This window comes from Mya arenaria, chromosome 7 (genome assembly GCF_026914265.1).
Source record: "Mya arenaria isolate MELC-2E11 chromosome 7, ASM2691426v1".
In the NCBI taxonomy this organism is placed as follows: Eukaryota; Metazoa; Mollusca; class Bivalvia; order Myida; family Myidae; genus Mya; species Mya arenaria.
In genome coordinates, this window is record NC_069128.1 from 55,942,536 (window position 1) to 56,014,624 (window position 72,089).

A 72,089-nucleotide genomic window follows, 5' to 3' on the forward strand; every position below is an offset into this window, starting at 1 on the left:
TCTTTTGTTTAACCTTTCTTACTCATACATTTATTTCCAATGTTTCAAAAACAGTATTCACTTGAAGCAAATAGGCCTTTGAGTGTTTATTTTCTTTTTACCGAACCCATATAATACGTCAGAGCGGTTGCGACAGATTGCTTGGACGTGTACATAGGAACTACTTTCTGTTCGCTATGTCATCCGAGTATGTTAAAGATCGATGTGCAAAGGCACTAGATGTATACGATTATCAATAAGCTAACACTGTTCGATGTATGCGAGTACCAATGAATCAGCAAGTACAAGTTTCAAGAGTTATTTCGCAAACAAGTAAACGCGCACGTGGTGTTTCGCAGCCTCGGTATTTTGTACGTTCACAAGATAAAACACAGAATCGCCACAATGCGACAAAAACATCCTCGTTTTGTTGAAGAATCTGGCCCAAATTTCTCGAAACTTCATCAGCTTAACAGGCTTAAGTTGCTTATTTCAATTAGCCAGAATACACACATTAAATGGATTTTGATAAATGAAAAATGGTTTATTCTGATAATCATACAGATTATTCCTATATAGTTTCCAAAAATTCTTGTAGAAGTAAATATAACACATTTTATAGTACGACAAAAATAGTGAGATTAGCTTAATCCTGTTATAAAGGACTTTAAAAAGGAAGTTTCGAGTAATTGGGGCCCGGTAAAACAATCATAAATCCCCCAACTTATTAAATATCCTTTATCATCACTATAGCCTATAGGTGAAGTGGCAGTGAAGATCCGACTGGAATATTTTTACAGTAACCAAACTTAGTACAGTAATCTGACTGATAAAATAACACAAATTCATCGATAATTTATTGTGATAGAAATACATATTCCTTTGAATTTTATTGAAAAATGTCAGTTTGAACTTGTAAATAAATCCAACACAACAGTCATAATAGTGCTTCTCATTTTTAAGAACTTCTAATCTATCACTATCTCTGCCTCGCCTGTTGGTTCAGCAATCTCATTACATGCCAGTTGGCAGCATTGTTTCTTGGATGGTTGTGTAGAGACTGAGTGTAACATTGCCAGAACATATCCGGCCTGTTTTCAAGCTCGTAGCAGTGTCCAAGAACATTTGTCACTGTCTCAACATGTCCACTCACACCTCCAGGGTTACAGAGGTAGTTATTTAGGTTTTGTAATGCAGTGTGTTTCCTGTCTGGTTGGTCAAGCTCCCTGTACGTAAGATATTGAAGGTAGTAGAGAAATGGTATGCAGTCAATTACCACGTATTTCATCCACTGCAGTTCGCTATCCATTATAAAAGCATCTTCGCTTGTTGTTTTTCTGCACATTTCATACAGAAGGTGGTCAGGCACAACCCATGTTTCCAGGTGTGTGAATATTATACAACTTGCAACTGATTTTTTATGAAATTCAAGGTCATTTTCAGTTTTGAGACATTTTACAAGAAATGCCCGACTAGGTTTGTGTACTCTCCCGCAGGCACAGTGCTGCCACACATGCGGCCCCAGCAGGCCCTCACAGTAACTAAGCACTGAAGCTGCTGCCTCATACTGCCCGCTGCAGTATAACATAGAGGCAAACTTCAGCCTGCTGGACAGCAAGTCAGATTCAAAGGACAAACAGTACACCTGCATTATATCACCTGTGATTGGTTGGTTTAGGCGTAACTTCTCAGAGGCCAGGGCAGATGCTAACTTGTTTGCAACAAACCGTAATATAATTGTTGATGCTTCTTTCTCAAAGCTCGGTTCACGCAGCATGTCGTTAAGAATGTTGAGTCGACTAAAATTATTGTAAAGATTGCTCAATGTTACGATTCCATTTGGAAATTCGAATAGGAAATATTGATGGGTAGAACAAAACTGCCTACACATACGTCCACATATTTCCATGTTTATCTCATGTCGTGATTTACCAGGAAAAGCTCGTGTAACCGGCTGTAATCTGGCCCCTAATTCATCCATTTGTATCAAGGTTATACAACTGAGGTTGTCGCACATGATGTCAGCAACAACTGACAACAGGGTGTGTAGTTCAGGTTTACCCAGTTTCCCCACAAACAGGTTCACCCCAGAGATTGTGAAATGTGGACAGTAGCCTAGTTTTAGCCACCTGAACAGAGTGGTCATGCAGTAGAGAGCGCACTGTACAATGTTTTCTTCCCTCCATATGTCAGGCGGATAGCTCTCTATGGTGAACATCATGGCTGTCTTAATGTGAAATGTGCTAAGATTGTCTCCTACGAACTGCTTTAGAAATGATTTCCTTATCATTTTTAGCAACACATACACTTTAATTTGTATTATATTGAAACTAAATACAAGTAACCGTTCCATGAGAGATGTAGAAAATCTCCATTCCAGTAACCGCTGATGATAAGGACTGTCCGGGTAGCCTTGCTTCACAAGAAATACTGGAAATTGACTTGCCTGTACCAACATGTCAGATGTGGGCCAGTGTCCAGGGCGGGGTCTATAAAAGAGGAACTGACACTCTGCTGGTAACCTAGCACATTGATATGCACTAACCATGTCAACATCGTCACCAAAACTTCTCGATGGTCCATGTGATATCAGTTTCACCCCAGCTTGGGTTTGTAGTGAATTATCTCCTACATCATTTCGCACGAACACATTGCCCTCACAATCAATCACATTTTCATGATCGAAAACTTCTGTCATTGGCAGAGGGCAGTCCAGCCTCAGTCTCTGGAGGTAACAGTGTTGGGGCGGGGACCCCTCTGTCTTTTTCACAAGAAAATTGAACTTCCCCATCTGCCACTCTCTCCAGTCTAACAGTACTGCATGTTTTGTTTTACTGTATAATATATCAACATCAGATTTCATTCCTAGAGTAGTAGTTCCTTCGCTCTGACTTCCAAAAAAGTACGTTGTCCTATCTGAACCCACTAATGTACATAAAAGTGTATTGACTGCCTCTATTCTCAGCCAAGTCCTCCTCCTCCTGGCTACAATGCGTCTGGTGACCCCGATGTCATTTAAGGCCCGGGATACTCTTAGAGACCATGCCCTAGAATCCTCCAACGCTTCGCTCATTATCTGAAATAGATTGCAATTATGCAAATAATCAAAAGAAAAAAACGTAGTATTATTTTCTATTTATTTCAAGATTTTATATTACCTCGAAAGATACGAATGTCTTTGTCCACTCTTTCAATAAATCCTACATAGTTTATATTCCCTGGCTGCAACAACTCATACTTAGTGATGAGTAGAGGTATGAATGTAATTATAGAAGGGCCTGTGACTGAAGTGATAACACATCCTGACATATTTCAGGTGTGTCATCTTATTAGAATAATCAGTATTTTATATTGGTAATCGTAACATGCTTCATTGTCTGTTTATTTATGTTCGTTTGACAAATATATTACTATTTTGAAAATCTCAGACAGAGCTTGTATAAGAATGGTAAAAGTAGAATTTACCAAAAAAATAAACGAAGTTTGTACTTCTTTTTCTGAATATTTTGAACTAAAATAAGAAGAACACACTCTTTGCATTAAATTTGTGTATTTAGATAAAGTAACTATTTCATCGAGGTGCATTAAAATGCCTTTTCCATGCCTACATCCTTTTTAACAAGACCGACATTCAAAAATTGAATATATACGGCTTAGCTAGCAAATATTTCAAGGAGTGCAATAAAACAGTTATAGCGTAACTTCTTCTAATTAAGACTTTTGTTAATGTCTGTTAAATGAAGTTGACTCTGTGCGTTATCTTTTCAAAAAACGCTGTTAGAATGTATGAATGCCAGATAAAACGTTTATCCACCGTTTTCGTTGACAAAACCAAAAGACACATATGTACATAAGTACATGTAGATTATGCGCGAATGACAATCTGTAACACACATGTAGACTAACTTAACCTCTATTAAAGGGACACTTATATTTTGTGAAAATATATATCATGTATATTTCATATAGATATACTGTTACAGTTCCGGATATCTAGAATATTACTAGCCAAACAATCCCGACTTATACTCACATTTATCCGGAGATTTATCCTTTATTAAATGTGAGATGTGAACGTCTCTCCTTAACGATCCAAATATAAATAACCTGGTGAAATTCAACCCATACATACACAAAGGTGTATTATAGCATTCCACTGTATTGACTAAATATTCATTTGATACTCATCTGAAACAGATAGGGCCACACCAAATAAATATTTCGTTCCTCGGATTTTTGCCCCCCCCCCCTCCAAAAAAATAAGATTGTGTCGAGACATTTCGGCCCCTTACTAATTTTCAACAGAGACATTTCGGACCCTTAATTTTTATTTGTTTTGTTTTGAATATAAAGAAAAATATAAAAATTGTCAAATGTTATTTCAAAAGAAGTTGTACATGGGATCTATAAATTCACTAATAGACATCAAATAGATAAATAGACATCAGATTTCTGTTTTCATTAATTATTATTCAAATTAAAGGGCATCTCCAGAGGTGATTACTTCAAAGCAAGACAACTTTAAATGAAATGAAATGTTATGGGGTTTTCTTACATTTAAAAATATTAAACAAAATAAAAATAAGGACCGAAACATCTCCGTAATCAGGGGGCGAAACGTCAACAGGATTGGGCCGTAAAGGTAACCGTTTCAAACTAGGGGCCGATTGGTAAGGGGCTGATTTGTCTTGTAGCCATAAACATAGGTTAAGCTTACCTTTTTTTGGTCTATCCGGAAAGTGTTAACATGGTACTTGTGAATAGATATTTGTTCGAAACTGTTGTTTTGTCAGAATATGGTCAAAAATGACGTTGATATATCAATTTAGACCAAACAATGAATCATGTTCCTCTCAAGTGAAGGTGTCTTCTTCAGCATCGACGCTATAAGGTAAAATTCTGGTCACTGGTATTATGAAATAAATCATATACTACTTAATTGAGTCATTGTTCATCATTCCGATTTCCATCCAAACGAATTACTTATAACGCGTTATTATAGCTATGAAACGATGAAAATGACTTACAGTATGGTCAAAACACATTCATTGTCAAAAATAAGATTACATTTCCAACAAAATTCGAGCCATAATGTTTATACCGGAAGACACCATTTTGATTGAATTTATTGAAACCAATCGATATGCAGTATATAACACCGCGCATCGGGGTAACTTCCCTTTGCAAAAACACTTAAACTGGCTTAGAAAATTATAATTGATTATTTTTTAGCCTTTAAAACAATTATTACCACAAAAAAATCTGGGAACATAAGATATTGTAGCGGGCGCACAAAAAATAAAAATATTAGGTTTTACATTTTCAAAAAAATGGGAGCGGTTAATCCGCAGAACGAAGCATCAGTTTGGTGTGGCATATGTTCACTTTCATAAAAGTTGAGGAGGAATAATTGATATGTTAATGGTCCATGTTTTGTTTGGGTTAGTAATAAAATGAAAACAGGAAATAGGGATTTAAAACTATTTGTTTGAAATACCCATACAACTAGCTTTAAGAACATTTATACTAATCACTCTCGTTGGCATGATTTAACACGATATTGAGGTTTTGTGATGTATGGAAAACCAACTTGTTAAAAGAAAATGCACTCGCTCGGCCTGGTGATCACTAACCGAAATCACATGAACACAGGCCGGGAATCGAACCCTTGGCGCCTTGAATTGAATCGAGTGCGCCTACTAATACGCTATCCAGCCATCATGTTAATGCAATGTAGTTGTTTTGAAGAGATGAATGCTTACACACGCACGCACGCATGCACACACGTACACACACACGCATACATACACAAAAGAGCAAGCATTGTAATGTACGCCCTTTTAGCGGCAAACGGTACCTGCAGTAGAACTTTAAACATGACTTTAGCAAAGCTATAAGACTGCATTATTCAACCATAACAGGGGACTGTCTGGTATACCTCAACGTAAGATATTTGTTTCATTTTTCAGCTGCAAATATGCGTGATAGTAGACCTGACACAGCATCAATAACAATGATGATGATAGACCGAAAACAACTCTCATCAAATATCTGAACATATTTAAGGGTCGCTGACTAGTGTTTAAAAGCATTTAATAAATTTCATGATTTGAAAATCTCAGTATCAAAACGTTTTCATCCACATGGCTTATAATGATGCGACCAAGCAAACTAGAGATTGCGTTTTTCTAAACGCGCTTGTCTCCCCCATTGTAGTATCGTAAGTAAGTAATAATTAATGATGACATGAAATTTGTACTTTTGGACTGGAGACGAACAAACATAAGGGTCGTTCACTGGTCATGACCAAGTTGCGTACCAAATGTGAAGTTCCTGGGTCCAAGCGTTCTTTAGTAAATGAGCGGAAATAAGTATGACGTACGGACTGATGATCGCCAAATTATTTTTTAAACCTGAAAGTCACGGTACCCTCGACCTACTGACCTCAAAAGCAATAGGGGCCATCTACTAACCAAGACCAACAAGCAAACCAAGTATGAAGTTAATGGGCAAAATATTTTTTGTTTTGTTTTTCCAGCTAAATCCATTATTTTACGTCAAGGTCACCTTGACCTTTAACTTACTGGCCTGATGTTTAATACAGGTAATCCACTTGTCATGACCATCTCAAGGTGATATTTGACTCAATGTACTTTCATCATAATAGAGGAAGATTATAAGTATCTTCCATGGCCGAGAGTGTAAGATAGGTTCATCCCGACCCGAGCGTAGGGTGTATTTTGGAGACGATGTTTACCGAGTTTCCGCAAAACACCCTGCACGAGGGTTGGGTTGAACCTATCTTACACGAGCGGCTATAGTAGATGCTTTCTCCTCAACCTCAGTTAAACAAAATTCAGTAAAAAAGTTTTTTTGCTGGAACTCTTTTGGGCGTAGTGAAAAAAATGCATATGGATATGTGATAATTCGTGGTTGTGATGGATATGCGCGCAGTGTTTCAGATTATGTTAATAGTCTAATCGGTCTTTAAATAGTTCTGAGGAGAGTGAAGCATTATATATTTTGAGATGTGCGTGAAAAAGTTTGTATGGTGACATTTGAAGCGAGAAATTTTTAATTAACATTCTAAATATTGCCACATGACATGGTTTCAATGATGCTACTGACGACAGTTTTCAACAAGGGAGTTAATTACAATGTGATGACCATTAAAAAGGAGGTCCATACAGGTACTTGTTTTATTTTTGCCCGTGGGCAAGATAAGAATTTCTAGCATGGTTAAATTTTCGGATCTACTTTTCTGAACTATTTTATAACATGTTTCATTTGTATCCACTTTTTCTCTATTTTGCATCGCTTAGCACATTTCCCCTCTACGATGGGCTTGATGCGCTGTGTGTACGAACAGATACGGGCATGAAGCTCAAGCTCAGCAAATACTTAGTTTTGAGTTCTATGATCACCTCCATGAATATATCTATAACAGCAACTTATATACAGTTTCCACGTTGCCTTGACGTGGTATTTTGGTCGGCCACATCATGACCAGAATTCACGCCATACCGACGTCAGGTGTTTGGTGGTAAGTATTTATGTGTCTTAACTCTTTTGAAAAGTATTTGATCCGAAACAATATATCCAGTGCTTCTTCGGTGGCAGGGCCTCGGGACAGTTGTATTATTTCGGTACAGAGGGAGGAAGGGTCGGTGATTTCCCGGGGTATTTTCACCACAGTTCGGAAAATAAATAAATAAAAATAATCTAATGTTTTTGTCTGTATTAAGTACGGTATACGTTACATCAGTACATGTGTGATGCCAATTTCAGATACATGTCAAGTAAGCGTAACTGGTATATACTCATGCCTTTTTAACATTATTCTAGGGTTACTTGTGCAGATACCAATTTCATTAAGTGATGTTTACACATGCTTTTCATGACTGTAATATTGGATACCATGCAGAATAAGCACTGGCCATTTTAAAAAGGGAAGCTTTAATTCATTACCATACAATGAAAAATGATGTATTCTATTCACCAAAACCGCAGTATTTTTGAAAATGAAATACAAACAAGGAAATGAAAAAATATATATCATCCTTTTAACCAACTGTTTCTATCTGTGTAATGCACTTTGTAATAAAGTAGGAAAAAACATTTTTAGAGGCTGATCTCATCAAGACCCATTTATTACCTGATGTTTACGCATATTAACGTGGTTGTGTTACGGGATATCATGCAGAAATAGAACAGTAGATCTATGTGTGCACATAGTGTAGAACTGATTATGCACATACTGTTGAACCTATTATACACATACTGTAGAAATGATTATGCACATACTGTAGAACTGATCATGCACATACTGTAGAACTGCTTATGCATATACTGTAGAACTGATTATGCACATACTGTAGAACTGATCATGCTCATACTGTAGAACTGATTATGCATATACTGTAGAACTGAGTATGCACATACTGTAGAACTGATTATACACATACTATAGAACTGATCATGCACATACTGTAGAACTGATTATGCATATACTGTAGAACTGATTATGCACATACTGTAGAACTGATTATACACATACTGTAGAACTGATTATACACATACTGTAGAACTGATCATGCACATACTGTAGAACTGATTATACACATACTGTAGAACTGATCATGCACATACTGTAGAACTGCTTATGCACATACTGTAGAACTGATTATACACATACTGTAGAACTGATTATAAACATACTGTAGAACTGATCATGCACATACTGTAGAACTGATTATACACATACTGTAGAACTGATTATACACATACTATAGAACTGATCATGCACATACCGTAGAACTGCTTATGCACATACTGTAGAACTGATTATGCACATACTGTAGAAATGATAAAACACATTCTGTAGAACTGATTATGCACATACTGTAGAAATGATTATGCACATACTGTAGAACTAATTATCCAAATACTGTAGAACTGATTATACCCTTACTGCAGAACTGATTATGCACACACTGTAGAACTAATTTTAAACATACTGTAGAACTGATAAAACACATTCTGTAAACTTGATTATAGAACAACTTTAGAACCGATTATACACATAATATCGAATTGATTACGCACGTACTGAAGAACTTATGTGTAGCATTTAACAAAATGAATGGAATGAAACATGGCTGAAATATCTTGCTTCAAACGTCAATCATATTTATTGATTTTACACTATATAGTATTATTATATTATTAGTTTTCTTGACAGTCTATTTTGAAATTCTACTTTACTAACGAAGTAAAATGGAAAAGATACAAAATTAGATATAATCATTATTATATGCTGATCTGAGGAAACATCGTGGTTTTATTTTTAGTGTGGATTATTCTAGTAAAATACAAATGTTTACCAAAACACTTAACTATTCTTCTGTGAACATATAGAGGTCGTAATGATAAATTAACAATAGAAGACAGTCTAAATATTGTATAAGAAGGGAAATAAGGTGTACGTCCATTGCGCTATATTCCTATAGAGTTTCATAACCTTTATAAGATGTAATTTTATAAAGGAAACGTGTGAAAATGTTTATTTCAAGTACGTGTATGTAAATATCTTAACATTTTAAACTTAATAAGACACAAATATGTTACTAAAGCTATCTCTGTGTGATTAAACTATAAAACTGCGAGAAAATATAACATTTCATGGCTTCCGTCTACTTTCAATACAGGTTTCCTGCTTAATAAAACCGTGTGCCTTGATATTTCCCTCATTAGTTTTACCATTTACCTCCACAAATTTGACACAAAGGTAATATTCCATTCTCTCGTCGACTGGTTGAGAAGAGTCATTTGGCTTTTGTGGGAAACAATAAGGGGGCGGGGGATTCACTGGAGGATTTTATTTCTAGTGTCGATTACACTATCTGATTTAGAGTGATTAAAATATATACATGGGCTAGATGGCTTTTTGTCATTTACCACACTTTAATCTTATTTTTATAAAACAAAAGTAATTGTTCAAATGATACTAGAATTAAGGAGACAAATCTATTTGTAAAATGTTGACTAAAATATTCTCCCCTTTTCCTATTTCGAGGAATCGATATGGACCTTACCCGCCAGGCGATTTGCATGTTTTTGATAGACAAGAATAAGTGGATAGCGGATTTCCCGGAGAAAAAAATAATTCCTATGAAAATAGCATACATCATCTAATTTCGAGTCTCAAATGTTTCTAGCTATGTTGTGTTTGTTTAATTAAAGAATTGTAAACAAGATCGTTTTTGATAAGTATGGATGTCTGGAATGTCAGTATGTTTTGGCATCAGTTAAACGGATCTCTTGAATGAAGACAGACTTTGAAAAATGCAAATAATGGTTACAGTACAAACAAATTATAATAAACAACACTTGTTAACATGTTGAAGAAAACGTAAGGGTCGTTTATTTAAATGTTAAATACTTTCCAGCAAGCACAATTTGCAAAAACACACACACACACACACTCACACAAACACACACGCGCACATACCTACACACACACGCACATACACACACACACGCACACACACGCACGCACACACGCACGCACGTACGCACGCACGCACGCACACACGCACGCACGCACAAACAAGCACACGTGCACACACACACACACACACACAATGTGGTGACTCAATAATTATCGAAAAATCATTTAAACAGACGGATTTATTGACATAATTATAGAGAAAAAAATTTTATCCAATACATAACTCGGTATTTTCAACTGTATCATTTTCCTTATGACTGATAAAGAAGTCGAGGTTCGGGGATCGACCTAACGACCATTATAAATGCATTGTAACCGTTTTGAATAGATAAATGCTCACAAACACGCAATCAAAACAGCTCATATTGTTATGTTTTAATAACGCGGTTGAAGTTGCAGTTTGGATTACAAATCTAGCATACCCTGAAATACACGACAAGCTTGAGCAAAAATACAAAGTGCTTTAAACAACTGTTGCAGTGAATTCACGGAAAACCAAGCAAGATTTAAACTATAATTTTCCTGAATAAGCTACGATTTTCTTCAAAATAAAATTATTGTGTTATATGCTAATCAGAACCAAACAACTGTCTGTCATATGTTGTCATGCCCGTTTTATTTAAGTACTGTTACGACCAACTAACGCTACAGAAAAGGGCAAACCAGGAATAATCTTAATCAACAACGAATTGTAAAAACTAACAAGTTCACGACAATAACTTTAAATAAGTAATGTGAATGTTCAAATACCTTACATAAAGTAAAATGGCCATGAATCTCAAAAAAATATCTTCACTGATCATGGTATTGTTAAATTCTGTCCACATAATTTGACACACTATATAGACATTGTTTAAATCCAAAACTACTGTCAAAATTAATTTTTCAAAAGTTCTCAAAATAATCTTATTAAATCCAAGATTTCATAAGGTGAATCCTTTATAAATAATTTTTGCCCTTATGTACCAAATAGGTATTTTTCTAAACATACCACAAAACTCATCAAGAACTTTCACTCATATTTTGATAAGAACCTTGTTTATTCACAAACTTCATTAAATGGAATTGATTTACCTTTCTTTAACCTTTTAAACAAATCCTGACCAAAACATGACAAATATATAATCTGGGTAAAACATAGTTTTATGTAATGAATTAAGATCACCTTACACACAAACAAGACTGTTAACAACGAAGTATTGAATAAAAAATACGTAAACAATTAGCTGGATGTCTTCAGTATCTTAAGAAAGTCGTTTAAAAGAACAAATGATTAAACTAGATACATAGAAACCATTGTTTTGGCAGTCATAACTTTCCGATTTATCTAGTCATCGACGACAATACCTTTATCGATTGCAATGTGCATAATTGACAAGTTTCCGATAAACCGTAATTTTAAGTGACAACGACCTGGTGGTGCTATTCCTTTGGATACATTTTCTAAAGAAAAATAGGAGTAAAGTTTTAAAATGAACTCGCCGCCCAAGCCCCGGCCCCTATCATGTTTGTTCTATTTTGACGTTGTGCGCCTCCCGTTTACTCGTTGTTTGCCTTTTAAACACAATATTGGTTAAATGAAATTAATCATTGAATACAGAAGACACTTCATGCAACATAATTGAACTCGCCATGACAAGAATTAATCCGACTTGTTTTTAACTGTTGTCTGCAACCAAACAATGGCATTCTACTTTAAAATGCATATAGATACATGAAAAAATATATTTCATTAAATGTTTGGTTGCACAATATTTAAAAAAAAAAACACTATAGAAGAAATGTTATTATATATTACAGAAACAATTGTAGTTAATTTCCCATTGTAAAGGTAAAATATTTTTATACCGATCAACACTAGATTTTCGTGTCATTTGTCAATATGTATGCGTATATATTTTGCATTAACTAACGATATGTACATCTAATTCTTCCTTATTGATAATTACTGATTTTTCTTCCTTGCCTGCACGCGCCTAATATAAGGATAACATGACAAGCTTTTTCTGGCTCCGACAAGCTAAACCAAAATTGTTTAAGCCCATTATACCCCCACATATATATTTAAAAGAACAGTCGAAGTATTAAAGTTTGAAAATATATCACACATCTTAGCATATACAAATTAAATATACCCCAAAAATCGCAATTAAAGGAATATTAACACGTCAATTCAATATAAATATACATCGTTTATTGAGTTTTACATGGAACACAATCACCCGATAACCTTACTACCAGTAAAACTATTAAATGTTATCAATGTCTGAAATTGGCGAGAATTTTTAAGTCAAATGTATGTATTGGCTTGCTTAGAAATACACTTTAGGGTTATAATATCTTAGATTGATAGGAATGTATGGACATTAAACTTACTCCTGTCATGTTTTGTGGAGTGTTTGGTTTCATGTTAAACGTATTGTTTTCGATAAACGTTCAATGCTACTATTGGTATTGATACACGATCGCATTTAGCAAATATGTAATTGGTCTTAATGGATATGTTTCATAATGTTTTGTTTAAATCTTTTGTTAGATTAGATTGGATTATACAATTCTCTCGCTTCAGGAAATAGTTTGAGATCATGCGCGGTCGTTTTAAACAAATTATTACACTGCATTTAACATTTAAGGTTGTCAGTTACCTATACAGTATGACACATTCACGGTAACCTGTCACCATAGCTCTATATCATATTTAAGATTACATATCACCATAACGGTTTCTCATATATTAGGTAACCCATCATCGGTACTGTATCTCATATGTAAGGTTATCTATCAACTTCACTGTGTCTCACTTTTAGGTTACATATTATTATAACATTATCTCATGTTTAAGGTTACCCATCACCATAAACTTATCTCATATTAAAGGTTCCCTATCAAAATATACTAATCTCATATTAAAAGTTACCTATCACCATTACTGTATCTCATATTTAATGTGACCTATCACCATCACTGTATCTCATATTAAAGGATACGTTTTACCAGCACTGTATCTCATATATAAGGTTACCTATCACCATCACTGTATCTCATTTTTAAGGTTACTTATCATTTTCAATGTATCTCATATTTCAAGTTACCTACCACCATTAACTTATCTCCTTTTTAAGGTTACCTAACACCATCGACCTATCTCATGTTTAAGGTTACCTACCACCATCAATCAATCTCAAATTTAAGGTCACCTTTCACCATCACTGTGTCTCATATTTAACGTTACCTATCATCATCATCATCATTGAATATCACATTTAAGGTTACCGACCATCATCAATATATCTCATATTAATTATCACCATCTGTGTATATTATGTTTAATGCTAACTATTACCATCAGAGTATCTCATAATTAAGGTTACCTATCACCATCACTGTATCTTATATTAAAAGTTATCTATCACCATCACTGTACATAACATTTAATGTTAGCTACCATTATCACTCCATCTCATATATAAGGTTACCGGTCACCATCACAGTAACTCATATATAAGGTTAACGATCACCATTACCATATCTCATATTTAAGGTTACATATTACCATCACTGTACCTCACATTTAAGGTTGCATATAACAATCACTGTATCTCATATTTAAGGTTAACAATCTACAAACCCTGTATCTCATATTTAAGGTTACATATTACCATCACTGTATCTCATGTTTAAGGTTACATATTACCATCACTGTATCTCATATTTACCGTTATCTATCACCATCATTGTATCTCATATTTGAGTTATGATATATGCTATAATTTTTTATTTCCTTATATTAAAGATTACCTATCACCAATTTATTACCCTACGATTTTAGGCCAAAATTATTGGAATTTAAGCGCAGAATTGGAGGTATCTCGTTTTACACTTCCATTTCTTACTTCATGCACAACTAGGTTTTTTTACGACTGTAATTTTTTCAATTAAAAAAATAATATATATATATATACAATAAGGAATCCGCATATTTTGTCAAAATCTTTTATTATAAATTAGATATGAACATTAAAACTTTTGTCGTATTTCCATCAGAATCACTTATCATTATTATACATTTCAAAACGAAGAGGTTGAATTACAAATCAATTAAAACCAAATATTGTTAATACTTACTAATTTATCCTTTAAGGTTTTCCTTATAAAACGAATGTAAATACACTTGTGAAGTTCTATATCAACCCATTCATACAAATGATCTAAAGAAATGTCTCGCAAACGACTCTTTCTTTTCTTACCAATGCGCATGCGCGAGGTTCAAAATAACTTTAAAACAATAAGAGATTAAATCGGAATTTGGCGGTTGTTTCGGTGTTTGGTTTCTTGTTCGACTTATTGTATTCGATAAACGTCCAAAATTATTGCACGAATAGAAACAGGAAATTTGAAATACGATACCTATTATTCTGTGTCTTAAATTTCAATTAAATTTGGCCTGAACAAAATACTCTAAAAGCGTCGAGTAAGTAAATGGTGATATCTTATCTTAATTATAATGTAAATTGACAAATAATACCTTAGATAACATATATGATGTACAGTGAAGTTGATAGGTAACCTTAAATATGAAATACAGTGATTGTGAAATAATATTTTTGTACAGATTTATAGTGTGTTATGTTTTGACTTATTTGGGTAACAGAATCAAAGAGACAGGTGTGTACGCACATTAAGTCTGCGTAACTGGTTTATAAACTCGTGCTTTTATACAACTTCAAAAAACATACTCATGCAGATGCCAATTTATTTAAATGATGTCTACACAAGTGTTCATAATAATAACACAGCTAAGTATAATGTATTATATTCACCCATAAGACAATGAAAACAATAGGGACAAACCCAGACCTCTGTCATTCTTTGATAATGAGACACCTGCTTGGTACTTCGGTATTGCCAAACGAAAATGGAAGTGAAACAAATGTGTTTTTAAATAAACGCACTGCGTAGTTTGGGAAAAGAAGATCCCCTTTTTGCAGCAGTTTAAACACAACACAAATGTTTTGAAGTTTAAATGAGTCGAATTGTCTTCATGCACCCGTATATTGTACCCCATTGAATCTTAAGAAATACGAATTGGCGGTCTTCTTGGTAAGAAAGGCATTAAGATTATACTTATGTTAGCTATTTAAATTGTTAGCAATTTTTGATAATTTAACGTAAGCTGTAGTTAAACATACTCAGTACAGGAAGAAAGTATTCCTGATGTAGTTTTAAACATTTAGTTCTATATAATCGTGTTGATATAAACAGATTGCCTAGAAAGAAACATATTATCTTTCCTTATGACGATATTATACATAATTATGTTTTATTAGCAAATATGACTGATTGTGTGATTCACATTATAATCGTCAGAGTCCCACTGCTTCTCTACAGAATGTCACATTTGTAAATGAATAACATTGGTACTGATGATGCACAAACTGTGCAACCGAATATGCGCATAATGAAGAACTAAGAACTTTTGTAATATGTCATTTGGACAACTACAAAATCAATGCAAACTTTGTTTTCATATTTCAATTCATTATAGGTCTGCAAAAAGCCGCGTTATTCTTTGTATATATAACTTCCTCATGTTTGTAAAACCTGTTTGCATTGAGTGTATAAATTGAGTATATAGGTATACCCTCGAACAATACCAAGGATCAGATGAGTATATAGTTACACCCTCGAACGTTACCAAGGATCAGATGAGTATATAGTTATACCCTCGAACGTTATCAAAGATCAGATGAGTATATAATTATACCCTCGAACGTTACCAAAGATCAGATGAGTATATTTATACCCTCGAACGTTACCAAAGATCAGATGAGTATATTTATACCCTCGAACGTTACCAAGGATCAGATGAGTATATATTTATACCCTCGAACGTTACCAAGGATCAGATGAGTATATATTTATACCTTCGAACGTCACCAAGGATCAGATGAGTATATTTATACCCTCGAACGTTACCAAGGATCAGATGAGTATATATTTATACCTTCGAACGTCACCAAGGATCAGATGAGTATATTTATACCCTCGAACGTTACCAAGGATCAGATGAGTATATTTATACCCTCGAACGTTACCAAGGATCAGATGAGTATATATTTATACCTTCGAACGTTACCAAGGATCAGATGAGTATATATTTATACCCTCGAACGTTACCAAGGATCATATGAGTATATTTATACCCTCGAACGTTACCAAGGATCAGATGAGTATATATTTATACCCTCGAACGTCACCAAGGATCAGATGAGAATATAGTTATACCTGCGAACGTTACCAAGGATCAGATGAGTATAGAGTTACACCCTCGAACGTTACAAAGGATCAGATGAGTATATTGTTATACCATCGAACGTTACCAATCAGATGAGTATATTTATACCCTCGAACGTGTCCAAGGATCAGATGATATTTTTATACCCTGGAACGTTACCAGGGATCAGATGAGTATATTTATACCCTCGAACGTTACCAAGGATCAGATGAGTATATATTTATATCCTCAAACGTTACCAAGATTGGGATGAGTATATAGTTATACCCTTGAACGTTACTTAAAATCAGATGAGTATATAGTTATACCCTCGAACGGTACCAAGGATCAGATGAGTATATAGTTATTAGATGAGTATATTTATACCCTCGAACGTTACCAAGGATCAGATGAGTATATTTATACCCTCGAACGTTACCAAGGATCAGATAAGTATATATTTATACCCACGAACGTTACCAAGGGTCAGATGAGTATATTTATACCCTCGAACGTTATCAAGGATCAGATGAGTATATATGTATACCTTCGAACGTTACCAAGAATCAGATCAGTAAATAGTTATACCCTGGAACGTTACCAAAGATCAGATGAGTATATAATTATACCCTCGAACGTTACCAAGGATCAGATGAGTAAATATTTATACCCTCGAACGTTACCAAAGGATCAGATGAGTATATATTTATACACTCGAACGTTAACAAGGATCAGATGCGTATATATTTATACCCTTAAACGTTACCAAGGATCCGATGAGTATATTCATACCTTCGAACGTTACCAAGGATCAGATGAGTATATACTGGTATTAAGCTTAACATTGTTGCTTTGCCCTACCGGGGGGCGAGTGGGCAGTGGTCACACATAGAAGATTCAGAATAACTGATAAATCTACTTTCACGGTAGGGTAACACCTGGCCTGTCAATATATCGCCTGTCAGGATTGTTCCGTTGTTTTAAATCCCCTGCATGCCCTTCGTGTCAAACAATGACAGGTGAAATTATGTCATACGCAGATCAGAAATTTATGTGTATTCAAATTCAATTATGGAAAGAAAATATTGCGAAGCCATCTTTGTAATGTTGAATGTTTTTCTTAAAGTAGTACATGTAGTTCTTATACCTTGATTAGAAATAATACCTTTATGCAACGATTATTGTCAAGAAAAAATCAATGAATATTTTAAAAAGATAAATTTCTATAACAAATTAAATAGACATTGAAAGTACTCACTTTTGGTTTGATGAGAATTACATTCTACGTTGGTCCTAAACTAATCAAATTTCGAAATATTATTTTAAACTTCATTCATACACAGTCATTTGAATGTGAGATTTCTACGTAGGACTGAAACGCATATATATATAAATATAAACGTATCACATTTCATCTTTTGGGTGATTGCGTGATGTCTGTAAAATTTCTTTAGCTGATTTCTTTAGCTTGTTGATCCAAAAAGCTAGAACAAAAAGAGCGTAATTGGCCTTTTGTCCTCGCTCGTCGCAAATACAAGGAAAACAAATATATCACTTTATAAAGATGAATAATCTTCATAACATTGAAATTAACCTCGGCTGTATGTCGTAGTAGAAGTAGAAGTAGTTCGTAAAATTTTAATTGTTTATTAATTTAAGTGTTTAACGTTTATCAAGTATTACAAAGTCTAAATTCATTGCCATCGAAGTATATTATGACATGAATGATTATGATCCCTGAGAGTAAAGTGATAATTTTAACTGCTAATTTAAATTACTACGCGATCTACTTGCAGCCAAGTTAGATGTTAAGGTTTTTACAGAGTCAACCGTCCATGTACATCCGAGATTGTTTTCGATGTAAAATGGCCAAATGGCTGTCAACATATCAGCAGAACAGTAAGATGGCAAAATATAGCGTGTTTTGTTCAATCCGCAATTGCTCATCCGCTGCTTTGTTGTCGAATATTTCTTCACATTTACTTCAAGTTTTATCATCAAAACAAAGCTTATTGTTCAAGTAATACTAACGGGAGCCACAGTGTTCCCAAAGATACTCGTATATAATACATTTTATTGTTGTTTTTCTACTTTATTACTTTGTTTCCACGAAGAATTTGATAAAAGCCCAATATTCCAGTTTAAACAATGGCAGCTGTGAAGTACAGTCAAGTGGTGGAGGACAATTTAGTTGTGAAGAACAGGTCAGTGAGGGAGGACAGTTCAGTGGTGGAGGACAATCCAGTTGTGGAGGACAGTCCGTTGGTGGAGGACTGCCTAGTGGTGGAGGACATTCCATTAATGGAGGACAATCCAGTGTGGAGGACAATCCAGTGGTCGACACCAGTTGAGAACAGTCTAGTGATTAGGACAATTTAGTGGAGAAGGACAGTCCGGTGGTGGAGGACAGTCGAGTGGTGGAGGACAGTCCAGTGGTTGAGGACAGTTTGGTGGTGGAGGACAATCCAGTGATGGAGGACAGTCCAATGGTGGAGGACAATTCTGTGGTGGAGAAGAGTCCACTGGTGCAGGACAATCCGGTCATGGGGGACAGTCCAGTGGTGGAGCACAGTCCACTGGTTGAGGACAGTTTGGTGGTGGAGGACAGTCCGGTGGGTAAGGAAAATTCAGTGATGGAGTGGCATTAAAGTGTTTGAGGACAATCCAGTGGTAGAGGACAGTTTGATGGTGGAGGACAATCCAGCTGTGGAGGACAATACAGTGGGGTAGGACAGTCCAGTTGTGGAGGACAGTCTAGTGATGGATGACAATCCAGTGGTGGAGCACAGTCCAGTGGTGGGGGACAAATCAGTGGTGGAGGACAGTACAGTGATGGAAGACAGTTCAGTGGTAGAGGACAATCCAGTGGTTGAGGTCAATCTAGTGGTGGAGGACAGTCTAGTGGTGGAGGACAATCCAGTGTTGGAGGACAATTCAGTTGTGGAGGACAGTCCAGTTGTGGAGGATAATCCAGTGTTGGAGGACAATCCAGTGGTGGAGGACAGTCCAGTGGTGGACGACAATCCAGTGGTGGAGGACAGTACAGTGATGGAAGACAGTTCAGTGGTAGAGGCCAACCCAGTGGTGGAGGACAGTCCAGTGGTTGACGACAATCCAGTGTTGGAGGACAATTCAGTTGTGGAGGACAGTCCAGTTGTGGAGGACAATTCATTTGTAAAGAACAATCCAGTGGTGGAGGAGAGTCCAGTTGTGGACGACAATCCAGTGGTGGAGGAGTGTCCAGTGGTGGAGGACAATCCAGTGTTGGAGGACAATCCAATTGTGGAGGACAGTCCAGTGGTGGAGGACAATCCAGTGGTTGAGGACAATCCAGTGGTGGAGGACAGTCCAGTGGTGGGGGACAAAGCAGTGGTGGAGGACAGTACAGTGATGGAAGACAGTTCAGTGGTAGAGGACATTGTAGTGGTGAGAACAGTCCGCTGGTGGAGGAAAGTACAGTGATAGAGGACAGTCCGGTGGATAAGGACACACCAGTGATGGAGGGGGAGTTCATTGGTGGAGGACAGTACAGTGATGGTGGACAGTCCGGTGGGTGAGGAGAATTCAGCGATGGAGGGGCAGTACAATGGTGGAGGACAATCCAGCGGTGGAGAACAGTCCAGCGGTGGAGGGCAGTTTAGTAGATGAGGACAGTTTAGTGGTGAGGAGCAGTTTAGTGGAGGAGGCAAGTTCAGTGGTGAAGAACATTTCAACGGTGAAGGACAGTTTAGTGGAGGAGAAAAGTTTAGTCGTGGAGGGCAGTTTAGTGGAGGAGGTCAATTTAGTGGTGGAGTAATGTCCCGTGGTGGAGGACAGTCAGCCTGTGGGGGACAGTCAAGATGTACAGAGTCAAGAAGTTGAAAACAATTCAGCGGTGGAGGACAGGTCAGAGGTAAAGGAGGCCAATTCAGCGGTGGAAAACAGTTTAGCGGTCGAGGACAGTTTATTGTAGGAGGATACAGTAGTGGTGGAGGACAAGGTTACGAATGACAGAAATGAGGGGATAGTGGATTTCTTTGGAGAATATCCATTCTTATTTTGATAAAATACCTCATCCGATTTAGAGTCTCAAATGTTTCCACCTGTGTTGTGTTTGCTTTGTTGAGGTATTTGATTATTAAGGATGACACCATGCAATTTATTTATTTATACATGGGAAACCTTCTTACTACTGGGCTTGTCCCTTTAACATCCATTGTATAATTATGAAGTTATGATAGGACAGTGGTTATGGACACTAGTGCCATAAGATGTCTTATTTAAACTCGAGTTACCTAAGTTTGGACAGTCATTTTGGACAGTGAATCTATTAAATGTCTTATCTATACACGGTTTACATTAAAGGGACTAGATACCAAATGATGCAATTGCAAGTCATTTTTGAAAAAATAAAAGTACATGAAATTTATATTGTTGAATACGACTCTACAACTACTGAATATGACAGTGCGCTTGCCAAGATGCTAATTTACAAGTTATTGTGCAGTAGCTGAGATACGGGGCGTCGTCTTAACACAAATAATCACGTGACTCGAAAAAACAACATTCAGCGCTGTTAATATGACATCCATCAATCACATCATCAGGCTCAAAAACGTTTGTCATTGGCAGGGGGTAGTTCAGCCTCAGTCTCTTGAGGTAACAGTGTTGGGGCGGGGACCCCTCTGTCTTTTTCACAAGTAAATTGAACTTCCCAATCTGCCACTCACTCCTGTCTAACAGAACTGGAAAATCTTTTCTACTGTTTAATATATCAACATCAGAGATCATTCCTAGAGTAGTAGTTCCTTCACTCTGACTTCCGAAATAGAACTTTGTTACATCTAAACCATCTAATACACTTAAGAGTGTTCCGACTGCCTCACTCCTCAACCACGTCCTCCTCCTCCTGGTGACCATGCTTCTGGTGACCCCGATGTCATCTAAGGCCCGGGATACTCTTAGAGACCATGTCCGAGAATCCTCCAACGCTTCGCACATTATCAGAAATAGTTGGCAATTATGCAAATAACCAAAGGAAAAACGTAGTATTATTTTCTATTTATTTCAAGATTTTATATTACCTCGAAAGATACGAATGTCTTTTTCCACTCTTTCAATAAATCCTACATAGTTTATATAACCTGGCTGCAACAACTCATTATTAGTTATAAGTAGAGGTATGAATATAATTATAGGAGGGTCTGTGAGTGAAGTGATAACACATCCTGATATATTTCAGGTGTGTCATCTTAATAGAATAATCAGTATGGTATATTGGTAACCGTTACATGCTTCATTATAAGTTTATTTATGTTCGTTTTACAAATATTTTGGAAATCTCAGACAGAGCTTGTATAAGAATGGTAAAAGTAGAATTTACCAAAAAAATAAACAAATTTTGTACTTCTTTTCCTGAATATATTGAAATAAAATAAGAAGAACACAATCTTTGCATTAAATTTGTGTATGTAGATAAAATACCTATCTCATCGAGGTGCATTAAAATGCCTTTTCCATGCCTACATTGTTTTAAACAAGACCGACATTCAAAAATTGAATATATACGGCTCAGCTAGCAAATATTTCAGGAGTGCAATAAAACAGTTATAGCATAACTTCTTCTAATTAAGACTTTGTTAATGCCTGTTAAGCAAATTTGACTCTGTGCGTTATCTTTTTAAAAAAAACGCTGTTAGAATGTACGGATGCCAGATAAAACGTTAATCCACCGTTTTCGTTGACGAAACCAAAAGACACATAAGTACATGTAGATTGTGCGCGAATGACAATCTGTAACACAAATGCACTACCTTAACCTCTATTAAAGGGACACTTATAATTTGTGAAAATATATATCATGTATATTTCATATAGATATACTGTTACAGTTCCGGATATCTAGAATATTACTGGCCAAACAATCCGGACTTATACTCACATATTTATCCTTTATTAAATGTGAGATGTGAACTTCTTTCCTTAACGATCCAAATATAAATAACCTGGTGAAATTCAACCTATTCATACACAAAGGTGTTTTATAGCATTCCACTGTATTGACTAAATATTCATATGATACTCATCTGAAACAGATAGGGCCACACCAAATAAATATTTCGTTCCTCGGATTTTTGCCCCCCCCCCCCAAAAAAAAAAAAATGGAGCGAGCGAGCGAAAAATTAAATAATTGTCAGATTTCCATAGGAACTGAAGTGAGCAAAGAGCGAAAATATTTATTTCTTATAATCAATATGAATAAGAGAATATTCGATTAAATTGCCCTTAAACCCATTTGAATGCAATCTTGAACTGAACATCTAAATACTATTGGGAAATATTTCGGATGTTTAAAAACTGATGTTTTTCACTGGTTTCATCAAATATCAGACTCCGTATAAATCTAAATTTCTTGACTTTGTTTTGATTATCACTGTAAATGCAATGGCATGTGTTAATAGAAATGAAAAGTATAAGAGTTGGCTCGAAGGGGAGCGAGATAAATCGGCCTCTTACCACATCGGCCCCAAAAACATTTCGTGCCCTTAATTAGATTGTGTCGAGACATTTCGGCCCCTTACTAATTTTCAACAGAGACATTTCGGTCCCTTAATTTTTATTTCTTTTGTTTTGAATATAAAGAAAAATATAAAAATTGTCAAATTTTATTTCAAAAGAAGTTGTAAATGGGATCTGTAAATTCACTTATAGGCATAAATTAGACAAATAGAGATTTCTGTTTTCATTAATCATTATCCATATTAAAGGGCATTTCCAGAGGTGATTACTTCAAAGCAAGACAACTTTAAATGAAATGAAATGTTATGGTGTTTTCTTACATCTAAAAATAATAAACAAAATAAAAATAAGGATCGAAACATCTCCGTAATCAGGGGGCGAAACGTCAACATGATTGGGCCGTAAAGGTAACCGTTTCAAACTAGGGGCCGATTGTTAAGGGGCTGATTTGTCAGGTAGCCATAAACCGTTTTTGGTCTATCCTGACCAGTGGTAATATGGTACTTATGAATTATAGATATTTGTTCGAAACTGTTGTTTTGTCAGAATATGGTCAAAAATGATGTTGATATATCAATTCAGACCAAACAATGAATCATGTTCCTCTCAAGTGAAGGTGTCTTCTTCAGCATCGACGCTATAAGGTAAAATTCTGGTCACTGGTATTATGACATGAATCAAATACTACTTAATTGAGTCATTGTTCATCATTCCGATTTCCATCCAAAAAGAATCACGTATATCGCGATATTATAGCTATGAAACGATGAAAATGACTTACAGTATGGTCATAACACATTCATTGTCAAAAATAAGATTACATTTGCAACGAAATTCGAGTCTTAATGTTTATACCGGAAGCCACCATTTTGATTGAATTTATTGAAACCAATGCTAAACCAATCGATATGCAGTATATAACACCGCACATCGGGGTAACTTCCCTTTGCAAAAAACACTTAAGCTGGCTTAGAAAATTATAATTGATTATTTTTTAGCCTTTAAAACAATTATTACCACAAAAAATCTGGGAACATAAGATATTGGAGCGGGCGCACAAAAAATAAAAATATTAGGTTTTACATTTTCAAAAAAATGGGAGCGGTTAATCCGCAGAACGAAGCATCAATTTGGTGTGGCCTAGGTTCACCTTCATAAAAGTTGAGGAGGAATAATTGATATGTTAATGGTCCATGTTTTCTTTGGGTTAGTAATAAAATAATAACAGGAAATAGGGATTTAAAACTATTTGTTTGAAATACCCATACACATAGCTTTAAGAACATTAATTTTATACTTATCACTCTGGTTGGCATGATTTAACACGATATTGAGGTTTTGTGATGTATGAAAAACCAACCTGGTGATCACAAACCGAAATCACATGAACACAGGCCGGGAATCGAACCCTTGGCGCCTTGAATTGAATCGAGTGCGCCTACTAATACGCTATCCAGCGATCATGTTAATGCAATGTAATTGTTTTGAATAGATGAATGCTCACACTCACGCACGCACGCACACAAGTACACACACACGCATACATACATAAAATAGCTCGCATTGTAATGTACGCCCTAGTGGCGGCAAACGGTACATGCAGTAGAACTTTAAACATGACTTTAGCAAAGCTGTAAGATTGCATTATTCAACCATAACAGGGGACTGTCTGGTATACCTCAACGTAAGATACTTGTTTCATATTTCAACTGAAAATATGCGTGATAGTAGACCTGACACAGCATCAATAACAATGATGATGATAGACCGAAAACAACTCTCATCAAATATCTGAACATATTTAAGGGTCGCTGACTAGTGTTTAAAAGCATTTAATAAATGTCATGATTTGAAAATCTCAGTATCAAAACGTTTTTATCCACATGGCTTATAATGATGCGACCAAGCAAACTAGAGATTGCGTTTTTCTAAAAGCGCTTGTCTCCCCCATTGTGTTATCGTAAGTAAGTAATAATTAATGATGACATGAAATTCGTACTTTTGGACTGGAGACGAACAAACATAAGGGTCATTCACTGGTCATGACTAAGTTGCATACCAAATGTGAAGTTCCTGGGTCCAAGCGTTCTTTAGTAAATGAGATGAAATAAGTATGATGTACGGACTGGTGATCGCCAAATTATTTTTTAAACCTGAAAGTCACGGTATCCTCGACCTACTGACCTTAAAAGCAATAGGGGTCATCTACTAATCAAGACCAACAAGCAAACCAAGTATGAAGTGTATGGGCAAAAGTTTTTTGTTGTTTTTTTTTTTCAGCTGAAACCATTATTTTACATCAAGGTCACCTTGACCTTTAACTTACTGGCCTGATGATCAATACAGGTAATCCACTTGTCATGAACATCTCAATGTGACTTTGATCTTTGACTCAATGGACTTTCATTATAATAGAGGAAGATTATAAGTATCTTCCATGGCCGAGAGTGTAAGATAGGTTCATCCCGACCCGAGCGTAGGGTGTTTTTTGAAAAACGAGGTTTACCGAGTTTCCGCAAAACACCCTGCTCGAGGGTTTGGGTGAACCTATCTAACACGAGCGGCTATAGAAGATGCTTTCTTCTCAACCTCAGTTAAACAAAATTCAGTAAAATAGTTTTTTGCTGGAACTCTTTTTGGCGTAGTGAAAAAAATGCATATGGATATGTGATCATTCGTGGTTGTCATGGATATGCGCGCATTGTTTTAAATAATGTTATTAGTCAAATCGGTCTTTAAATAGTTCTGAGAAAAGTGAAGCATTTTGAGATGTGCGTGAAAACGTTTGTATGGTGACATTTTAAGCGAGAATTGTTTAATTAGCATTCTAAAATTTGCCACATGACATGGTTTCAATGATGCTACCGACGACAGTTTTCAGCAAGGGAGATAATTACAATGTGATGACCATTAAAAAGTAGTTTCATACAGGTACTTGTTTTATCTTTGCCCGTGGGCAAGATAAGAATTTCTGTTTCGTGGAGCATTTTTCTCCATAAAGAATTGTTGAAATCTACATGTCAACAAAAGTTAGGGGCCATATTTTGTTTTTGTCCAGGGTTTATCATTAGAAAGAAGAAAATAACAGGAACTTTTGAATTAAAGTTGTTTGTTTTACAGCAATATGAAGCAAGCTGTAAGGGCAATACACATATCACTCTCGTTGGCATGATTTTAGTTATTATCCCTACCTATGAATGATATGTATTATCACTCTCCTTTAATAGAATGGTTCGAAATCTGATTTTATAATAAATGCAGAATTAATTTAGTTAGTTGTTTCTTGAAGCGGTCTGCTAATATAACCCAGACTCGACTTGGGTTTGACGTGGAATTTTAGTGGGTTTGACCTCAAAACCCGAAGTGAAGGCGAAGTCGCAATTACGACCATTCATGACGTGAAACTATTTCATAACATGTTTTATTTGTATCCACTTTTTCTCTATTTAGCATCGCTTAACATATTTCCCCTCTACGATGGGCTTGATGCGCTGTGTGTACGAACAGATGCGGGCATGAAGCTCAAGCTCAGCAAATACTTAGTTTTGAGTTCCATGATCACTTCCATGAATATATCTATAACAGCAACTTATATACAGTTTCCACGTTGCCTTGACGTGGTATTTTGGTCGGCCACGTCATGACGTCGGGTGTTTAGAGGTAAGTATTTATGGGTCTTAACTCTATTGAAAAGTATTTGATCCGAAACAATATATCCGGTGCTTCTTCGGTGGCAGGGGCTGGGGACAGTTGTATTATTTCGGTACAGAGGAAGGAAGGGTTGGGGATTTCCCGGGGTATTTTCACCACAGTTTGGAAAAGAACATTAATCTAATGTTTCTTTCTGTAAAAAGTGTGGTCTAATAAGGTATCTGTTTCATCAATACATGGTATGTAGTAACAATGATGTAATGATATGTAGTAACCATGATGTAATGGTATGTAGTTACCATGTTGTAATGGTATGTAGTTATCATGTTGTAATGTTATGTAGTTACCATGATGTATTGGTATGTAGTAACCATGATGTAATGGTATGTAGTAACCATGATGTAATGGAATGTAGTTACAATGCTGTAATGGTATGTAGTTACCATGCTGTAATGGTATGTTGTAGCCATGATGTAATGGTTTGTAGTAGCCATGATGTAATGGTATGTAGTTGCCGTGACGTAATGCTATGTAGTTTCCATGATAAAATGGTATGTAGTAACCATAATGTTATGATATGAAGTAACCATGATGTAATGGTATGTAGTAGCCATGATGGAATGGTATGTTGTAACCATGATGTAATGTTATGTAGTAGCCATGATGTAAAGGAATGAAATTAGCATAATGTATGCTGTAACCATAATGTTAAGGTATGCTGTAACCATGATGTAATGGTATTTATGTAGAGTTCATGCTGTAATTGTAAGGATAATGATGATGATGATGATGATGATGATGATGATGATGTAGATGATGTAGATGATGATGATGATGATGATGATGATGATGATGATGATGATGATCAGGCGCCCCCCCCACACACACACGTAAAGCGTCCAAGTGAACTTTAAATTTCAATATAGAAGAAGAAAAGTAATTACATACGCCCAAAAATGCACCATTTCGGACAAGAAATTATTAAAATTCTCTGGCGGGAGGACCCTCAACACCCCCCCCCCCCCTACCAACACTTTAAACCAGATATAATTTCATTTTTGATGGAGGGGCGCAAGAAAAAAAGGTACGTCCCTAAGTTACGCCCCATCTAACGTCGAATCCTGGAGCCGACCCTGGTAACGACTAAAATATAAGAAAAATGATAAATGACTGAGCTCTTTACAGTGTGTGAATATCATGTGGCGTGGACTGCGCTTTGTAGTCATGGTGGTAGTATGTATGCACTGTGCTGTTTGTGGAGTTTTGTGTTGTTCTTCTATGTTTCTTGTTTGTGATTTTATGTTCTTTGTCTTTGGCGTTTACCCAGTGCCACTAAACCGGGCCTATGTTTAAACATTTTGCTACTGAGCTTGTTTCTGTAGCTTTTTGCATAAATATTGTTTCATTTAATATGACGCAGAAAAAGTATATCTTTGTTTAAAGTCTTCACTCGAAGCAAAATGTTGCCTTCCGACGTAGCATTTACAACGTAATTTATCACGTGGTGTAAACACACTGTCTTTAGTCTGTCTTGAGTATTTCTATCTGTAATATTTATTTAAGGAGAGCAACTCAATGTTTCTATGTGATATTGAAGGCTGGCTTTCCGACTGTAAAGATATTGCTAAAACTTACACTTTTTTATTTTCATTCCCCTAATTGGAGTGTTCATCATTATTATTTATTTCAAAACGGAACAATTAAAATATAAAAATAGATTAACAGATGTATTGTTACTACTTACGTTTTTATCCTTTGTTTGAAGAATTCGAGTTGTAAACGTCCTTCCTGAACTGAACAAATGTAAATAACCTGGTGAAATTCAACCCATTCATACACAACGGTCTGCAACATATGATTTGCCTTTATACCGTACCAGTGTGATGACTCAATATACTATCATATTAAAATAGGAAAATTAATAGTTTCAGTTTCCATCAGAATAACGCATTATTATTCGACATTTTCGTGGATCATTTTGCTCCATAGAAATTTAAAATATGCATTTCAGCGAAGGTAAGGAGCCATTTATTTTGTTTTTGTCCAGGGTTTATCATTAGAAAGCAGAAAATAACAGGAACTATTGATTTAAAAATGCTTGTTTTACAACAATATGAAACAAGCTGTAAGAGCAATATATTTATCACTCTCGTTGGCATAATTTTACGCGATATTCTGATGTATGGGGAAACCCACTTGTCCGGAAAAATTAATCCACACGTCCGGCCTGGTTTCCACACACCGAACTCACAGGCACCAAGGCCGGCTTGAAATGGAGCGAGTTTGCTTATCAATTCTCTAACCAGACATTTATTTAAATGCTATGTAATCGCTTTGTATATATGAATACTCCCATGTTTTTGTTTGTCTTTGTAGCGGCCAATGTTACCAGTGGAAATATGACATACTATTGTGAGTTTTAGCAAGATTATTATAGTCCATGAAACAACTGTTTCAGCGAGACTTCTAATCAAGATATTTGTTATATATTAAGCATGTTAATGACACTTATTCAATAACAATGGTTATGACAGTCCAAAAATTACTAACCACAAAATCAGCTATGTTTTTAAGGGTCGCTGACTTCTACTATAATAGCATAAACAACATTAAATGGATTTCGTGAATGATTTGAAAACCTAAGAACCAAACAAATTTAATGCAGAACATTTTATGTAATCATTGATTAAGTGGTCACCTGTCTTAAGCAGCCACTTTGACCTTTTCCTAAGGGTCACTTAATACAGGTTCGACTGTAAAATCAAATACAGCTTTCGGCCGACTTGTTTCACATCGAACACAGGGAACAAGAAGAGCGTATACAGCTTTAAGGAGAAAGTGAGGTTGGATTGTGACGTCAGGATGAAGAGAAACGTAATTTATTTATAACGATTTGGAAGAAAGTTGATAACTGATACTAATTATGCCACTCTTATAGGCACGATGTTCCGCGAGAGTGTGGTTTTGTGTTGTTGGGAAAAACGGAGTGCCCGAAATTAAAACACTTGTCCTATTTGTTGACCTCTTACCAAACTCACATGCGCCCAGAATCGAACCCGGTTCGATTGGTGAGAAGCGAATGCGCTAACCACTGCGCTAGCCGGACAGCCTTTTTTCTTTGTTATTTGTTGAAAAAATTAACATATTTTATTTGAAACTGTCAAGCTTGAAAACGTATTTCACCATTTTCGAAAAATGTTTCATTCTCAGCTTGAGGACCTTGATTGCTGAGCCAATGGATATTGCAGTTGGGTGTCGAACTATTAGAGTGTCCTTTAACCGAAAAATAAGAACTAGAGGCTGATCTGGATTTCTTGTAAAAGTTTATCTGAAACACTTTAATTTCACAGAAACTTAGTCACATACATCTCAAGTAGATGCTTAATAGACAATTAGCTAACCTCATGAAAGACGGAAGTACAAACACTGGCTCACTTTAAGTTCGAAACGCTTCATCATACCATAACAATCGGTCCTGCTAAAGGCCACTTAGAGCTACTGAGGACTACTAAGAGCTACATTGTATTAAGAGCTTCTAGGAGATACTAAGAACAAATTAGAGATACTTAAAAAGCACTATAGAATGTAATAACATAATGAAATAAATGATTGTGACAATATAAAAATCTCGGAAAGGAAGTTAATTCTCAAGTTGTTACACGTATTTGAGTATTTTATAAAATTCTTCGATGATAGTTTGTCATATCATCGATATACATTGAATGGATTTAATTTTACATCGAATTAAAGCGTCTGATAAGAGGCAAAAATGGCCCGCTAAATGGCAAAATATTTTATATATTGCTAAGACTTCTTGTGACTAAATATTTTCAAACTCATAGGTATGCGCGTTGAAGTTAATGCGATTTCAACAGATAATGTACAGTCGATGTCGTTTAACTTTTTATAATAGCGCACGATTGACGTCAGCAACGTTCGAAACGTCAAACAGATCTATTCCAGACATAAACTTAAAAAAGGTGCAAACACTTTCAATTCAAAATTGTATGCATATGTTTTAAAATGAAGTTAATTTATTAATAACAGATGAACAATAGTTTGAAAACATGTCAGATTTAATGCATTAAAAAATTTAACAGTGACCTTCACCGAAATATAAATTCAATACAAAATCATTACTTGGGCTAATTTCTACCGTGATGATACCTGGTCCTTTAAATTATATGCATTGTTGCATTGTAAGTGACTGCTTCTATCTGCATATTCATTATGTGCATGTTATTTTTATATGATATAGGAATGCATTGTTGTATGCATTAAACCGATTTTAAACTGTGAATTAACCGCCCCCCCCCCCCACACACATACACCCACACAATTGAACTTTGTATCTGTTCCATTGAATCAGTATCCTTTTATATCTGCTTTATAGGTGACCAGATTATATCTTATAACATAACATATATGGGATATTATGATAGGACTCTTTTCTGGTGACCTGTATCACGTGGAATTCGTTGTGTAAACACATATACATGTTTACCCACCGAACCAGACGTGATGCAGATCACCAGAAAAGCGTTTTATCGTAATATTCCATTTATTTATTATATACCTGCCTTTTCATTTTTTGGTTTCAATTTGATTTTAATTTACCGCCACCTGTCAAATGTCAAAATATGGAATGGCTCGCTCGTACAAATGTGTTACGTACCCTTATGTATTGTCCAAGGTCAAAGTTACAGGCCGGGTCGAACTCGTATGAAGGGAAAACATAACACAAGCTTTGAATGAAAATAGGGCATTTATTAATGCCATAAAAGGGTGTTTACGCTATTTCTATCGATGCCGGGAATTCTTCTTTCTATTGGAGAGCTGCTCATGTTTCTTATAATGCTGCAATTTTTGCACTTCAAAATGACAAACAACTAATTGTCCAGATAAATTGGAGTATTCTCTGTTTCGTGCTGTCCTCGTGTTTCTTTGAAGAAACTATGTCCTTGAATATTAACATGCTTCTGGAGCGTGAGTAAAATTAGAATTTTTATGTATTTATACGTTGTCAGGTTTCACAAGTTTTTTTGTCACGTTTTTTTTTTTTGGAAACCCGAAAGTAGTTTCGGTACTCGCAAGATACGGAATTAGAAAACGATAGTATGGTGATACGGATTTTTCAATACGGCGTGCTGTATATTCACTATTGGATATGGAAAAGGAAACTGATAGGCATATAATAAATAATAATATTACATGAACTCGAAATTTCCTGTGCACCATCCGTTGTTTAGCCATGGTAGGAACACAGGCAACCTTCGCGTTTATAACGTAATATGGCAACTAACTGAATCGTGAATATCAACAAAGTACATGTGCACAGAACGTCGCATATATATGATATGACGTCATGATGGAACTTTAGCTGGAGAAATAAACAACATTTACATCGATTCGGTATCAATAACAATTCACAAAACTTTTGCGTCGTCTAATCGACTTGCAATACAGGCCGTAATCAAGTTGTTTACATTTCTTGGTATAACGCCAATACAGACTTAGCAAATGATGAGGGGGACGCCGAGAAAAACTTCCGTAAGCAGGACTATGGTTTTTAAGTGGCATAAGCGATTTTTCGATTGCCATTAGAAAGGAAGGAAGAAAAAGAACGGCGCGCCATTCGTGACGTCAGTCGATGACACACTTGATCATGAGTCGATTTACGGTAGTGGGGGGGGGGGGGGGCGCTTAGGCAGCTGGTTGAGTGGTTCAGCATAGGCTATGTAAGCATATACCGCATATTGGTGGTAGATTAAAAATATATGTCTTAGGTATTATATCTATTTTTAGATCTCGGTGTATTTTAATGCTAATTTAAATAAGAAAATTTGGATGAAAATGACGAATCATATTTTATAGAAATAACCGTCAATGACTGTGTTTTAAGTGTTAACATTAATGTATTACGTGTTATCATTACTGTTTAATGTATAAACATTACTGTTTTACGTGTAAACATTACTGTTTTACGTGTTAACATTACTGTTTTACGTGTAAACATTACTGTTTTACGTGTTAACATTACCGTTTTACGTGTTAACGTAATGTTTTACGTGTTAACATTACTTTTTTACGTGTTTAAAATATAACCATAACAGTCTATTTTGTCTATAAATTGTCATTATGTGGCACAATTTCAGAGCATTTAAGGCATACAAAACAGTTTTTACTTTTCTTATGCGGGAGAAGTTGATCGTTTTAAGGACGGCATAATGACAACCGACGAAACATGGCACTAGCTCCATGACCAGGAAACAAAATAGTCCGCCGTGTGCTAACGTTCGTCGTTTCAACCCCCCGCCCCAGCCCCCACCCCCCCCCCCCAAAAAAAAAATACAAAAAAATACAATGATTTACATCTGCAGCAAGCTGTTCCAAAATGCACGCCTGTCAACGATGCATTACATCAGAAGGTAAATAATACGAAGGAACGTGTTTATTCAATGTAACAAAACAAATACACAAGACAGTATAAATTGCATCCCAGTTTCCGGATACGCGACCGCTATTATTTAACTGTTAATTTAATAAATACAACGCGTACTTGCAAGAATGTAAAATAAAAAATAACAAAAAAACCTCAATTGTGAAGAAAAATGTTCACTCGGATAAACAATATATTATGTATATGTGTTTGGGTTGTATTTTCCTATTGAATGGCTGTTTTGAAGGTGTTGATGCGAGAATTTGTTCACGCCCTCCATGTGAAGCGTCGGGGGATTCCTATTCTACGGTATCAGTGACAAAGCTGGAGATCGGAATCCTTGTCTGGAAAATAATTGTCATCCTCCTTACTCACCTGACTTGGCGCCTTTTCGATTTCGCCCTTTTAGCCGACATTGAGCTCAAGAGCATGCGCTTCAAATCCCTTCAGTAAATACGGACTGCATCCAGTAATATTTGCGGCCAGTACAAGAGCATGCGCTTCAGATCCCTTCAGTAAATACGGACTGCATTCAGTAATATTAGCGGCCAGTACAAGAGCATGCGCTTCAGATCCCTGCAGTAAATACGGACTGCATTCAGTAATATTTGCGGCCAGTACAAGAGCATGCGCTTCAGATCCCTGCAGTAAATACTGACTGCATCCAGTAATATTTGCGGCCAGTACAAGAGCATGCGCTTCAGATCCCTTCAGTAAATACGGACTGCATCCAGTAATATTAGCGGCCAGTACAAGAGCATGCGCTTCAGATCCCTGCAGTAAATACGGACTGCATTCAGTAATATTTGCGGCCAGTACAAGAGCATGCGCTTCAGATCCCTTCAGTAAATACGGACTGCATCCAGTAATATTTGCGGCCAGTACAAGAGCATGCGCTTCAGATCCCTTCAGTAAATACGGACTGCTTTCAGTAATATTTGCGGCCAGTACAAGAGCATGCGCTTCAGATCCCTTCAGTAAATACGGACTGCATCTAGTAATATTAGCGGCCAGTACAAGAGCATGCGCTTCAGATCCCTTCAGTAAATACGGACTGCATTCAGTAATATTAGCGGCCAGTACAAGAGCATGCGCTTCAGATCCCTTCAGTAAATACGGACTGCGTTCAGTAATATTAGCGGCCAGTACAAGAGCATGCGCTTCAGATCCCTTCAGTAAATACGGACCGCATTCAGTAATATTAGCGGCCAGTACAAGAGCATGCGCTTCAGATCCCTTCAGTAAATATGGACCGCATTCAGTAATATACGCGGCCAGTACAAGAGCATGCGCTTCAGATACCTGCAGTAAATACGGACTGCATCAAGTAATATACGCGGTCAGTACAAGAGCATGCGCTTCAGATCCCTTCAGTAAATACGGATTGCATTCAGTAATATTAGCGGCCAGTACAAGAGCATGCGCTTCAGATCCCTTCAGTAAATACGGACTGCATTCAGTAATATTAGCGGCCAGTACAAGAGCATGCGCTTCAGAAACCTTCAGTAAATACGGACTGCATTCAGTAATATTAGCGGCCAGTACAAGAGCATGCGCTTCAGATCCCTTCAGTAAATACGGACTGCATCCAGTAATATTAGCGGTCAGTACAAGAGCATGCGCTTCAGATCCCTTCAGTAAATACGGACTGCATTCAGTAATATTAGCGGCCAGTACAAGAGCATGCGCTTCAGATACCTGCAGTAAATACGGACTGCATTCAGTAATATTAGCGGCCAGTACAAGAGCATGCGCTTCAGATCCCTGCAGTAAATACGGACTGCATCCAGTAATATTTGCGGCCAGTACAAGAGCATGCGCTTCAGATCCCTGCAGTAAATACGGACTGCATCAAGTAATATACGCGGCCAGTACAAGAGCATGCGCTTCAGATACCTGCAGTAAATACGGACTGCATTCAGTAATATTAGCGGCCAGTACAAGAGCATGCGCTTCAGAAACCTTCAGTAAATACGGACTGCATCAAGTAATATTAGCGGCCAGTACAAGAGCATGCGCTTCAGATCCCTTCAGTAAATATGGACTGCATTCAGTAATATTAGCGGCCAGTACAAGAGCATGCGCTTCAGATCCCTTCAGTAAATACGGACTGCATCAAGTAATATTAGCGGCCAGTACAAGAGCATGCGCTTCAGATCCCTTCAGTAAATACGGACCGCATTCAGTAATATTAGCGGCCAGTACAAGAGCATGCGCTTCAGAAACCTTCAGTAAATACGGACTGCATCAAGTAATATACGCGGTCAGTACAAGAGCATGCGCTTCAGATCCCTGCAGTAAATACGGACTGCATCCAGTAATATTAGCGGCCAGTACAAGAGCATGCGCTTCAGATCCCTTCAGTAAATACGGACGGCATCAAGTAATATTAGCGGTCAGTACAAGAGCATGCGCTTCAGATCCCTGCAGTAAATACGGACTGCATCAAGTAATATTAGCGGCCAGTACAAGAGCATGCGCTTCAGATCCCTTCAGTAAATACGGACTGCATTCAGTAATATTAGCGGCCAGTACAAGAGCATGCGCTTCAGATCCCTTCAGTAAATACGGACGGCATCTAGTAATATTAGCGGCCAGTACAAGAGCATGCGCTTCAGATCCCTTCAGTAAATACGGACTGCATTCAGTAATATTAGCGGCCAGTACAAGAGCATGCGCTTCAGATCCCTTCAGTAAATACGGACGGCATCAAGTTATATTAGCGGCCAGTACAAGAGCATGCGCTTCAGATCCCTTCAGTAAATACGGACGGCATCAAGTAATATTAGCGGCCAGTACAAGAGCATGCGCTTCAGATCCCTTCAGTAAATACGGACTGCATCTAGTAATATTAGCGGCCAGTACAAGAGCATGCGCTTCAGATCCCTTCAGTAAATACGGACGGCATCAAGTAATATTTGCGGCCAGTACAAGAGCATGCGCTTCAGATCCCTTCAGTAAATACGGACCGCATTCAGTAATATTTGCGGCCAGTACAAGAGCATGCGCTTCAGATCCCTTCAGTAAATACGGACTGCATTCAGTAATATTAGCGGCCAGTACAAGAGCATGCGCTTCAGATCCCTGCAGTAAATACGGACTGCATCAAGTAATATTAGCGGTCAGTACAAGAGCATGCGCTTCAGATCCCTGCAGTAAATACGGACTGCATCAAGTAATATTAGCGGTCAGTACAAGAGCATGCGCTTCAGATCCCTGCAGTAAATACGGACTGCATCAAGTAATATTAGCGGTCAGTACAAGAGCATGCGCTTCAGATCCCTGCAGTAAATACGGACTGCATTCAGTAATATTAGCGGCCAGTACAAGAGCATGCGCTTCAGTTCCCTGCAGTAAATACGGACGGCATCAAGTAATATTAGCGGCCAGTACAAGAGCATGCGCTTCAGATCCCTTCAGTAAATACGGACGGCATCAAGTAATATTAGCGGCCAGTACAAGAGCATGCGCTTCAGATCCCTTCAGTAAATACGGACGGCATCTAGTAATATTAGCGGCCAGTACAAGAGCATGCGCTTCAGATCACTGCAGTAAATACGGACTGCATCAAGTAATATTAGCGGCCAGTACAAGAGCATGCGCTTCAGATCCCTGCAGTAAATACGGACTGCATTCAGTAATATTAGCGGCCAGTACAAGAGCATGCGCTTCAGATCCCTGCAGTAAATACGGACGGCATCAAGTAATATTAGCGGCCAGTACAAGAGCATGCGCTTCAGATCCCTTCAGTAAATACGGACGGCATCAAGTAATATTAGCGGCCAGTACAAGAGCATGCGCTTCAGATCCCTTCAGTAAATACGGACGGCATCAAGTAATATTAGCGGCCAGTACAAGAGCATGCGCTTCAGATCCCTTCAGTAAATACGGACGGCATCTAGTAATATTAGCGGCCAGTACAAGAGCATGCGCTTCAGATCCCTTCAGTAAATACGGACGGCATCAAGTAATATTTGCGGCCAGTACAAGAGCATGCGCTTCAGATCCCTTCAGTAAATACGGACCGCATTCAGTAATATTTGCGGCCAGTACAAGAGCATGCGCTTCAGATCCCTTCAGTAAATACGGACTGCATTCAGTAATATTAGCGGCCAGTACAAGAGCATGCGCTTCAGATCCCTTCAGTAAATACGGACTGCATCAAGTAATATTAGCGGTCAGTACAAGAGCATGCGCTTCAGATCCCTGCAGTAAATACGGACTGCATCAAGTAATATTAGCGGTCAGTACAAGAGCATGCGCTTCAGATCCCTGCAGTAAATACGGACTGCATCAAGTAATATTAGCGGTCAGTACAAGAGCATGCGCTTCAGATCCCTGCAGTAAATACGGACTGCATCCAGTAATATTAGCGGCCAGTACAAGAGCATGCGCTTCAGATCCCTGCAGTAAATACGGACCGCATCCAGTAATATTAGCGGCCAGTACAAGAGCATGCGCTTCAGATACCTGCAGTAAATACGGACTGCATTCAGTAATATTAGCGGCCAGTACAAGAGCATGCGCTTCAGAAACCTTCAGTAAATACGGACTGCATCAAGTAATATACGCGGTCAGTACAAGAGCATGCGCTTCAGATTCCTTCAGTAAATATGGACTGCATCCAGTAATATTAGCGGCCAGTACAAGAGCATGCGCTTCAGATCCCTGCAGTAAATACGGACTGCATCAAGTAATATACGCGGTCAGTACAAGAGCATGCGCTTCAGATCCCTTCAGTAAATACGGACTGCATTCAGTAATATTAGCGGCCAGTACAAGAGCATGCGCTTCAGATCCCTTCAGTAAATACGGACTGCATCCAGTAATATTAGCGGCCAGTACAAGAGCATGCGCTTCAGATTCCTTCAGTAAATATGGACTGCATCCAGTAATATTAGCGGCCAGTACAAGAGCATGCGCTTCAGATACCTGCAGTAAATACGGACTGCATCAAGTAATATACGCGGTCAGTACAAGAGCATGCGCTTCAGATCCCTTCAGTAAATACGGACTGCATTCAGTAATATTAGCGGCCAGTACAAGAGCATGCGCTTCAGATCCCTTCAGTAAATACGGACTGCATTCAGTAATATTAGCGGCCAGTACAAGAGCATGCGCTTCAGATCCCTTCAGTAAATATGGACTGCATCCAGTAATATTAGCGGCCAGTACAAGAGCATGCGCTTCAGATCCCTTCAGTAAATATGGACTGCATCCAGTAATATTAGCGGCCAGTACAAGAGCATGCGCTTCAGATCCCTTCAGTAAATACGGACTGCATCCAGTAATATTAGCGGCCAGTACAAGAGCATGCGCTTCAGATCCCTTCAGTAAATACGGACTGCATCCAGTAATATTAGCGGCCAGTACAAGAGCATGCGCTTCAGATCCCTGCAGTAAATACGGACTGCATCCAGTAATATTAGCGGCCAGTACAAGAGCATGCGCTTCAGATCCCTGCAGTAAATACGGACCGCATCCAGTAATATTAGCGGCCAGTACAAGAGCATGCGCTTCAGATCCCTGCAGTAAATACGGACCGCATCCAGTAATATTAGCGGCCAGTACAAGAGCATGCGCTTCAGATACCTGCAGTAAATATGGACTGCATTCAGTAATATTAGCGGCCAGTACAAGAGCATGCGCTTCAGATCCCTTCAGTAAATACGGACTGCATCAAGTAATATTAGCGGTCAGTACAAGAGCATGCGCTTCAGATCCCTGCAGTAAATACGGACCGAATCCAGTAATATACGCGGTCAGTACAAGAGCATGCGCTTCAGATCCCTGCAGTAAATACGGACCGAATCCAGTAATATACGCGGTCAGTACAAGAGCATGCGCTTCAGATCCCTGCAGTAAATACGGACCGAATCCAGTAATATACGCGGTCAGTACAAGAGCATGCGCTTCAGATCCCTGCAGTAAATACGGACTGCATCCAGTAATATTAGCGGCCAGTACAAGAGCATGCGCTTCAGATCCCTTCAGTAAATACGGACCGCATCAAGTAATATTAGCGGCCAGTACAAGAGCATGCGCTTCAGAAACCTTCAGTAAATACGGACCGCATTCAGTAATATTAGCGGTCAGTACAAGAGCATGCGCTTCAGATCCCTTCAGTAAATACGGACCGCATTCAGTAATATTAGCGGCCAGTACAAGAGCATGCGCTTCAGAAACCTTCAGTAAATACGGACTGCATTCAGTAATATTAGCGGCCAGTACAAGAGCATGCGCTTCAGATCCCTGCAGTAAATACGGACTGCATTCAGTAATATTTGCGGCCAGTACAAGAGCATGCGCTTCAGATCCCTGCAGTAACTACGGACTGCATTCAGTAATATTAGCGGCCAGTACAAGAGCATGCGCTTCAGATCCCTTCAGTAAATACGGACTGCATTCAGTAATATTTGCGGCCAGTACAAGAGCATGCGCTTCAGATCCCTGCAGTAAATACGGACTGCATCCAGTAATATTTGCGGCCAGTACAAGAGCATGCGCTTCAGATCCCTTCAGTAAATACGGACTGCATTCAGTAATATTAGCGGCCAGTACAAGAGCATGCGCTTCAGATCCCTTCAGTAAATACGGACTGCATCCAGTAATATTAGCGGCCAGTACAAGAGCATGCGCTTCAGATCCCTTCAGTAAATATGGACTGCATCCAGTAATATTAGCGGCCAGTACAAGAGCATGCGCTTCAGATCCCTTCAGTAAATACGGACTGCATCCAGTAATATTTGCGGCCAGTACAAGAGCATGCGCTTCAGATCCCTTCAGTAAATACGGACTGCATCCAGTAATATTTGCGGCCAGTACAAGAGCATGCGCTTCAGATCCCTTCAGTAAATACGGACTGCATTCAGTAATATTAGCGGCCAGTACAAGAGCATGCGCTTCAGAAACCTTCAGTAAATACGGACTGCATTCAGTAATATTAGCGGCCAGTACAAGAGCATGCGCTTCAGATCCCTTCAGTAAATACGGACTGCATCCAGTAATATTTGCGGCCAGTACAAGAGCATGCGCTTCAGATCCCTTCAGTAAATACGGACTGCATTCAGTAATATTTGCGGCCAGTACAAGAGCATGCGCTTCAGATCCCTTCAGTAACTACGGACTGCATTCAGTAATATTAGCGGCCAGTACAAGAGCATGCGCTTCAGATCCCTGCAGTAAATACGGACTGCATTCAGTAATATTTGCGGCCAGTACAAGAGCATGCGCTTCAGATCCCTGCAGTAAATACGGACTGCATCCAGTAATATTTGCGGCCAGTACAAGAGCATGCGCTTCAGATCCCTTCAGTAAATACGGACTGCATCCAGTAATATTAGCGGCCAGTACAAGAGCATGCGCTTCAGATCCCTTCAGTAAATACGGACTGCATCCAGTAATATTAGCGGCCAGTACAAGAGCATGCGCTTCAGATCCCTGCAGTAAATACGGACTGCATTCAGTAATATTAGCGGCCAGTACAAGAGCATGTGCTTCAGATCCCTTCAGTAAATACGGACTGCATTCAGTAATATTAGCGGCCAGTACAAGAGCATGCGCTTCAGATCCCTTCAGTAAATACGGACCGCATTCAGTAATATTAGCGGCCAGTACAAGAGCATGCGCTTCAGATCCCTTCAGTAAATATGGACCGCATTCAGTAATATACGCGGCCAGTACAAGAGCATGCGCTTCAGATCCCTTCAGTAAATATGGACCGCATTCAGTAATATACGCGGCCAGTACAAGAGCATGCGCTTCAGATACCTGCAGTAAATACGGACTGCATCCAGTAATATTAGCGGCCAGTACAAGAGCATGCGCTTCAGATCCCTTCAGTAAATACGGACCGAATCCAGTAATATACGCGGTCAGTACAAGAGCATGCGCTTCAGAAACCTTCAGTAAATACGGACCGCATCCAGTAATATTAGCGGCCAGTACAATCAACGGTCGTTTATAGACATATATTTCAGCCGCGGGTTAATCGCCATCATATATATATCGAATATTTCGAGAAGAAATGAACATTTCTCGTTTACTCTGGCGTTCCTACTAGTGACGTCAAAATTTTTATTGCATCATGGCTAACGTGCGCAGGGCAGTGACACTGTTTTAACAACTGTATTTTGTAATATATTTGAAATGGTGTTGATTTACTAACGTGTATGTAAATACCCGATATATTCCAGTTCATGTTTATGTAGTTTGCTTGATCGAAAAAAAAAATACGTTCGAAATATAGCAAAATTTTGCATCATCCCTCCTACATGAACTAGAATAACAGATAATTTGTTATCAAGGCTACTTTTGTATCATCCCTCCTCAATACACTAGAGTAACAGATAATGTGTTATCAAGGTTACTTTTGTATCATCCCTCTTAAATACACAAGAGTAACAGATGATTTGTTATCAAGGTTACTTTTGTATCATCCCTCCTATATGACCTAGAGTAACAGATAATTTGTTATCAAGGTTAATTTTGTATCATTCCTCTTACATGGACTAGAGTAACAGATAATTTGTTATCAAGGTTACTTTTGTATCATCCCTCCTATATGAACTAGAGTAACAGATAATTTGTTATCAAGGTTACTTTTGTATCATCCCTCCGGCATGAACTAGAGTAACAGATAATTTGTTATCAAGGTTACTTTTGTATCATCCCTCCTACATGAACTAGAGTAACAGATAATTTGTTATCAAGGTTACTTTTGTATAATCCCTCATACATGACCTAGAGTAACAGATAATTTGTTATCAATGTTACTTTTGTATCATCCCTCCTACATGAACTAGAGTAACAGATAATTTGTTATCAAGGTTACTTTTGTATCATCCCTCCTACATGACCTAGAGTAACAGATAATTTGTTATCAAGGTTAGTTTTGTACCATCCCTCCTACATGAACTAGAGTAACAGATAATTTGTTATCAAGGTACTGTACGTCAATGTTTGCTGTACCTAGCTTAACTCTGTATTCCATATCCTTATCATTCAACCATTTCTCCAAAAGGCTTACTTATTTTCTCCTTTTTTATTTTTATCCCAGGTATTAAAGTAAGTATTTAAAAGATAATGTCCATCCCACCAATTGCCGTTGCATGCGTATATAAACACAAATGATAACTACGTGGATACATTTCCTACGTTTATACAATACGGTATACATTCCAAGGTATGTATGATAGTATTTACAATTTGCAATTAAAGTATCATTATGCAAAGGTTTAAATATAATTATTTGACTCATATTCGTATTCAAGAGATAATCTCTCTTCAACAATGGTCATTTAGGAATGCATCTATAAATATTACTTGTTTTATTGTCAATTATTAAGTCAGCGGCAAAGAAAATGCAGTCAGAGGAGTCTGAGAATATGAACATTACATTCATGAAGCGTTTCTAATTGATAATGTGAGAAAATACATAGTAGTGTGAAAGTTTTAAAGTCTCATGGATACAATTTACATACATTTAATGATAACATAACATTACCGTGTAGTGCCACATATGTAAGGTCTATTTAACGATATTTGGAATCATATACATCCGGACAACACGATGACGTCATTGTTTACACATATCCGATTGGTGACACTGGTGGCATTGACTATAGGGTGCAGCTAAAACAGGCAACCTTAACGCTAGGTCCAGATATATTTTTTTACGCCAGATTCCTACACAAATACAAGTGTTACGGTAGATAGACACATGTAATGCCAGTGCCAATTGCCCAAATGGCAGTATCTCAATGTTTGGGCTCGACCTTGTTGTTGCCCTATGGTTTTATAAATTATTTAGTTATAACGTTTTTGTTTATAACCCAGGTTCTTGACGGGTTTACCGTCTTCACATTTTACAACAACATTCAATACGATAAATCGATTAATTAACACATTTGTTTATATTATATTATATAACTGGTTGCAAATGATTACATCTTAAGATGTCACTACAGAGTTCGTAATAAGTTATTCTTCAAATTACAGTTTCTTATTCCGTTCATCACTTTTTAGTACTTTCAGTTAACATCAATATCTAAAGGAGAATAACAAACTTTGATACAAGCGCAAAACAAAGTTATCCGGCAGAGGCTCTTTAGTCAGAATTACGTTAAGAAAGAGTTTTAAAAGTTTAGTAAAATCATCTGCGCTCAGACTCAAAAAGGCACAGTTTATATACGAAAATTACCACCGTGTGTAACCACAGCATGTGACCAACTTGTTTATTGGGTTGTCAACCTTGAAACATCTGCGGCCAAAATTGGCACATGTTTACGATTTTCATGGCATTCCGAAGCGGCCCTGGCATTTCCTACTGTTGCTAATTCATAGTCTTGTTTACCAAATCTGACCAAACGCGGTCATATCTAGATTTAGTTGAAGCGTATATCTCTTTGACATGTATTTAAGCTTGATTTATGAATTGTGTTCAATTTTCTTTTAATTCAAAATACTCCAAAAGGAAAAGTGTAGCAATTTGTAGTTTGTCATGTTATTGCAATGCATCTTGAAACGACCGTGACGCATTTGAAATGGTATCTATCTGTTTGAAGTTAGATATCCAAATGTACCATTACGATTAGGAAATGAGTGATGAACTTCAGTCTCCGACCCTAAGTTACAATGTGTTTACTTAGATACATTGTTTTCATTCGGTTTTGAATATTCATATAGCTTGTACCGCTTTTTGTGCCTATTATTTGTCACCTTTATTCAATATATATATAAATATAGCAACCATATCCTAAAATAAAATAGGTGGTATATAATAATATTTATATATCATTTTTGTCCACCAGTTTTTTTCAGGATTGGCTGCTGTTTTCGATGTTGTTTTAGTCACTATTTGACAACCAACCTTTAACATAACATTTCAGACATATTTCAGTAGTCTCTAATATAATTCCGCTTTTAAAAAAAGCGCTACGGAGTGAACGCAAATGCTCGCCAGCTGTTGGTTTTTAGTCAAAAATGGGCAATAAAGTGTTTAAAGCCAATGGTTAAGTGTTTGTACATCAACGACAGCATCAAGGCTGTCAAAATGCCTCGGAAAGGTCCTCTTCGAAAATCAGACGAGCTAAAAAAAAAAAACTTGCGAACCCTTGAGTCTGTATCATTCTCACACCCACTAAATTTATTTTAAAAAAAATCAAGTAATGTCTTCATATTTTGCGTTGCCTATGTTTCTGTTCAAGTATTTTACAGCTAGATCCCACAGTCAAATAGAAAACGTTCTGCTGTGTAAGACAATTTATTAACTAAATGTGTTATTGTACATGCATGTGAGGCGATGTTGATGTTTGTTAAGTAAATACAATTGCCTACGTTGGAGTCAAACGAATAAGATGGAAATTATTTTCTCTTGTTTATAATGAAATAACCACCAGGTGGCAATTTATAAGCACGAGAGATTCGTGCGCATATGAATGTAAAGGCATTCAACTTTTGGGAACCGATCCATTCACATCGATTTCATTGATTGTTAACTTTTAAAAGAAAATGTTTATTGTGAAAGTATTCTGTTACTATACAATTTCATCATACGAATGATTAATTTGTTTTCATTTGTCTTAAAAGAGCATAACCATGTAATATACATTTGTATGATGTGATAAAGTACGTATGCATGTATAATACAAATGATATATTTTCCGTACATCTTTGTTAAAGAGCTTATGGATGATGAGACCCGACATCTAGTGGTACGAGACAAATCCTGTCAATCTGGATGACAAACGGGGAGAGGTTTTTGAGTGTTCCCCAGAAGGAGGGTTTTATCTCAGTTTTTCCTCGGCCAGTCGACGACGTCTGTTAGCTCCATTTTTATCAGTCATGTTGTTACCAAGACTTTTCTCATGTTGCTAGTTCATGCTGTATGTGTTAATCGGTTTCCCAAGTGCTTCACTGAGACTTCCAAAGTAATACCATTGAAAGTATTGATTTTGTTGTTTCCTATATGAGGTTATAGAATGGTATTCAGGGAATTGAGTTGTTATGAAAAATGCAACGGTTCGGTTGCCTGATTTAATAAACTCTTATGCTCTTGTGTAATTACTTTAAGAGTCAGATTTCTTATGCAATGGTTTAATATGGAATAAAATTAAGCTTGTATAACGGATAAAATCACAGTAGAGTAAACAAAACAAAATAAGTTGAAGCAATCTGTGATGTTACAAGAGATTCGCAAAGCTACGACTAAAACCCTTTATTAAAAAGGGTCGTATTTTGCGTCAGGTTTGTAGATACTTTCATTTAATTTCAATCACCAGTCCCTTTTTAGTGCATACGTTAAAAACAGTATAATGGCACTTTAAACCAATGAGTGCATATATGTGAGATAAAACAGGGAAGAAAATGGAATTCGGTTGATGATTTGGTGATGGAACCGCATAAATAACCAGTACATGTATATGCATTTTGGCTCAAAAACTTTTTTTAACTTTCTTTTGAGAAAACACCTATTCCGATAGTCAGAAAAAAATCCCCATGTGATTAACGGCGCTAAATGATTTGTTAAACCCCCAAATAAGATACCACAATTCATGATGGCATTAATTATCGTATCTTACGCTCAACTAAGCCAACCTTTATGTAAATTATTCAATGATTCGCGTATGTCTTCTGTTATTCAAACCCTTCAAACTGTCGCCCAATCACTCCCAAATTCTTTGAGATAGTTATATTTAAACATGCATTATTCGTGATGCACATGTTTAATCCTAAAATCAGAATGAATGGTCATTTTTTTCTGAAGAAAAATCAACCCATTCATTCACCGGTATGTATGTTCGATACAGATCTACCTGCCGTTGAATTTCACGAACATATATTAAATAGTTCTCTCTCTGGTGATCATAGTTGGCTTGTTTATATGAAGTAAATCAAAGACAATGCCTGGTTTATTGATAACGAGACGTTTTTGTGCTCTACTTGTTAGGCGGTCTCTGGAGGTAATTTTTGTCTATTTTATTTGGCCAATCTTGGGAGTATGCAAATGTTATCTGGGATTACTGTGTTCATTATGAAAGAAAAATACCAAATTATTGCACTTCAAATAGAAACTTCTTTTTCCACGTACTCATCAAAAATACCTTCAAAAATATGAATCTCATTTTTTTTAAATCCTATTTTAAACGAAAAAAGAACGGCATAAATTAAAAAGGCATATGTTTAGAAACGCCAGGAAATTTAATGAAGTTCAAGCTTTTACGTAAATACTTTATTCGCGATTGTTGGTATAAGAGTGAGGTTGTGCACACAAATTGGTTTAAACCCCAAGTAAATTTATGTTTAACTGACCGTTCCAAGTTGGTACTTAAAAATCCTTGAGAAACATACCAAGTGTTTGTTATATAGTATATGATTTGTGCACTGTGCTGTTTATGGAGTTTTGTGCTGTTGTTCCATGTCTCTTGTTTGTATTTTTTTTTGTTTTTGTGTCTTTGGCGTTTACCCTGTGACATTAAACGGGATTTATATTTAAACTTTAGGCTACTGAGCTTGTTTCTGTAGTTTTTCACATAAGTATTCAACAAAATATCTTAGAAATTCGTCCAACATGTCAATGTTCCGAACACGCACATCTTTGTATATGAACTTATTCCTTCCTTCTACAATATATACATGCATTTGTATAACAGATAAGACAAAAACTGTAAATACTGTTGCTGGTCTTTAATTGTTCCTCTATTCGTATAAGCCAAAACAACATAGACTGTACTATTAAGGGAAACCTCGGCTACAAGTCCTTCACATTAATATTAGAAAGTGTATTCACTCACCTTTTTACGGGTGTGTAGATCAGGAGACTACATACCACTTTCTCCTCATTTGTCCTCTCTTTATTAAACAAAGTCAACATATGATCATAATTTTCATACTCTGACTGAGGTAGCCCTCCGTACCTTATGATATGATGAGGACACCCTGACCGAAGAATCAAATAGTACTCTGTTCACTGCAGTTCATTGTTTTATTTTCATGAAAGCCAGTGACCTTCACCACCGGTACTCACACCTATTTTACCTTGCCTCTCTTGTACTGTGTATTGTATTGTACTGTTTGATACTCTAGTCGGCTTAAACAATTCTTAAATAAACATTTGATTCTTAAATATAGGTTATTGCATTTCATGTCTCACATCCAATTATTTTTTTTAAAAAACATCATTTAATATGCGCTTTTATTATAATAACTTAATTAGTAATACCTGCCTTAAATGTCAATTTAGCATAGCAGAGAAAGGAACTCTCATAGTTTATTCCTACTTTTCTAATCATGAATTTTGACCATGAATTTATATTGAAATGTGATTTATTTTTGCTCAATAGAAATTTTGAATCCTGCTGTGTTCTTATCAATTACAATCATTGCTGAAAATAAATAAATACGGTTCCCTCATACAAAAACTTGTTATTTATTTGTTTTTTCACATGACATTCTCTAAAATAGTCCAGGTAACCTGCATTTAAGAGGGGAACATATAATACCCAAGTTTAATAAATTAAACAAACGCTTCAACAAATATAACCCAATGGTGCATGCTTTATAACAACTACGATTATCCAACCTTTTCGGTTTTCGTTTCGTTTTTGTTTTTTTGGAAAAGCCGTTAGAAGTTGGTGTATAGGCAAAGTTTGTGTTCCTTCATGAAACAAAACTTGCGTTTAACAAGGTTGTTTTATCCTATGGCACCCCTTGATAGCCTTATAAAAGAAATCTACATCCACTAAGGGCTAGTTCGAATGAAAGACATTGTTATATTTATATGCCATTTTTAGATTTAAGCCTCATTCTAAATGTATTTCTCTAAAGTTTATGTTAAAATAAGAATACCTTTCCGTATGGGTCATACACTGCCAGCGCATGATCATATCTTATAAAGATAAAATAGCTACCTGCCTGTTTAAAAAAGTATTCAACGTTGCTTGATTGTGCTCAAGTATATTAATGATGTCAGTGCATGATGAGGTTAGCTTGAGATTAAAAAAGTTTGAATCAGTTTAAAGCTATATTAATTGATATTAAAGATATTTCAACCGAAGAATGATTTTTATTAAAAATTTACACAGATATGTCTATACAGTTGCAACGATATCAATTTCGAATAGAATAAAGAAATTGATAAATGCATAAATAACACCTAATCAAACCGATGTGATTAAAGGAAAATATATCGGGGGAAATATAAGACTTTTAAAAGACGTAATTGAATATTACAATCAAACTAGGACTGTTGATATTCGTCGATTTTGAGAATGCATTGATCACGAATTCGTAATAAGATGTATTATACAAAGTTAGTTCAAATTATGCACCTGGTGACCAAACTGGCCACGCACTGTTGTTATTCACAATGTTCCTATATATTATGTAGGAAAATCTTCGCTCCTAAAACTAGAACGCCCAGAACTTTGATATTTGTTATGTAGCATCACATTATGGCCCTCTAACAAGTTTGTAAAATTATGAACCTGGGTTCAAAGCTGGTCTAACCCCTTTTGATCTATTTTCTTATTTTTTAAATGTGCAGCAATGCAATTTGGACCATATGTACAGTTTGAAAACTGATGACCTTGACTTTGACCGTCTTTTTAATTTTTGAAGCTACAGCAATGTAATTTGGACCATGTGTGTAGTTTTGAAGTGAAATATTAATGTTATCTTTGGGTGACATATACTGTGATTTTTTTACCTACTTTCTTATCTTTAAGGTACAGCAATACAATTTGGAAAATGTGAACAGTCAACATACATATCAGTGTTGTGCTTGGATAGCCTTTAACGTGACATTTTGGCCTACTTCATATTTTTGAAGCTACATAAATGAAATTTGGACCATATCACCAGGTCGAAAACAAATATCAATGGTATGCTTGGATGACCTTAACCACTGCAAAATTTGACAGTACTGGATTACAGTTTAATCCCCAGTTGCATTGCTATTAACCAATAAACTCATTCATTCTCATCAAACAGATTTAAACTTTTCTCAGGTGAGCCATCATGGTCCTCTGTTTTCATTATCAGGCCCGGGCAAACAGTGCAGCTACGCACATTATATGCACTTTATATGTTATTATCGCTCTCAACTTATTTCATATTCTTTGAATAAGTTTAATATTTTTCGTTAAAATTGTGCATGCATTCATGATCGTGTTTATTTATTTGTACATTTCCTGTATTATTCTCAAATTTTATATTAATTTATCGATATACTGTATGTGCATATGATAATGAACATTCTGTTCTGTTCTGTTCATATATTGAAACTTATTTAGTTGCCCTGTTTATGTTTACCGTAAAGTATGTGCCTGAATCTAGATTAAATGGCGATGGGGTTCCAAACTATTCCTCAATTCAAGATAAAGAAAATGCATGTACAATGAAATGCAATTGACAACTCCAGGTATATAGATAATATTGCACAATAGTTACTCTGGCAAGAAGGAACGGGGTTGGAATATGAAGATCTTCGTTTTCTTATGTAAGGTAAGTGAAATAAAATTTTAAGACATCAAATGACTTAAAAGAAGCTAATAATTGAGCTTTTAAATATTTTCTATTATTGAAATATCAAATTGTTCAGCTAAAAAATGTTCTATATAATTGATCTTTGTTGGCCGGCGATGGCACAGACGGAATTGCGTACTTCCAAGCAATTGTCTCGTATACCTTTTCGCTGATTTACACGCATATAGTCATTGTATAGTGCCTTGATTTGAAATTGTGCAAAGCCATTTCATTGTGAGGTTTCTACAAAAAACGAGAGATGTAACGAGAACTGTATCCTTATTTTGCGGATTTAATCAAATATTGAGACATATCTAACTCTGTTATATATATGCTTAACTATCTTTTGACAAACTTTTTTAAATTCTGAAGTACATGCTGGAATGGGAATCAGATTTATTAAGGAAAATCTTACTATTTGCATAACTTTCCTAAGAATGTATATGACTACCGAAAATATTTTTTGCGGTAGAAAAAGGCCAAAAACAAAAGCTGAAACAACCTACGTTTGTTTTTAACCCATTTAACCCTTCAATTAAAATTGATCGAATCGTTGATTCCATTCACCTTAGAATCCAGACTACAGAGAACCCGGTTGACCCCTTCTATAATCTATGAAATCATCCATCCTAACCGCCCGGACAAATACTCTCGGATCCTATCAGATGTCGGGTCGTGTTAAACCGGAAGCGCTCAGTAGATGATGAAAAATATCGCCATTTTTAAACCGTCTCGAAAAGTATCATTTAAAATTCAATTATTGATTGTTTGTTTTTTGTTATTGTTTGTTAAGAGCCGCTAGTGTCTGGTTATACCAGGTTATGTATTTAAAACCGTTTTGCAATCTTTATCAGTATTGAACTCATTATAGCTGACAACGTAACTATTTAGTAACAACGCATTATGTAAATTTCCGACAGCGTTAAAATTCCCCAGGTAAGTAAATACATAATTCAGATTTTTATCTAGATTTGTAACCGCTAACCAATCTGATGAAGGCTCTCTCTGGCAGTTCTTTTTTGCATATTTGTTTATTCATTCGATAGCCGTTGAACAATTACATGGTTTAAATTGTATACAGGCAATGTACTCCTATGTTCATGAATTAAAGGGACAAGATAACAAATGATACTATTGCAAGTTTAAAAGTAAATTGCCAAAAGCTAACATTAAATTGATATCGTTGTGTACAGCGCATTGAATAGAATTAACTGATGAATCTCTTTGCTTACGACACATGTGTCTTTCGCAGTGTTTGTGTATTTTTCCTATCCGAAAATTACTGTGTTTTTGTCTACCTTTGGCTGATAAAGGCAAAATGAGTTGTGGATTTGACAGAAAGCGTGATATAGTTGTCACACTGGCGGTTCCGTGTATGTGCTTGAGGGCGTGCGTGCGTGCGCCCATCCGCACTGAATTTGTCGAGGATGTATGATTATCTTGCCATGCATTTCAGAATTTTCAAAAATCTTACTATGAGTTTTTACCATGATAAGGTGGCCTGTCGCAAATAAGACCCAGGATGTACCTCAAAGGTTAAGGTCAAGTTTAGAGGTCAAAAGTTGAAATGATCCTTGTATAGGCTGTATTTAGACCATTTATTGAAGGATTTTCGAAAAGTCAAGGTCAAGATAAGAGGTTGGAATGATCCTTCCAATGATGTTCAACCCGATGTTGTTTTGTATTGCAATTGCATGACAGAGCATTATTTCTGTATCTAAGGCTATTTTAAAGGGCTCAACATGTCGCCATTTGGCTTTCATTTATGTAGATTTGGTGTTCAAGACACCTGTGATTCGTAATTTCTCACTTATTAAAAACAAGATGAAACGAATATAACGTTACATTATTTTAGTTAGAAAATTTATACACCTAAACAAACAATACACTTTATTAACCTTTTATGAATATAAAATATTACAATTTTACATGACAATACAAACAGAAATAAGTATTTAAAACGCCCTTACTGTTAAACAGCTGGATTTAAACTGAGCCTTTCCGGGTAATATTTCCGTTTCATAATAGTGCCTCTACCTTTAAACATGTTTCCACTTTCCATGTCTGATCAACGTTTATTTTTTGCAACTTTCTTTGATAATAAGTTCTTTTATCTTAAACTCGCACCAATTTCTGTAGAACACCAAAGTTAAGTCACTAGCTCCGCCCTCTATAAAGTCACGTGGTATTTTGGCGCGAATGTTAAATTGCCCAGGCGTTATTGACGCCGCGTGGAAACAAGGCTTCAGTGTGAGATAGATTTATACGTTGTTCTATAGAGGGTCACGTGATCAAAATGGACCAGCCAATGTTATCATTCTAAAATAACACCATGAGATATGTTTGATTAAAAGAACCTTTATGATCAAACATATGACTGATTAAAGAAAATAAACATCACGAAACAAAAAACGTGTGTCTTAAAACGTTACTACAAACCTTTGAAACTGCATCTACAGTACTAAACTGGACCCATAAATTATCAAATTCAGGAAGAAGTTTAAATAAAACTTTTTGGCTGAAAAAATGTTGGGTTGATTTGCGTCTCCAAGCCCGCTAGGAATCCGATATTGTTACGCCCGAGCGGTTCTGAAAATTCCCTCATATCAAGATGGCAGTTTTTGTAGAATATAGTAAGGGTCAACAGAGCGCATTGTGGTCTGTATAGGCAATCTAACTACTCACCTTCCTCGGTATGTTGTGTTTCAGCTCGTGGCACCATGTGTCATTAAGCCATTCGAACATAATGTGCTATAAACATGCACCTCGACTAACACTCTCTAACACCACAGGTGGGGCAACAACTCGCTGCACCACCACATGTGGTATACCAACAAGCTGCAAAAGGTCAGGTGGAACAACAACTCGCTGGAAACACGCAAGCCTCACATGCTGCTAGCAAAATTGCTAAAGTGTCAAAATTGGTCAACATAATTGGAACTGCAGTTGCGATAGTGGCAGAAGTTTGGTTCATTGGTAAGGATATATACAAGTTCGCTCAGCAAAGAGATAGTTGGCAGATTTCTGCGAGTCACGCTAATCAGTTAATAACAGAGCGGATAGGCGAAAGCGTCATTGGTGGCGTAATGTCCCACTATGGATGCTTACTAGGTGCTAAAACTGGCGCGATACTGGGAACGAAAATTGGATCGCTTGCGGGTCCGGTAGGAATGGCAGTTGGGGCTATCGCCGGATCAGTAGTTGGCACATTTGTCGGATCGTTTGCCAGTTCAAGTATTGGCAAATGTTTTGGAAGCATGGTGGGTCGCTTTCTTGGCCGTTTGTGTTGGTGGTAGTTGCTTTTGAATTAAATACAGTAAAAGTTTCTCGTTCCTGCAAACCCGTTAATATGAACAGTGTCATAAAAGGGTTAATTTCGATAAGGACCCTGATAAAAAATACTAATGAGTAGAAAAAATCGGGATGAGGAAATTTTCATTCGTTTATATGACTTTGCTGACCTTTGTTGCTGACTAAATCTTGTAGAACGCATGGACATTATATAAAAAAGCAAATGCAATTGAAAAAAAACAAACTCTGATGTCATTAACCATGGTAACCAAAATTGTGCTGTAAAACATACCTTTATACACTAGATTCTCACTGGTCCACAAATAGTTACATCGACTAAAATGACGGCGTCTACTTTTAATGTTACGCAGGAAATAGAAGGCCACGTTCGGACTCTTCTATTTTCTGTAGAATTTTAAAATATTCATATGTATGTAATAGACTTCTACAAATGTACCATTATGTAAATAATGTGCATAAGCTGTGTTTTTAAATGCTAAACTTAATACGCTTTGTTACAATATTTGACTATTTAAGTCATTTCCTAACTTTATAGTCAAATTTTAGGAAAATTACAAGTGATATCAATATAAAAGTGTGTAATTTACATCAAAGTTTTTTTACATATTTTTAATTTTTTGTATCCTATAACCAGTGAAATGATTAGTTAGGCAATGACTTTAGATGTTTAATGGATACTAACCTGATCAATTATAATATATATATATACACTTATAATATAGAATTAAAGGTAAGGTCTCTGTGAAAAGGCATGCAGTATGTATGCAGGAAAAACTAAGTCTCCATGACCAGAAAGACCGTTACTATCCATGATTAAAGAATTATTCAAGACCAATACACCACTTCATTTCAACAGAAATTGAACAAATTGAAGAACTTCTATACGGAATAAAACAGTCTGAATGTGGTATCCTCCGGGAACACACACTACAACAAAGAATGAAAGTATGATTGAAATGGTTCAAAGACAGCGTGTTAACTTAAATCACTACAACAAAGATGAAAGTATGATTGAAATGGTTCAAAGACAGCCTGTTGACTTAAAACACGAAAACAAAGTTTGTAAGTTTGATTGAAATGGTTGAACGACAGTGATCAAAGGAAGGTGAAATACTGAGCTGTCTTTCATATTGTCCAGTGGCGGATCTACCGGGGGGCAAAATAGGGTCCGTGACCCCCTCCAAGCGGGCCGGCAAGTACTATTTTTTGGGGCACATATATATTGATTTAATGGTACAAATGAGTTGTTTGTCACAATTTAAAGTTAATGTCAGTATTTGAGCAAATAAACTTCCTGATTATCGAGTATAATATAGTATTCGAAACGAAAATGTCTTTTGAAAAATGGCATTCGATAAAAACAAATTGGCGCCGCATTTTACACAGACAGCTGATCAAAAGTAGACAAATATGGCTGCAGTTATACGCAAAAGTTTACTGCTTATAAAATATATCATATTCCAGAAATATAAAGTGTTTGAAACTGTTAACATGTGCACATTATATGTTCGTCATTACTTTTAATAATGACATTCTGTGCCAACAAGATATGTATGTACATGACGTGCATTAAACAAAAGTGTAAATTCAAAACGTTGCCGCTTTAAAACTGTCCATTTCGGCTTTTATTATCGTCTCGTTATCTGAATTATGTTAGAGCCTTTGTAATTAATTCCTTATAATTTATTTAAATTTAAAACCTTTTTTGGAATGAGTTGTCAAGTTGTTTTTAATTCCGTTAATTTTTATTTGTAACAATGACATCCTAAGTACCTACAGTATCCTTGAGTGCAACTAAGAGCACTTGATAGCACTAATTTAAAGCATAAACATGTGTGTTCCAGGTTGACAAGTGGTTAACTACCCTGGTTATCGTCCTCAAAACTTTGTTTTTTGTTGAAAGGTTTATCTTAGTTAATGATATCTTTTTAATTCAATTTAGCTGCCAAACATTATTGACAGTGAAGACAAATGTTAATTCCATGTCATTATATGATTAAAATAATGCATTAAAAAAAGTTTGATATGTTTATAATTAGTTGTGCCCCTCCATTTAGAAAGTCCTGAATCCGCCGCTATTGTTCACTTGTATATTGTCATGAATGTGTGCCCAAACCTGCAACACTTTTCTTGATAATAGGACGTTTTATTTATATATGTAATGAATTTTAGCTATAAGTTTATTACTATTTTAAGTTAAGCTACAAATGAATGCTGATCAGTTAGTCCCCGGTCTGACCGCGGACATCATAGGTCTATTACCTCCTTTTCTTCATAATGCACGATAGTGCGCGTTCATTTTCAGTATTCCCTCTCTTCAATATATTATACCAAGATTAACATTCGTTTCTAGTCTCTTATTGTGTAAATATATATTTTGTTAGCACGATATTATACGTATCTATTATGTGTTTCCCGTACGGATAGAAAAATCCGACCATACGGAATTTAGTAGAACGAAACAACGAGCTATGTGCGGTCGTGATTTTTTTGCCAAGGATAACATCGTTAAAATACAAGCAAATCTAAAATATTTCACACGCGTAAAAGCAGAAAATAGCATAGGCTTTTATCCTCTTACGCATGTGCGTAGCATCAATTTGAAAAATGAAAAACAATATGGCCAAAAATGGCATCAAAGTAGAGGGCATATAACTAGTTATTGATATCAGAATAAAGGGAAGATCAGCTTAAGTAGACACTATTTCTCTGTGCTAGACACGGCTTATTGAGCCTAAATCAATCACTTGGTAACTACAAAAACGGCGGCCTCGAACCTATAAATCCCGCCAAATTCACATCAGTTCTCAACTTGTAAGTTCCATTTTTCTTTTTTGCCCTGGGAAGCCCCCCACCCCCCACGGCTACAGGGATATTCCACTACTACACCCTCACCCTTTCGTGCGTAACATTCATTTAAGCCTGGCTTCGCCCTTGAATGCAATCCGTGATGTTGTGAACAACAGATTTGAGATTTTCAAAACATCGACTACACCTAAAATCCTTTATTGAAAGCGGCCAAATTTTGCGTCAGGTTTGCAGAAACTTTCGTTTAATTTCAATCCCCAGTCCCTTTTCAGGAACCGCATAAATAACCAGTACATGCATTTTGGCTTTTAACTTTGTTGAGAAAACCCCCATTCTCATAGCCTAACAAAAAATCCTCATGTGATGAAAGGCGCTAAATGAACTGTTAAATTAAAATCCTGTATTTGCAGGCTTAGTCCAAGACAGTTTCAATGATTGAGTTACATCAGTTTTGCACTAACCCTCAACTTGGTGCAAAAAATGCAGGTTCGGAATTTTCACCTTTGAGTATTTTGTCTCTCTTGGGGAATATCGGTTTTGGCGTTTACTGGTCTTTTATTCGAAGCCATCGATATGTATTTGTACTCATTTGAAAAAGTCTGATGCATTTCGAGGGTTGCCTGCAAAAGTGTTGAAAGTATCTGAATATAAAGATGGACCAGCAAGTCTTGCTGGTGCCCAACGATGCTCATGGCCCATATTTAAATAGTTACCATACTTGATTTTTAAATAAATCCTGAATGTAAGTCGTTAAAGAAGATTATTGTTCTTTATGTATGATCATTATTGTATGAAAACTATTTTTCAGTATCCATGATAATCATTATTTTTCTGTATCCATGATAATCATTGTTTTTCTAATCATTGTTTTTCTGTATCCATGATAATCAATATTTTTCTGTATCTATAATAATCATTGTTTTTCTGTATCCATGTTAATCATTGTCTTTCTGTATCCATGATGATCAATATTTTTCTGTCACTATGATAATCATTCCTTTTCTGTATTTAAGATAATCATTCTTTTTCCATAACTAAGATAATTAGTGTTGTTCTGTAACTATGACAGTCATTCTTTTTTGTATCTAGGATAATAATTCTCATTCTGTATCTATGATAATCATTGTTTTTGTGTTTGCATGATAATCATTGTTTTTCTTTAACTACGGTAATCACTGTTTTTCTATAACTATAGTAATCTTTGTTTTCTGTAACTATGGTTATCATTGTTTTTATACGTATGATAATCATTCTTTTTCTGCAACTATGGTAATCATCGTTCTTCTATATGTATGATAATCATACTTTTTCTGTAACTATGGCAATTCTTAACTATGGTTATCTTTTTTTTGTTTTATGGTAATAATTGTTCTTCTAAATGTATGATAACCATTCTTTTCTATAACTATGTTAATTATTGTTTTTTTGTATGTATGATAATCATTGTTTTTCATTAGCTATGATAATCATTGTTTTTCTATAACTGAGGTAATCGTTGATTTTCTATAATTATGATAATTCATTTTCTGCAAATATGGTAATCATTGTCTTTTTTTTGTGTGATCATCGTTTATTTCTATACTTATTATATACTCATTATTTTTCTGTATATATGATAACTAACTTTTTCTCTAACTATTAAAACTATTATTTGTCTATGTATAATAATCATTCTGTTCTGTAACTATGGTAATCATATCTTTCCTGTATGTATGATAATCATTGTTTTTCTGTATTTATGGTTTTATTTTCTTCTATGATACTTCTTTCTTTCTATGTATGATGATAATTGTTTTTTTTGTGTATGTGATTATGTGATAACTATCTTGATACACGTGAATTTTAAACATATATTTTTTTTATCCAGATGTCTGAGCGTTAAATTTCAAAATATTTTTTCTTCCTCATCAAACTTTGTGTTAAATAAACAATCGATGGAAACCTTGTTCTTGTTTAATATTTCCCTTTTTACAATTTAACTTTTAAACAACTAGTGAATTGGACAAAGCGAAAAGTACTAAGAGTTTGGCATGACATATTTATTCTCTTGTTAATGCTTTGAAAGCCGTGTGACGCTGCACTGGTAACTTCAATAAAATGTACGATAGTTCATAATGCAAGCCGGGGTAAAAATCGCTGGGATGTCTTTATGTTTAAAGGAGCATTCAGAAAATCACAACCTTTAACACGTTTCATGTGTTGAATCAGCAATTGACATAGCATTGGGCATGGTTCATGACGGCTTTAAGTTGCCTTCTCCCTTATATGATCTTAATATTAATATGGATGAAAGTTCAACAATTAAAAAATACTTAGTGAAGGGGGCTTCATTAATAAAATGACATATATATAATTCATCTTATATCTCGTAGAAGAAATATTTTTCAAAATACTGAATTCAGTACAATGTATTAATTTCAAAATAGTTCATCCTCACTGTTCAAGTGACAACACTATAATTGTGCTTTTTAAAACAGGATTGTTTAAAATTCTAAGGAATTCATTTTTGAAATATTTGAATGCTCCTTTAAAAAGTACTTGAAATCCACACTTTTGCACAGGAAAACTAAGTTTAACAGATAAAAAGTTGTTAGTAGATTCCGTGTATGAATATAACGTTTGTATTCATAGACTAAAATGAGCTTTAACTGCTTCACTGATCTTTTAAACTTACGCATAACATCTCACATTTTTGGTAAATACTTTCAGAATGCTTTTGATGTTTAATTGTATTAAATATATCTGGATATTTTTGTCAACTGCAAGAAGACTTAAATTTGAATAAGAAAGACATAAAAATCTTCGTTTTTAAAAAAAATGATATATATATATATATACAAACTAATACAAAACAACAATAAACAAAGTTACAAATATCTAACAAAATTGATTGAATAAAAATTTACAAGTTTCAAAACGAATGCACGTTGTATCTCATGATATTTAACATAATGTGTACAATAAAAATCATTCACTATGAAAGAGGGCTGTCTCAAAACCAGAAATTTAGGTGTGTTAAATATAGAGCTACTCTTAACAATGTTTATGGATGTTACAGAAATAATCTCTAAACAATGTTTAGGGATGTTACAGAAATAATCTCTAAACAATGTTTATGGATGTTACAGAAATAATCTCTAAACAATGTTTAGGGACGTTACAGAAATAATCTCTAAACAATGTTTAGGGATGTTACAGAAATAATCTCTAAACAATGTTTAGGGATGCTACAGAATAATCGCTAAGCAATGTTAAGGGATGTTACAGAAATAGTCTCTAAACAATGTCCAGATATGTTACAGACATAAACAGTTTGTGGGTGTTGAAAAGGGATATTTAAGTATTTACAGTCTTCAGATTATCATCTAAAATATATTTGAGGGGCGTCTAAAAATTCATAGATTTCATACTGTTTGTAAGACAGATTTATCTGTATTTTAAAGTCCAAGAAACAAGTTGTACAAATGATCTACTTGTGTATTCTATACACTAGTGTAATTATATAAAGATAACTTAGTTGAAACAAATTTATTCTAATAGCAATAGTTCTTAACTTTAGTTTTAAGATATATGTTTATACTTTAAACAATACACAAGAAAAAAGCTTTAAGTAAGAATAACACAACTAAAAACTTATATGTCAAAATACCTGAAACAAAAAAAAACACTACCATTTGCCTCACAGACACAAACCATCCATTATCTTTGCGACAGCCCTCTGATACTCAAAATGTTCTTTAATAATTACTAGTAATTGAGTTCTCTAAATAAGCAGGACTGTTAGAAAAGCAAGCATTATTAAAGTTTGAAATGAGTACATAGTACATAAATGTCAGCGCAAAAATAATTTAGGGTTTCCAAGATAAAAAAAAATGACAGGACTATCACCGTTTAAAAAGTTTAGCCAGTTAGAATTATTGTTAGCATTTAATTGTATTTGTATACCGTTTAAAACATTTATTTTACAAAACCAGCTCATTCACAGCACATTATGGGTTAGTGACATCACATTTCTTTGCGAAACAAATTCCCTCACATAATATAATTGATTTGTGATTACAAATGCATTCACAGAACATAACTGAGTTCAGACATCAAATTTCATTTACAAAGCCATTCCAATAACAGGGCATAATTCAACATCACATCTTTTTACATTTTTTTTAATTCAAAGCACATAATTTGGGACATCACATTTCTTTCACAAAACCAATTCATTTACATGATATAATTGATTTGTGAATCATGTATACAGCTGATACAGCTCATAACACACTTCTTACTTATTTCCACATCATGATCTAAAAATGCTTTCGTACAAACAATGTTAAGATGTCACTAAATGAAAGTTACATTACATACTGTAATATCAGCCGATAACCAGGTATAGTTCACTATGTCCTGGTACCTTTGGCCATTTGCAATTTGTACATTTTGTGTGGAGTATATTAGAGGTAAGGGATTTAGTTTCCAGATTTTTCTGAGGCAGAGCGGTGCACATGCATGTCTCTATAAATGAAGGCAGAAGGGTGCCCATGTTGGTCTCCATGAAGGCAGAATGGTGTCCATGTTGGTCTCCATGAAGGCAGAATGGTGCCCATGCTGGTCTCCATGAAGGCAGAAGGGTGCCCATGTTGGTCTCCATGAAGGCAGAAGGGTGCCCATGTTCGTATCCATGAAGGCAGATGGGTGCCAACGCTGGTCTCCATGAAGGCAGAATGGTGCCCATGCTGGTCTCCATGAAGGCGGAAGGGTGCCCATGTTGGTCTCCATGAAGGCAGATGGGTGTCCATGCTGGTCTCCATGAAGGTAGAATGGTGCCCATGCTGGTCTCCATAAAGGCGGAAGGGTGCACATGCTGGTCTCCATGAAGGAAGAAGGTTGACAATACTGGTCTCCATGAAGGCAGAATAGTTCCCATGTTTGTCTCCATGGAGGCAGATGGGTGCCCATGCTGGTCTCCATGAAGGCAGAAAGGAATGGTGCACATGCTGATCTCCATAAAGGCAGAATGGTGCTCATGCTGGTCTCCATGAAGGCAGAAGGGTGCCCATGCTGGTCGCCATGAAGGCTGAAGGGTGCCCATGCTGGTCTCCATGAAGGCAGAAGGGTGCACATGCTGGTCTCCATGAAGGCAGAAGGGTGCCCATGCTGGTCTCCATGAAGGCAGATGGGTACCCATGCTGTTCTCCATGAAGGCAGAAGGGTGCCCATGTTGGTCTCCATGAAGGCAGAAGTGTGCCCACGTTGGTCTCCATATAGGGCAGAAGGGTGCCCATGCTGGTCTCCATGAAGGCAGAATGGTGCCCATGCTGGTCTCCATGAAGGCAGGAAGGTGCCCACGTTGGTTGCCATGAAGCAGGAAGGTGCCCACGTTGCTTTCCATGAAGGCAGAATGGTGCACATGCTGGTCTCCATGAAGGCAGAAGGGTGTCCATGCTGGTCTCCATGAAGGCAAAAGGGTGCCCATGTTGATCTCCATGAAGGCAGGAAGGTGCCCACGTTGGTCTCCATGAAGGCAGAATGGTGCACATGCTGGTCTACATGAAGCCAGAAGGGTGCCCATGCTGGTTCCATGAAGGCAGATGGGTGCCCATGATGGTATCCATGAAAGCAGAAGGGTGCCCATGCTGGTCTCCATCAAGGCAGATGGGTGCCCATGCTGGTCTCCATGAAGGCAGAATGGTGCCAATGCTGGTCTCCATGAAGACAGGAAGGTGCCCACGTTGGTTGCTATGAAGGCAGAATGGTGCCCATGCTGGTCTCTATGAAGGCAGAAGGCTTGCCATGCTGGTCTCCATGAAGGCAGATGGGTGCCCATGTTGGTCTCCATGAAGGCAGAAGGGTGCCCATGTTGATCTCCATGAAGGCAGATGGGTGCCCATGTTGGTCTCCATGAAGGCAGAGCGTTGCCCACGTTGGTCGCCATGAAGGCAGAAGGGTGCCCATGTTGGTCTCCATGAAGGCAGATGGGTACCCATGCTGGTCTCCATGAAGGCAGAAGTGTGCCCATGCTGATCTCTGTGAAGGCAGATGGGTGCCCATGCTGGTCTCCATCAAGGCAGATGGGTGCCCATGTTGGTCTCCATGAAGGCAGATGGGTGCCCATGCTGGTCTCCATGAAGGCAGAAGTGTACCCATGTTGGTCTCCATGAAAATAAAGGGGTACCAATGCTGATCTCCATGAAAATAAAGGGGTACCAATGCTGATCTCTGTGAAGATAGAAGGCAAAAAGCTCCTTATTAATTATATCAAGGCAGAAGGGTGCATGTGCTGGTCTCCATGAATGCATAAGTTTCGTTTATAGGGAAATTTTAGTTACGATATGGCCGGAAGATCAAAGGCCCTCTCACTTAGTAAAGGGTTCATATTGGCGGCTTTCTTTGTATTAGCATGATCAAAGGGAATGCTTTTGGAAACTGCGAACTGTGACGCGTTTTTGGAAGAATTTACCATAAGAATTCGTTTCAACAGCGCCACGGGCTACCCTGGTGGATTTTTTAGTGCTGGTTATGTCCGATTGAAAAAAAATATTTAGATTAAAATAAAAAGAGATTAAAATTAATGGCACAGTTTAGCATTTCCATGTTTTTCAAAGGTTAATTGGGGAACGGAGTGTCAATCGAATGTCGCAATGTTTTATATATTAAGCTTATAATGCACTAGTCAATTGTAACCACGGCTCCCCCAGGACCGGGGGTATACCGGGGATAGCCGGGGAAATGGGCCGTGGTTTGACCTTTCAGGTTGCCCCGCAGTGCCGGGTGAATGCGGTGGTTTTGTCTTCGCGCAAAATATAGCGGGGAATGGGCCTAACCTAGGGAACCTTGGGTACGGGGGCATTTGGCGGGGATTTTACCATCAGTTCGTCCCCGCAAGGCGGGGATTTTACCCGGGGTTGGCTGGACCGAAAGTCCCCGCTATTCCCCGGACCTGGGGGGGGGGGGGGGCGGACGTGGTTACAATTGACGGGTGCATAAGATGAATTCTAAAATGTTATAATTACTTGAGTTTTATATACATATGAATTAACGACATTGCAAAGTCTTCTTGGCCTTTACATTTTGTTTATTCGCATTCTTTATATTTTATTTATAACAGACAAACTTTCATTTCCTACATATGAAGTGCAGTGGGAACTCGCTTTATCGAACTCTGTTATCTCGACGTTCTGGTTATGTCAGGTTAGGTTGTACACTTATTGTATTTCGGTTATATCGAATCTTATATGTTATGTTATTTGTTTAAAGACTTACCTTTATTTTCTGCATATATAATACCCGCGGAACTTGCTATGTCGAACATTTTTTAAATGTGTGCGGTTGAGTTATACATTTTTTTGTATTTCGTTATATCGAATGTTTGTTATCTCGAAATATTTACAGATGTCCCAACGACTTCGACATCACGAGTTTTGACTGTATATACACATATATGAACGTTATTTGCCAGATATACACCTTTCGATCCACCGGAACATTTCTAAATTTTGCTACATAAGCTATAACTATGTTATGCCAAACACGAATACTACGACATAGCGGTTCTTAGTAAGCTAGTCTGCTTTATACAAAAATCGGGGAAAATTTAAAAAAAAATGGGTTTTTGGCTTTGACTACCGAAAAATCAAGTTAGGTTTGGAACCCAATAGCAGCGTTGTATTATATATGCATGTCAAAACTATCAATCATAATGTTTTGTAAAAGGAATATAAGCTTTTAACTTACGCCCCTCCCTCAGAACCAAAATTGTATTTAAATGTTGGCAGGGGTGTTTTGGGGTACTCATCCCCCCCCCCCCCCCACACACACACACACTACACACACCCACAAGGGAATAGTAGCAATTTCTTGTCCGAAATGGTGCATTTTGGAGGTACGGTATTACATTTTTCTCCTGGTTTGAAATTAAAAAGTAAACTTAGACGATCTATCTGACTTGGGCGTGCACAGGGTGCCCCCCCCCCCCCAGCCACACTCCCCTGGATCCGCTATTGGTCACATTAAACTATCAACCCTCTTGAAGACAGCTTGCACCGCCGTTGTGAGTTCAAGAAATGCAGGCAATTTGCAGGCGTATTTAATTTCAGGGGTCGGGAGATTAGAAATACAATACTTGTAGAACTTTGTAGAAAAATTATTACTGATAGCAACCTTCAGATTAGATTATAAATTATTTAATTTCAATGGTATAACGTGAACCCCAATTGTTGTTTTTATGCGTCATCCGCTTTTGTACTGATTTAGGAAATAAATCCCAATGAAAACCACTTAACGATAATATAAACCTTATCATATTTATATTCAGAGAAAACACTTCTGATAACACACGGAATATAACATCAAATGAAATACAAAATTATCATAGGCGTCACATGAATTTCGGTTGATTCGTTGTTTAGAACTTTAAGGGAAATAGCGATGATTTTCAATTTACATATGACGCGACGCATGCGATGATTGAATATAATACTGTATATTGGCGAATGAATACTTTATACTGGCGATAAATCGAGGACGCTTTAAAAACTCGACTTAACCGATAAACTAAGCCCCACATCACCGATCAGGCGCGTAGCGGCCTATACGTACGCCAATACGCAACTGAATCAACATGATTCTGTCAAAAAAATCAGCCATCTCCCGAGTTAAGAGTTAATTTGTTGGTATATGATCCTAAAACTCTCCATTTTCCAGTAATAAACCACAGAACGCCCAGAATGCACCAAATTGCACCATGGTTTTTTCAAAATTTTCCGTGGGGGGGCATGCCCTTGAAACCCCCTAGCACAATTTTGAATCCACATGAATAGAGGGCTAGCTACGCCCCTGCCGATAGTCGATACTGAACACCAATAATTTATTGTAAAAATCAATCATCGATTAACCGATTGAGTATTAAGGTATTGTATTGTTTTGATATAATTTATGAGACAACTTCCAATGTATGTCTCTCTGGCCGTCAGACTGCATAAAATTTGGAACACCTCGGCTATTTTACATCAAAAACAACCTCGGATGTATGCCAGTACATCAGTGGAAGAAGTTCGTAAAATTTAAATGATAGTAACAATTTGATTGTAGTCTTTTAACGTGTATTCTGAATTACAAAGTTTAAAATGATAAGCAGTAAAGGGTGTAATTGCATGGATAATAAAGATTCCCAAGAGTAAAGTCATTAAGTTTAACTGCATAATTAACCTACGCGATCTACTTGCAGCGTAGTTAAATGTAAACATTTCTGACAATGTAAACTGTCCATGTATATCCGAGGATGCTTTCGATGGAAAATGATCAAGGTGTTCCGGATGCCTGTAAAATTGTCAGTTTGTCCGTATCTCAAGTTTTTTCTATTCGTCTATTTACACATGTATACGTGTCTGTTTCACGGACCGCTGTCTGTGTCTGTGTTTTTGTCTGTCTATCCGTGTGCTCATGGCTCCTTACGTGAAATGTGCATAAAATGTGTTTCACCTATTAAATTGATGAAAATGTAATAAACATGTTCTATATCGAGGGGTGAAAGCGAAAAGGTTCTATCTGCTTCTTTATTTAATGTCACTTAGAACCTTTTCGCATTCACCCCTCGATATAATACACATATGTCGAACGGCGTATATGTTTCAAACTTCGAAGATTATTATCTATAGAACAGCAGTAGTCCAGTACATGTGTATGTGTCCGCATCTCACCCAAGAGGTAGTGGTTTCGATCCCTACCAGGAATACTTTCTTATGGCCTTTAAAATGGACTCAAGTACTGGTTTCACCCATTAAACTGACTTGATTACAATCAGCTTTCGTCATAATCGATCTAATAGAAAGTTGTATAATACTACTTTTGGCATTATGGATGGTACATATCTAGTTATCGCACAGTGCTATAATGCAAGTGAGGCTAAAGGGGCCAGCCATGAAACTCGGGTTACGGACTCGAGAGGGGCTCTATAAGCTATATCAGCTTTTGTCGTAATTGAGCCCCACGAAATTAGTACAAACTAGTACTATACTAAAACAAACTTAACACAATTAACGTTAAGCATTGTTAGTTGTGCAGTTGTCCGGTTAGCGCAGTGGTTAGCGCTCTCGCTTCTCAACTCGGCGACCCGGGTTTGAATCCCGGCCTGGGCGCATGTGAGTTTGGTTGGTGGTCAATAAGCCGGACAAGTGGGTTTTCTCCGGGTTCTCCGGTTTTCCCCACAACACACGACCACACTATCGCGTAACACCGTGTCCACGAGAGTGACTTGGTATACGTTTAAATAACTTTCTTTGCAAAAAAAAAAATTAGATTTAAACTAACGCTAAGCATAGAATTTAAATCCAAATCTTAATTATAAAGACATTGAGCCCATAAAAACTGTTGAAGCGCTAGAAGCCTCTAGTCCGTTCCTCTGTACACCCTTCCATGTGGTAAAGCCATCCTTGCTGTAATGGTATGCTAAGGGCAATTAACTCATATTTCAGCAGCCTGGTCTGTGAAAGTCATCACAATGTTACGTTTATATTGCAAATTGCCGATAGATCCCCCGAAGGAGCAAAAACCGCCTCTAGATCAAACGCGTGTTTGGAATAGAAAACAAACTTTCGATAGAAAATTCACTTTGTCGAGCGGTTTGGAAAAGTAATCAAAGTTAGTGAACATTGTCATGTGTTTTGCCAGTTATCTCCCTTTGATAGGAAAAATGTGAAGTGCAGACGGTGTATGATCATGTGATGATAGAATAACTTGTCGCCAGAAGAATGGAATTTTCACCTTTTTGTGAATGGGTCCCAGTCCCTTAGTAGTTTCAAGTGATACTCGTATTTAAAATCAATACATACACATGTATAACAAACAAAAATTTGAGTGATAAACCTTTAACTTCTTACTACATGTATATAATGCATTTATGGAAAATATTAATTACTGATAACAATATTGTAACAGTGTATTTAATAGCAGAAAACGCATAATTATTAAATGACTGGTAGGTCCTAAAATATTTACAGTAATCAACTATCGTCTCGTATGGTAGAAATACTGTGTTTTCTACACCTTTCTTTTAAATAAAACACGATATCCTTCATAAGAACCATTGTTTTCGATATGTACTCAATCTTTTCGGTAAATTAAAACAATTGTTTGATTTTGCAGTACATCTTATTTGGGAGTGAGGGTTCATTTTAAAAAAACAACAACAAGATTAAACCTTGAATCTTTCAAAAAAGCGACAAAATAACGTGATAACCAAGTGTAACCAAGCAAAGCGTAAAGCTATATAAAAGGTATTATAACAAATGTTGACAAATGTAATGACATTGTAGTGCGGGGTTATGGAATCATTTAGACTTATTAATAATGCGTTCGCATCGCGCTTATAGAAAGGTGTGCCACCATCAACCTTTCGGAACATTTCAGCCGTATACAAATATTAAGTTCCATCTTCATTTACGGATGTTTCTCTTTTTTAAAGGCGTCAACGCGGGTCGGCCACGCACAGACGTCACAAAACGAAACTACACGACACCAGCCGTTGACGTCAACAACGAAGATGACAGTAGCGACATTTTTCCGGTTTACTGCGCTGCGCTCGTGCTCGTGATCGTCGGCCTCGTTGGTTACGTCATTTACAAGAAATATCAGCGCATGCGTAGTAAGCGACGTCAGAAGGCGCCGTGTTCGCACGAGGATGTGGAGTATTCGAAAGCTTCCGGGGGAGATAGCGGCGTGTTTGTGGACAATGATTCGCCGAAATATTATACATGTAATTGGGATTTTATGAGAATCTATCATGCATTGAACTTAATGTAATCAAAATAACTAAAGGGACATTATAAGTTACGGGGTTGGTAGGTAGCTCTCACCAGATATGGTTTCCTGCGCCCCGTATATTCCAAATCGGGTCACCTACTAACACCGTAACGTATATATCACGACCATAGCCTGTAATGTCCATTTATTAATCGGAATCTGAAAAAAGACGCTATTTTGGTATGATATAAAAATTAGTCACCCAACATGGAAAATATGGGGTCAACGTGTGGTCAGTCCTTAACCAACGGCGTTGCGTCATTGATGTTAGATATATATTTTCAACCAAGTTCTTAAGTCTCCAATAAACCTTTGACTCACCACGTATTAAATATAGCGGGCCGCTGCAGGTTATTAATCGTCCATTTTTGATGGTAATGTTTACCGTTTTGTTTTGGAAACAGTCAAAAATTTCAAAGAATGGCGGTCGTTTTAGAACAGCGTTAAAATGTGTATCAAACGATTAAAGGGACACAATTTAGGTTGATGCCAAAAATGTTGTTGTTGTTTTCAACTGTAATGCATTATTATGTTTAACTCATTTCACTTAATCAAAACAAAACCAAAGATGATTTGTGTAGAGATACAAAAATATAGCCTTCATAAAAGTTTTTCCAATTGATAGCTACGTGGCCACAAATTACAAACGCTTAAATATTGCTAATATTTAGTAATCTGTACACAAATCATATCGTTTCTTTACTTTGATCATTAAAGTCAAATGCTATAATCATAATAATGCATTAAAATCAAGGGGGGTGGGGGAAATGGCATCAACTTATGATGTGCCCCTTTTAATGGAAGAGTGTAATAACTAATCTAATTATCTTCCCTGTGTGCATTTCAGACTGTTTAGCCAGTGGGGTACGGGACCTACCCGTCGGGAAGCGGAAAGAGCTTGAGAAAACCCTGGCCACGCCCCACTCCGACAGTTGGAAACTGCTTGCCAAGGAAATAGGTATATAAATAGCGTACTATTAAAACATGCCTCAATTTCTATTAGAATCTGAACCAAGTATGTTATTTCATTTATTTCCATTTACTTCTACTAAATTTAAATAAAACAAAAACCAGTTTTTCGTGACTGTCTTTAAAATAGTATATTGCACAATTTATACAAAATATTCAAGTTACGTGCGCAGCATTATCGTGTCAAAAGACACTTATGATTTTTCAACAAACAAAGGTACCCGTAAGTCCCTCACATGATCAAGTTAAGCACAATATTTTTGTTTTGGTGTACATTGTGTGATTTTAAGCCTTTTAAAGAGCTTTAGCCTTTCAAAGAAAGTTATATATATTTAGAGAATATACATTATCAGTAAAAAATGGCAGATAGGAAATCATTAAATACTAGCCTTAACCATATAGAATGTCAACAACCGCGGGTGTTTTGAGGTCCGCCCCAATACATACTACCTTTTTCTGATTTTGCGTTGACAATGAGGTGGTCAGTTATATGACATGTAAAAGTAAAATCTACGCTCACTCCGCCCGTTCTTAATCATTTAGATTTTACTTCACTTTTCACTTTTCCAACGTTTTTGTATTTACAATGAATTATTTTTACGTTAGGTTACAGCAGCAAGCGACTGACCCAGCTTGAGTCCAGGGGCGGGGCTGAGGGGAACAGCAGTTTCAAGTACATGCTTCACGACTGGGAACGCCGGGACGCAGCTACTGTGACCCGGCTTATACAGGCCTTACGTAATATCGGCCGGCAGGATGCGGCGAGGATTATTTACGTTGATAGTACAGAGGGGCGGACTCAGATGCTTTCAAAACATAACAGTGCTTCTCAAAATATGGTCTAATGCTAAAGTTGTTTGTGATAATATTCTGAAAGGGAGCGTTCAACATGACAAAAAATTTGCTCCTTGACGTAAGGGCGCGATGATGTGACACTTTGCTGCCAGTAGAGAGACTCTCGAAGCACAGAGGAACGGACTGGCATATAGCCACCGACAGCCAATTGATTGGACAAAACTGGTGTTTGCTTTGGTTTGGTCAAAGATGGCACACATGTTTATGACTGGTCAACATTTATCCAATAATTCCTATTTTCAAATCATTGACGTTAGCAAACTAACCTAACGATAACCCGTGGATAACCTATCAATGTTTTATACAATTGACTGCTGATACTCGATATGATCTAGTGCTTATGTTGTTGTCTGTGCCTTCATTTGGCAACCCCAACACCGCCGCAATGATGTACTGCAGGACTGCACCACCGCAGTGAAATATGTTCAAAACAGTGATACTATAACATTAAAGTGCTATGTTTGTTATTTTGTGATTTAAATATGATATGTACTACAATGACAAACTTGGCGTTCAATCCGCCACGTAGTTCGTTAAACTTTTTTCAAATTGATTGGGAGGACGAGCAAAAATATATATTATATACTAGTTAAAATATATTACCCTTGGTGTATAACCTCAGAGTTTTTAACCCAATCGGACCTTATAGGAAGGCTCAAACAAGCTTGTTCTCAGATATTCTAAAATTTCTAAAATGTTAACTTTTATAACATGGTTATACAGTTATAAGTTTGCGTTTTGATCCGGGCTATTTTATTTTTGCAATTCCAGAATCAAAACGCTTTACTTATAATGCATAACTGGTTAAAGTCTCTTAAAAAACACGTACTGGTATGGTTGAAGCACTGTTTATTTTTATGACGTCATGTTTTCATCGCCCAATGATACTTGCCATGACATGACGTCATCATTTAGATATGCATATATGCACTGTTTGCACAATTATGATGTGTATATGATGAATATATTTATGCATTTCAAACAATTTCAATGTCTCCTTTAAGATAATCATGTATACTTTGACACAACTGTGTCATGAATATTCATTTTATATACATGCATGTTCACGTGCGTTTGTGTTCATGAGAATGTGTTATAAGGTTACTGTAACAAAGTAAAGAAATGTGTGTAAATGTTTTTTTCATGCTAATGTAGCCTGAAGTAAACATAAATCTCCGTTTCAAGCCACCCATATATAACTCCTAGGCATACCCCACCACTCGTTTAAGTCATTTGGACTTTAACAAACCATGTCTCGTCTGCTCTGTTGTATAACATAATAATTATGTGTCATTGAATTCACTATGTTGTCTTTGTACATACTTTTTGTATTATAAATATACGAAGTATATTGTTAAATGGCATTTTGCTCATTAAAAAATCTAACTATTTGTTTTATCTTTGAAATTGAATTTTGACTTTTGATGTGAAATATATTATCCGGTGTTGAGCAGCAATATGAACAACAGAAGAAATGATCATCAACGGTAGAAACAACAGAAGAAATGATCATCAACGGTAGAAACAACAGAAGAAATGATCATCAACGGTAGCAACAACAGAAGAAATGATCATCAGCGGTAGCAACAACAGAAGAAATGATCATCAGCGGTAGCAACAATAGAAGAAATGATCATCAGCGGTAGCAACAACAGAAGAAATGATCATCAACGGTAGAAACAACAGAAGAAATGATCACCAACGGTAGAAACAACAGAAGAAATTATCATCAACGGTAGAAACAACAGAAGTAATGATAATCAACGGTAGCAACAACAGAAGAAATGATCATCAGCGGTAGCAACAACAGAAGAAATGATCATCAGCGGTAGCAACAACAGAAGAAATTATCACCAACGGTAGCAACAACAGAAGAAATGATCATCAACGGTAGAAACAACACAAGAAATGATCACCAACGGTAGAAACAACAGAAGAAATTATCATCAACCGTAGAAACAACAGAAGAAATTATCATCAACGGTAGAAACAACAGAAGAAATGATCACCAACGGTAGAAACAACAGAAGAAATTATCATCAACGGTAGAAACAACAGAAGAAATTATCATCAACGGTAGCAACATTAGAAGAAATGATCATCAGCGGTAGCAACAACAGAAGAAATGATCATCAACGGTAGCAACAACAGAAGAAATGATCCATTGCAATACCAACAATAGTTATGATCATTTACGAAAGCAACAACAGCAGTTATGACCATATAAAACAGCAACCAGCGTCTATTTGCCACTTGCCATTCAGAACAAGTTTGTGCCAAGAGGCAGAAATCTTTGGCGTGTATTCGCCTGGCCGTATAAAAAGGCTCGAAAATTTAATAACCGTAATTTGAATTCGTAGTCTGGGTTACAAGGCAAATTTATGTGTAAAAACACTGCACCATTCTGCTCTGGAAAATAGTTTTATTTTTAAATGAACGTCTGAAGATTATGCGAATTTACGACACGAGGTGAAAGC

General features: G+C 36.9%; 2 protein-coding genes across 5 annotated transcripts; one reads left to right on the plus strand and one right to left on the minus strand.

Moving 5' to 3' along the window:
• Positions 1–821: 821 nt before the first annotated feature.
• On the minus strand, positions 822–28,866 carry LOC128241515 (uncharacterized). Of its 4 annotated transcripts, none has more exons than XM_052958478.1 (2): positions 28,657–28,866; positions 822–3,055 (listed from the first exon to the last, which is right to left on the minus strand). In XM_052958478.1, the coding sequence occupies exon 2, from the start codon at positions 3,050–3,052 to the stop codon at positions 959–961; it is 2,094 nt and encodes a 697-aa protein (XP_052814438.1). In that variant the 5' UTR covers positions 3,053–3,055; positions 28,657–28,866; the 3' UTR covers positions 822–958. The 4 variants fall into 4 exon arrangements, with proteins under 4 accessions (XP_052814438.1, XP_052814441.1, XP_052814440.1 ...); XM_052958481.1 differs by lacking the exon at positions 28,657–28,866 and adding an exon at positions 18,022–18,128; XM_052958480.1 differs by lacking the exon at positions 28,657–28,866 and adding an exon at positions 14,615–14,673.
• Positions 28,867–61,165: 32,299 nt separating this feature from the next.
• On the plus strand, positions 61,166–70,258 carry LOC128241270 (tumor necrosis factor receptor superfamily member 16-like). Its single transcript, XM_052958213.1, has 5 exons — positions 61,166–61,266; positions 61,482–61,720; positions 67,451–67,741; positions 68,636–68,746; positions 69,364–70,258. Exons 1-5 carry the CDS (start codon positions 61,166–61,168, stop codon positions 69,600–69,602), a joined length of 981 nt encoding a protein of 326 aa, XP_052814173.1. The 3' UTR covers positions 69,603–70,258.
• Positions 70,259–72,089: the final 1,831 nt, after the last annotated feature.

What these genes read in the sequence shown, in the direction of transcription:
- LOC128241270 (XM_052958213.1), top strand. Translation starts at nt 61,166, where the DNA reads ATGGGTACCCATGCTGTTCTCCATGAAGGCAGAAGGGTGCCCATGTTG. An exon ending in TCTCCATATAGGGCAGAAGG is followed by an intron (nt 61,267 to 61,481) that starts GTGCCCATGCTG and finishes ATCTCCATGAAG; the next exon opens with GCAGGAAGGTGCCCACGTTG. An exon ending in ACTGCTTGCCAAGGAAATAG is followed by an intron (nt 68,747 to 69,363) that starts GTATATAAATAG and finishes TTTTTACGTTAG; the next exon opens with GTTACAGCAGCAAGCGACTG.
- LOC128241515 (XM_052958478.1), bottom strand. Translation starts at nt 3,052, where the DNA reads ATGAGCGAAGCGTTGGAGGATTCTAGGGCATGGTCTCTAAGAGTATCC.